At 40.3% G+C, this 59,373-nt stretch overlaps 2 protein-coding genes across 4 annotated transcripts; one reads left to right on the forward strand and one right to left on the reverse strand.

Moving 5' to 3' along the window:
* Positions 1-5,892: 5,892 nt before the first annotated feature.
* Positions 5,893-6,971, forward strand: LOC134496269 (uncharacterized). Its single transcript, XM_063302003.1, has one exon. The coding sequence runs from the start codon at positions 6,179-6,181 to the stop codon at positions 6,749-6,751; it is 573 nt and encodes a 190-aa protein (XP_063158073.1). The 5' UTR covers positions 5,893-6,178; the 3' UTR covers positions 6,752-6,971.
* A 4,447-nt stretch (positions 6,972-11,418) lies between these two features.
* CALCOCO2 (calcium binding and coiled-coil domain 2) lies at positions 11,419-55,946 on the reverse strand. Of its 3 annotated transcripts, XM_063300838.1 has the most exons (12): positions 55,851-55,946; positions 37,638-37,851; positions 36,369-36,471; positions 34,900-35,033; positions 33,012-33,137; positions 30,523-30,627; positions 29,983-30,075; positions 28,541-28,663; positions 18,652-18,738; positions 15,305-15,434; positions 14,563-14,591; positions 11,419-14,140 (listed from the first exon to the last, which is right to left on the reverse strand). In XM_063300838.1, exons 2-12 carry the CDS (start codon positions 37,833-37,835, stop codon positions 13,958-13,960), a joined length of 1,311 nt encoding a protein of 436 aa, XP_063156908.1. In that variant the 5' UTR covers positions 37,836-37,851; positions 55,851-55,946; the 3' UTR covers positions 11,419-13,957. The 3 variants fall into 3 exon arrangements, 1 of the variants encoding a protein (XP_063156908.1); XR_010067811.1 differs by lacking the exon at positions 55,851-55,946 and adding an exon at positions 55,019-55,146 and having other exon boundaries at positions 14,563-15,434; XR_010067812.1 differs by lacking the exon at positions 55,851-55,946 and adding an exon at positions 47,105-47,126 and having other exon boundaries at positions 14,563-15,434.
* Between the last annotated feature and the right edge of the window lie 3,427 nt (positions 55,947-59,373).

Below are 59,373 nucleotides of genomic sequence, written 5' to 3' on the forward strand. Positions count from 1 at the left end.
AATTTCCATTAAGCTGACTACACTATTGCCAAATGAACATGATGTAGAACAGTGACTGTAATCAAATGTGCACTGTCACCTTAGAGGCATAATGTGGCACACTGAGGGTTGCAGTAGCATAGCTCAGGAGGGATGGGTGTACATAAGGAGATCTCACCTGCAAGAGAGGTTTTGGTTTTTGAGAAGGCTGTAGGATTGCAGTTAGAGAGCCCTAGACGAAATGGACTATCTGGTCCAATGCCAGTTAGATTGTACTTGTGGATGACTTCTGGCAAGATCAGGACAGAGTGTGACTCTCCTGGTATTGCTTGCCCTCTTAGAAGCCTTTGATACCATTAAACATGGTATCCTGTTGGATTGCCAACAAGGGTTGGGAATTGGGGACATTTTTTTACAGTGGTTCTCCTCCTTCCTAAAGGGGTGGTTCCAGTGGGAGGAGATCAAGACCTAGGTTCCTCATTTTCATGTGCTGCAAGGCTCCACGCTCTCTCAGCTCCAATTTAACATCTAAATTAAGCCTTTAGGCAAGGTCATCCATCAACATGGATGGATGTCCTGTGTATTAATACTGATAGTATGCAGATGATATTCAACTTTACATTTCAACCTAGGCTGAACAGTAATGTTGTTGAGGTGCTATTCTGGTGCCTGTCAGGATGGGAAGAACAGGCTCAGGCTCAATCCCAGCAAGATGAAGAGGGTTTGGATTCAGAGGCTGTCTGATTCCAAGGTGACTCCATATTTAATTCTGGTATGGAATTGGCCTGTAATATGAGAGTCCTCCTTAACTCATAGCTCCCTCTAGGCTAACAGCTAGCTAGACTAGGAGCTGGCTAGGAGGACACAGCTCCATCCTCTACCAATTTTGACGCCTCCTGGAACAGGAGGCTCTTCTTATAGTCATTCATACCTTACTTACTTTTTGCTTAGACTATTGCAATGTGTTTTACATTGGGCACCCTTGAAAAGCATTTGGAAGCTACAGCTGGTCCAGAATGCAGTGACTTGAGTAGTCATGGGCATATCTTGATTTGCCCATATATGATTTTGAGAGCTGCACTGATTGACTTTTGCTTTCCAGGAGTAATTCAAGGTGCTGGTTGTCAACTTTAAAGCTTTACACAGTAAGGATCTGGGTATCTTTGGGACTGCCAACTCCCTATTGTATCTTCCCATCTAATAATATCTGGTAGTGGATTCCTTTGGTGTCTCTTCTCTCAGAATGTCATCAACAGCCTTCTCAGCTTCCTGCCCCTTTCTGTATAACAGCATTCTCCCAGAAATTTGAATGTCTCCTCCCTATTGTTTTTTAGCTGTTCCAGCACACCCTGAAGGTTAGAAAGTTTTAATGTTGTTTCCTTGGTCTTTTGAATATTTGTATAATGTAATTGATATTTCTGGTGTGTGTGTGTGTACTTTGATTTTTGTGTAATTTTTGTTTTTTGTTTTAACATAATTATGTAAGTCAAATAGGCATGCCACTCTGAGACATTAATATAAGCCTAGTAAATACATAAACAAATACATTCTATTCCTTTAACAGAATATGCCAAGGTTGTCCATGGAAAATTTTTAAAGTGAAGTAAAGCTGTTGTACAAAACCAGATACTTAATTTCACTATTTTAACGAAAAAATAAGTAAGAAATCTGTGACACTGATTTGGGGACTGATAAGAGGATCTTTTATGAGGTATATTGTCCATACACAAAAGGCTAGAATAGTTTCTCCAGCTGCTTATTTACAGACTTCCCTGCACATTCCCAGAACACAAATTAATTATTTAAAACATAGTTAACTATAGTTATCTATACAACTAAATAAATGAATTCATGACAGCAAGCAACAATGGTAATAACGTTGCTCCTGGATAAAGCAGTAACCATGTCAGCCACCGTTTTTTGTTGCTATTTTGTCTAATGAGTTTTTCTTATGCCCTGCTTTTCAACAAAGGGAAGAGTGGTTGTAATTAACTGTGCTCAAGAAAATTGATGCTGAATGTTGGTAGACTTAGGAAGTTAAAAATAATAAGGGTTGTTATGAAACTCTCATTTGGAAAGAATGAACATGAACCAGCAGCATGAATAAAGGAAACAATACCAGGAGGGTTTTTTGAAATTCAAGTTGCTAAGGAGCAGCGAACAGCAGTGTTTATACAGCACACTAACCCTTGATTAACTGAAATATGGTTTATTAAAATAATCTAATTACTGAAGCTTGCATAACGTATCAAACCATAAACCAGCTGTATGAGAGGGCCCTGTGCAGGCTAGGCTAAAATGTGGTTAGCTAAGTTATAACTCAGTTTGAGCCCACTGAAGAGACTGTTGGGAAATGATACAATTTCATCCCCAGTAAAAGAGAAATATGTGAGTTGGGGGGACAGAAAAGGTGGTATGATTACTGTATGTGGGAAGCTGTTATAAAGGGAATGCCCCCTTTTTTAAGGGGCCTAAGAAATATGAGTGAAGACCGACTCTGTTGAAAGGCACTACATATTAACAGTGCAGAATGCTTTGCTTTGGGGACTGAAGAAAGATAATGACAATGGAGAACAAAAAGGGGCAAAGGCTTAGAGTTGCAGTTGGAAACAGCAGCTTCGTTTCCTCCTTCCCAGTGCATTCTGGATGGGAGAGACCACAACTCTCACCATTCCCAGCCAGCGTGGCCAAACATTACATTGTCTGAAAAGAGTAAGCGTTTCTGTTATCTGAGATCAGCCTGGGGTGGATTGATTACTACCAGCTGGAGACCGGTAGGAATGAATGAGCTCATGCATTGTACTTTGTACTCATTGTTGAGTACATATGCATAATACTGGATTTCTTATTCAGCACTCTGAATGCACACTTGATATTCATTGTAACATACTCCAGCGTCTGTGGGAGAAAACTAGGTAGCAGTCGAAAAGACAACGAAGAACCGAAAACCGGGGACTTTCTATACGCTGTTGCTGCTCCTCCAGCAGCAGCTGCCGCCAACGTTACGCCCCCTTCCGGCCACTGAGGCCGCAGAAGCGAGACCCTTCCGCCTCCTTTCCTGAGGGGCAGCGGAGGGGTGCAAAAGGTCTGGCTCAGTAAAAGGCGCGGCTTCCAGGCCCATTCTTGTATTCGCCTATTTCTAGGCGCGCCCCCCACCTCCTCTCTTTTCCCTTTCCCAACCCAATTTGTACCGATCCCAACCATAAGCAACCGAATTTATTACTTGTCGTCTGCTCCAACTCAATCGGGAGATTAACTGAATCCGAGCCCCGATAAACGCCGCCTCCTTAAATTCATTTGAGAAACAAAACATCCTGCTTTCTCATTGGTCCAAATTAAATCTCGGGGTGCTTTTCTTTCTTTGTTTTAATTAGGTGACATCAAAGCGGAAATGCGGATGTGGAGAGAAAAGTGGCTGGAGCAGGGAGGGTTGTCATGGAGATGGTTCGAGCTGCCGTAGCGAATACAAATCCCGAGAGCAAACGCGGCGGCGCGCGCATTCTATCTCTCTTGCTTTCCACTCCCATCCTTCCCCCAATCAAGCCCCCGTTCCCAATCCCGCACATGCGTACTTGTGGTTCCAACCGAATCTTCTCCCATTTTTTTTCCTACCCATCCTCCCCGTGCAGAAAATTAGCGCGAGATGAACGGTTGCCTCCTCTCTTCCCTTGTCAGCTAGTCACAGTTGGAGACGTAGCCAATCAGGGCTACCAGAGCTGGCTAATTTGAATATTTGTAAATTCTCAACCCCCACCCCCGGTCTGCTGGTGCTGTAGTTTTATCGTTTGCTCAACAGAGAGGAACAGAGGTGCTTAAGACAGCCCCAGCTTAGAATGATGTATTACTCATAGAAGTAAGCAACTTACTTTCACTCTTTTGAAATGGAGGGGAGTTAAAATAAGTTGATGAGTCTACAGATGAGTCTACTGTTGAAAAGAAAAAAAAAGTTGAAAATTTATTTTAACAGATCCCTCTTTCAATAGTCCAAACTCATGTAAACCCCTGAGGCCTTTTGTATTTTGGTCATTATTTATTTATTTTACTTATTTCTCACATTTCTTCACTGCCCATCTCGCCAAGCAACTCTGGGCGGGTTTTTTTTTAATCGTATGGCATAGCAGTTCATGTTCATGCTGCTTTTTCTTGCTGGGAAATCCTTGTGAGGTCCAGCAGCCAGATGTGTACACTACTTAGCCGTGACCAGTCACTTTGCTCGGGGTGCACCACAAGGAGGCTAGTCTATATTGCACCCCATTGGGCTGAGAGAGAGTGACTGGCCCAAGGCCACCCAGCCGGCTTTCATACCTAAGGCAGGACTAGAACTCACAGTCTCCTGGTTTCTAGCCCAGCACCTTAACCACTAGACCAAACGGGCTCTCTCTGGGCAGTTATATTCATAATCTCATTCAGCCATCAGAAAGACACCATGGAAAACACCAGTGTTTATATAACAGGGGGCAAAGGAGAAAAGCTTAAATAATTATGGTATAAAAAGCTAAGTGGTTGCAAGGATTGAAAAGCCTTCAGGAATGTGACAGTGCAGACTGGTAGTTCAGCCTCCCTTCTGCATCAATCCTTGTGATAATTCTATTTTCTTTAAAATTCCCCTTGGTAGTTGAAGTAAAGAAGGGTGTGACTGTTACCTGGAATATTCTAGGCAACATAACATCCAACAGTAGTTTTCCTACTGCTGTTTCAATTTTGAAGACCCCCTCAAAGTTTCACACCACCCATATTGCTCTGTGTCCTACTAATTGTATCATCTGCTACTTGCTGTAGTCATGTACTCCCCATGGAGTGAAGTGTGAAGGAAATGAGGGAAGGTGTATAAGGCTGAACTGCAGAAATTAATAGTGCACCCATGACTTAAAACCTTTGACAATTTGTAATGGATGAGAAAGCATTTCTGCTTCACTAGGGATCTAGGCTGCAAATATCTGGACAATGGCAGCAACATTGTTCAGAAAATGTCAACTCAGGTAGTAGTGAATTGGAGTTCTGCATCCCAGTTTGGTAGCTCTATAGGAGCTATCATGATACTATCTTTGGTAACAGAGAAGAAACAGATGGTGTTTCTACTCCTTCCATTCTAAAATGGCATTACTTTTGCTAAATACTCTAACAAACCAAATCCTGGTACCTTTAAAACCTTTGAGGGCTAGGAACTGGGATGCATGTGCTCAGTAATATTTTTCTTTTCTCTCCACCGTCCATGACACCACACAACAGGCAAGCTAAATATTCCTGTTATGCATGGAGATGAGCAACTGAATAGTTCTTAGCATCAGAACAATTATTGCTAAAAGACACATGGCATAGTTGGGAGATGTCAAGAATTAGCATTGTGATTTAAATGCCTTGAATAAATGTTCCCATGTTTACCTGTTTTCTGCTTAATTTACCTTTTTTTTAAAAAAAAAACCTCAAACTCGACACTAATGCTCACTACTAAATTAAAAATACAATTTTAAAAAAGAGATATGTACTATACAAGCTTATGTGGAAGTAAATCTCACTGAAATTCAGATTTAATTCTAAACAGGAACATTGCACTATTATCAATATTTTAAAGCATTATAAAAAAGTACAATTCAAATTTGTTCTAAAACATGTTTTATCTACATTGCTACATCATGATTTTTGCCTCTGTATTAGATAAGCTATTGTATCAGTTTCCTAGCGCTTTTCCTTATGTAGCCAAAATGGCTTTATTCACATGGAAAACAGAACTGTGACACTGGTCTTTAGAGGACAAAGTTTGCAAAAGTATAAAAGATCTTTAGGAAGAAAAACCCTTACCAAATAGAACTCCCACACCTCAGATAGCAATAATATGCCATAAAATGTCTCTCTGTGTGTATAGGTATATGTAATGGAAAATTGTGAAGAGTATCAAATTGCCAAGTATTTCCCCAATGCATGTTAACAACCATAATGAAGCAGTTTTGTTGATAAAGTCTAAGCAGCAATTCATAATGTCATTATAACATGGCTGGGCTTTAACTACCAGCAAACCGTTGTGTCAAATAGCTAGGCGGCAAAACTTCCAGCATGTCAGCTGCCAACAAGACAGTACTACTGTAATAGGAATTTCCACACCACTCCCCCTAGAGTTCAGCCAATGAAATAAAGGCTGGCTGAGTATAAGACTGAAAACATTTCCTCTCTGTTCTACACTGTCCCTGTGCTTAAATTAGCCATGGGGCTTTTATTCAGCCGGATTTACAATGCTTTGCAGAGTTTCTATGGGATAGAGGCTCGTATTCTCCTTTTGGGTCTGGATGCAGCTGGCAAAACAACACTGCTCTATAAGCTGAAGTTGAATGAAACAATTTCAACCATCCCCACTGTGGGCTTCAATGTGGAGACAGTGCAACCCTTCAACAATGTCACTTTCACCATGTGGGACGTTGGTGGACAACAGCGTATCAGGGCCCTATGGAAATACTACCATACCAACACAGATGGGTTGATCTTCATGGTGGACAGCGTGGACTGTTACCGTTTTGAAGAAGCCAGGTTGGAGTTGGAGGCATTACTGGATGCTGAAGATTTGCAAGGGGTCCCTTTGATGCTGCTAGCCAACAAACAAGATTTGCTTGGAGCATGGCCTCCCATGGATGTGGCAGAAAAGATGGGACTGAGGAAATTATTAGGGCACAAATGGCATATTCAGGGTTGTTCTGCTCAGAGCGGAGAGGGGATCCCTGAGGCTATGGAGAAGCTATCAGAGATGGTCAAGACGTATCGCAAAGCTAAGGGAAACATCTGAGTTCAACACAGGAAGTCTTTCATCTTTGATGGAGAACACAAGGTATTCTGCTTAACTCTTCTGTTTGCTGCAGATACTTGTAGAAGGCCTCTTGGATCTTATTCATTCCTGCTTCTCTTTATGGGCCTTATGAAAAAACAATTCTTTAACATTGGGACTGCCTTTTGAACACTGAGCAGGCTACAAAGCCTTATTGGACTAAATACAGACTTTTAAAAAATGAGTTTTCCATCTTCATACTGAACCAAGTTAAGAATTCTAAGAATAAATCAGACCACAAGAATCAACCTTAGATCTTTAGTTGTGTGTGAAAGGTGAAAGGTCCCCTGTGCAAGCACCGAGTCATGTCTGACCCTTTGGGGGGGGGGACGCTGCTTTCGCGACATTTTCTTGGCAGACTATAGCGGAATGATTTGCCATTGCCTTCCCCAGTTGTCACCTTCTCCAGCAAGCTGGGTACTCATTTTACTGACCTCAGAAGGATGGAAGGCTGAGTCGACCTGAGCCGGCTACCCGAGAATCCAGCTTCCACTGGGATTGAACTTGGGTCGTGGGGAGAGTTTTCGGTTGCAATTCTGCTGCCTACCACTCTGCGCCACATGAGGGCTAGATCTTTAGTCATCAGAGGCCAATTGTATTTTGAATCAGTAACTTATGTTAATTCTTCTATGTATTGCTGATAATTCTAGTTGTATTAAGAAATTCCATGCTTTGCTTCATGTCATAAAAAATAACTTATGTAATGATGAAGAGATTGCTTATTAAAATTGGTATTTCTTCTTCAGAGTTTGGGTCAAATGTACTATTCATTCTCCACTTTCCTTAAGCGCTGGAGCATTCCAAGAAGAGTACTACCAGGTTTAGTGTCTTTTGTGGGGAAAAAAATACCTATTTTGTGGTCCTTTGGTCTTAGGCATCTTACCTCTCTCCCTAGCTCATGAGTTCTTAAAAGATCCTAGTTATTTTGAATGAGAGGGATTATTTTATGTCAATTAAATTTCCACAATATTTTACCTTCAAAGACATCCCTGCTGTTCATTAAAACAGTCCTCCCCCCTTTTTAGACTTCTATGTGAGCTTGAAAAAAAGTACATTGCTTTAAGAGTTGCATTAACTTTAGCTAATGGGTTCCTTAAAGGATCAGTATCTTTTTTGCAAACTCTTATGGAAACCTGAAAAAATTGATTAATTAGTAGGAGTGAGGTGCTGCATTTGTGCAAGGTCCAAAGGCTTCCTCAAACATTTTTGAAGTGTGCATAGCCCTAATAAACAGTATGCATTTTTTAAAAAAAACGAGTGCTGGCTGATGAACATTGGCTGTCGTAGAACCATTTCAGTACAGAATTCCCACTATCTTTCACTAGGTTGCATATTTTTTCCAACCTTTTATATCCAAGAAGTTCAATGGCCTAATTCCTGACTCTTCCTCAAAACAATGGTGACAAAAGAAAGCACCAGGAGGCTGAAATAGTATATTATATTCAGTAATCATTACATTCTAGTAAATTGTGGAGAAAGGGTTCAGGTGTAAGACATTAGTGATAAATTTAGTTCTTTAGTCTTGTTTTTATACTTGCATTGTAGTCCATACCATTCCAGTTCTAAGTAACAGTATCAGACAGAAATCTATTAGATGTATAGGAAGTGACTGTCCATTGTTAGAATTGTTGAATTTATGTCTGATTGATTTCTTCTGTAGATGCAATTTGGGGGAAGCACTATCCCATGTAGAGATGCATCTGGGATAAATTCTTGTATCAAGTGACAGGGGAAACTACATTTGTTGAATGTCTGCCTGGGCACATCACTCTAAAGTTCCAAAATTATCCTGAAAGAGTAAGGCAAAGGGTGAGTAGGCAGATGGTGACTGGTAACACCATCATAGCATGGGAGACTGGATCAAGTTTTTGCAACTTTACATAGATGCTGAAATGCCTTACATTTGTAGGCATTTGCAGCAGATCAAGATTGCATCAAAATGATGATAGACATGCAGTGATGTTATGATGCAAACTCTAGCTTGACATCTGATACAAGCATTTAAGGGCATCATGCTGTGTTTCATCATTTCTCTCTCCTTGTCCCTCCTGCACACACCTATGCTTATATGCCAATTTCCTGGCTTTTTTGAAACATGAGTAGAAATTGGGAGCATTTAACGTCACCTATTATCCAAGTTTTTTTGATTAATGAATGTTAAGTGTTTATAAGATCAGTAACTTACCAATACAGTTCAAATGAATTCAAGTTCAGCATGAGCTAGTAACATAACAGTTTTTTTTGAAAGAGTACTTGCATTTGGGAATGTATTTTCCTTGCTTCTGCCAAAACAGGCAAATATTCATGTAGAATAGTTCCCACAAGACAAGCTGAAATGTAATTTCTTTTACACTTAATTGTCTGCTTGCCTGCTCTCTAGATGCAAAAGGGAAGTGATCAATTTAGTTAGTTGCCTAACCTAACCCCCTTTCCCAGATCAAACTTTAATTTCATGTTTGCTCAAACAACCTAATACATTTCTGTAAGAACTCATTTTATTTTCCTGTTTCAGTCAGATGAATAGACATTTAGGTGAAAGAGATCCATCAAAAAAATAAGCAAAGATAGCAGCTGCTCATTTTTGAGCAACCACTTTTTATTTAATGATTCTAGAATACTGGCTTATGTCAACACATAAATATATCCCTAGAATATACAATGATTTTGGTATAACAGATTTAACAGTACTTCTCTACGATGGTGCATTTTTCTTATTTTACATAAATGGCATCCACAAGGGGGAGCAAGAGTTTCTGGAAGTTATCAGGGAAAGCACGTCTCTGTTCTGCACACATAAAGCAAAGGGTTATTTCTGTTGTTTTTGCAGCCAGTGAGTGAACTGTGCTTGCAAAGGTTGATATACATACTGGTTGTCTTTACACAACACACTTAGCCTGGTCAGTTAAAGTTCTGATTATTGTATTCTTGCATATGAACCATGATTACTTGGTGTGACTTAGTGTGTTGTGTGAACCCAGCCTGTTTAGTTAATTTATGGTTCAGTGTACTATGGTTTTAGTAACCAAATTAAAGACGTTGTGTGAGCTTAGCCGTTCTCTGAAAAAAGACTATCTTTAAAAAAACAACAACCCTATTCCATAGTGAAAAATTGTTACCTCATTAAAATAATTCAGAAACCCAGGATTATGTATAAGTTTAATTAGATACCAGTACAGTATACTAGATGGGAACAAGGACAGGTTAATATTTCTAAGTCAGGTTTTATTTTAAATTTATTTTCTGAGTTTCTAAGTTTTGGAAGTTACCCTACCAATGCATGAGGATACAGCCCATCACTGTTATATACCTGTTACAAAAACTAGGATAGTGGCTCAGAGACTGTGTGTCATGCTCTCACATCAAATGTTCTCAGAACACTTGATTGGACTCGCATGCATGTTTCGGTCAACACGTGTCTTCTTGCAAGTTGAAGGAAAGGCACGGGGGAGCATCGTTGGGAGTGTGAAATCATTTTGTTTGAACTATCTTTGGCTATCTTAGACTGCCAAGGTCGTTTGCACAGAATGTTGGAGATAGCTGCACATGCTTTCACTAACTGGCACAAGAGGGAGGGGGTATACCTGAGTGGGGAGTGGGAGGGGAGTTTGAACTCACTGAAGATGTTTAATGGGGAAAAAGTGCGGGCTTTTCCATTTGCAACTTTTTCTTCGGTACTGAATGCTACACACCATTAAAAGAATTCTAAGCAATTACTTATGAGTCTGATTTAATGGGAAGTTGGGTATTCCAGTCATCACACTATGAGCTATGCTAATCCTGCAGGCAACCCAGTTTTGTTATTCCCTTTGGAGGGGACAGTGGTATATGACAACCCTGCAGAATAGTGTCATTCAGTTTCGTAACATGCTAGGATGCACAGCTATCACTGCTGCAGACTGAAGGCTGGCAATCTTCTGGTGCTGAGATTTTTGTGTGGTGGCAGGTTATAAACATAATAAATCATTTTTGAAATGCCCCGTATCTCAGCAATCTCAAACAAAATATCAAGTTATTAATGTTCTCTTACACTTCTAAGATTTCAGATGGGAATACTGAAACTGCAAAATTTGACAATTTATGAGTTTTCACACATTTTTTAAAACTGCATTTTAAATTGGGGGGGTGATGTCATAGACCTCCTGTGAGAATGTTGTGGGGATACACTGAGTTACTGCAAAGGTTGGCAAACAATGGCTTAGCAATTTACCCAGTGTACACTGAAAAAAAAAAAGTCATTATCTTCTAGCCTGCCAGAATACTCAACTGCCTTTCTCATCTACATCCTTCTCCATTCCTGCAACCATGGTATGGTTTTCTAACAGGATGCTGCAGTGTTGGCTCTATCATTAGACAAACCCTGGAACTAGAGAGCAGTGGCTAGCTGATAAAAATCGGAGCTGGATGTGTCATTTGTGCACCACTGTGCACAGTGCACCATTTTACATCTGTGCACCACTCAGGAAAGATTCAACTGAAAATCCATTCAGCTTCTGTATGTGAGACAAGGGAAATAAAGTCTTGGGCATTACGTCAGGCAGCAAAACATCTTAAGGCAGCCTTACACAGTACATCTGTTACAATCTTTATACAGCTCCTGTGGTAGAAATCTCACCAAGGAAGACCAACAATTGGAGAGCGTCCAGACAATCATTTTATTTTGGTAAAAACAGTGAGCCAAGTGTGAAGAGGGCCAAAATAAACTTGAAAGGTAGCTACAGAGCTTCATCAAAAGAAACATATGCCACATAATACATAAAGAAAATATAAATATAAAGGAAAACTACTTTTACAACCAATAAGACAGGGTCTTTTATTGATTCCTGAGTGCAGGCAGATTGTCCTCTGGAAACTAGCCTAAACTTGTTTTTCTGGTATGCTTAATTATCTGATCTGACATATTACGGTGAAAAAATGGCCTCAGTTTAGAATCATGAAGACTAACTTCACTGCTAGAAAGTAAATATTTAGAATTCACTATTCACCACACCCTCACAGGATTTATCAGATACTTATATGCACATATCACCCTCCATTCTGAAAAGAATTTGATATATTTTCAATAAGTAATCAATAAGTGCTTGAAAAAGGATAAACCAAAATTTATTTAGTTATCTGTAAGTAGTCCATCATTACAAATTTTAAGTTTTCTGCACTGGAAAACAGTTTCCCCAAGAGTTTTTAAAGCAACAAACATAACATGGAAGAGAAAAATGCTACTAAAATAGTTTCTGCTACATATAGTATTAACCATTTAGCTAACCAATATGTGGTATAAAATCTGTAGGTAAGCAGCTGATCTCTATTACAGCATTCAGTCTTATACAAGAGAAAGTGCATGGTCAATATCACAGAAACTAAAAGGTAAAATAGTGGTTTTTCAAGAAAAAGAATGTATTTCCAATGTGTTTCAGGAAAAATTTTTTCTAGAAAAACATCTTTTCTAGTACAGTAATCCTGATTATATAATGAATATGGCTTTTTGACAATGCAGCCATATATTTAGAGAAATTTCAACAAAGCAGCACATTTCTGCATTCTGATTATACAATTGTGACAACTCCTTATTTTTGGAGGTAGGGCACTACAGTGCAATCTAAAGCATCCAATAAATTGACTCTATGTTGAAAGTCTTGAAAAGTATTAATCTTTTGTTTCCAAAAAAGCCTTTTTTTGTTTAATCCTTTCTATACAGTGACACAACTGGTGAAAACTTATTAATGCCTTTCTCAGTCACAGTCTTAAGAAACTGGGTCAAGCCTTCAGATCATTTTCTGATATGCTAGTTAGCTAGCTCCCTGATGACATGAAACATTTTTTTAATTGGGAAGAGCAACTGTTGCTTTGCCTAAACAGGCTGCTTCTTGGTTACCCTCCACATTCTATAAAACTGAGGATAGCGCTCAAATGAAAGGCAGAAGGAAGGAAGGCTTGCTTAGCAACATCCTATTATTATTCCCAAATGATCTCTCCAACCATTCACAGTAATGAACTCTTATATCCTGAAATTTGGTATCATTGGTTTAATAGAATTTCTCATTAAACCCTTCCCACATACAAGACTGTATGTTACACAGTTGCCCCCTTGTGTTTCAGGATTTGCACAAGCTTATTTCTGAGTTTTGGGCTAGAAGATTCAAAGCACCTTCCTGTGTTTTCCTAAAGCTGGATTGAAGGAAGAATACTCTTGAGGACCAAGAATTCCCCAATTAAATGGCTGAGGGCGTGTCGGGACATTCAGTCTGATTGGCAGCAGCCTATTATAATTAACATTTACTGGGAAACACTTGGAAAAAAGGAGCCTGCCAGTGAGGTTTTAAATTATCCTCCCTCACAGTTCATAAAAAAGGCTTGTTGTTGTTGCTGCAAGATGGGATAATAGCAGGGCTATGAAGCACTTTGAATTCCAAAAAAAAAGTACTTCAGAGTGCAGAGGGAGAATAATATTATTTTATTAAATTTATACACTGCCTAACTCCCAGCAACTCTGGGCAGGCTCTGATGCTTACAAACCACATATTTGCAAATCCTAAATACCACTATTTCTTTTCCTGGGATCACATGGCCATTCTCTGCAGCTGAAGAATTGCAGACAGGTGCTACATGTGTCCTCAGATTTTTTAAAACACTGTTTTGCTTTTGAATCAGAAGCACTGAACAGCCCTAATGGATACCATAGATTTAAGTCTTACACCTAAACAATACAAAGGTAGATGCTGATAGGGCTGCTACCATACTTGCTGTTTGCTTTGCAATTATTCCTCTTTTAGCATAAAATAGATACAAAGCAAGCAAAAGGTAGCATTTCTATTCTTTACTATAGATATAGCTAGAAATTTCTAGCTTCCTGTTACAAACATGATTCATTATTAATGGAAGATTTAGGGTAGAGGAAAGCAGCATCTTATTTTTAAATAGCCTATAAGAAGATTTAAATATGGAAATTCCTGCTTCCAAAGCAGAAGTACAGTGCATATTTAATTAAACAGATGTGTTATCAGAAGAAATTAAAGTGATCAGTACTGCAGGCCCAACAGCAGGTTTCAGTCTGGTATATCAGGTTTAGCATATCAAGTGTCTATCCCTGCCAGATCATACAAAGAAAGAAATGGAAAAAAGGAAAGAAAGAAAAAGGCATTAGCTGTAGTAACTTAGGTGGTACAAGCAGGCTTATGCTTGGTCTAAGCGATGGCAAAACACATGATCATCATACACTTGCTTGTTGGAGCTGTCGAAAGTTTTATTGCAATATGGACAGTCAAGAATGTGATTTTGCACATGATCCAAATACTGTTGTTCTCCAATGTCATTAGGGAAGACTTCCTGGCACATGGGACATTTCTTCATGGAGACCTAAGAGAAGAGGATGCAAAAAAAAAATCTGAATTGTTTTGCAACTGCATGATATAGATTTCTGTTACAGGAAATGGGCAAGCTTTGGTTCTGTGGCATTCTGGCAAGCAATGAAATGGAAGTGCAGCTAGAAAAGGAGATGGATACTTCAGAGCAGCAAGTGCAAAATATTAAGTGACTGAGGGCCCCAGAGCACTAATCCGCCTTTCCCTCAATCCCAGACAATGCTGGTTTAAGGCACCAAAGGACCATTACAGAAGGATAGTGACTGTAACCAAGCCTAAACATTTGTAACTTCAACGATCATGTATCCTTTCCCTGTTGTCCCTGACTTTATTTCATTGTATTGCTATCTTTACTGTGTGGTTTCAATTTTTTTTGTATTATGCTCAATAAAAAAGACATTAAAAGAGAAAACTCACCAGGTCCACCTTGAGAATCTTTGGCGATGCTGTAAGACAAACCATAGCAAGAAAAATAAAATGTTTTTGACATTAGTTAATATATAGCATCAGTAACACTTTAAAATACTGTGTGGTGGTAGTGAACAGTGGTGTCAGAAACCAATCCTAGAGTTTGTGTATTTTAATAGTATCTGCCAACACATAATCTGTTGCATCTTATTTGGGTGCACAACTCATAGAATCTGCCAATGCCGGTCTTAAAATATTTATCAGTGGACAAATAGCATATCAAAATAGTTGTATCTGGGGAGACATGCACTCAAAAGTATGCTTGGGAACACTTGCATATTCTGGAGAGGGGCTCTATTATGCTGGCAACCCAATAATGCTATTACCTCCTGAGGGAAGTATAATGAGCTCCCATTTGTAGAGTTTTAGACAAATAAACTCACCTGTGATCGCTGTGTGATAAAATTACCGGCATAAACATGCCATTCAATCAATCAGCCTCTCCACTCTTTCCATCACTTTTCTGCTATTTAACCCCTCTCCCCAAAACCCAATGAGAATACTGTTGAAAACACTACAGCAATTTGTTCATTTCTGTAATGCTACAAGGAGAAGTAGCATTTTCTATAACCACAAGATCAGGAACTATGGGTACAGCGATGTGCTTTTAAACAACTGAGCATCAGAATATCAATTAACATACTTTTGCTGCTACTTTGAAGCTCCCAAATGGATGTCCAAGGGCACTCACCAGAATATGGATTTCCAAACAGGAGTTTGGAACCCACTGAATTAGGTGGTGACTGGGATAGGATTCCAGCAGATGCACTGCCTATTTCAGGGAGGCGTGCCCGCAACTCTTCATTCTCCTGCCATAATTTCTGTTAAAAAAAAAAGGGGGGGGGGCAAAATACAAAATCAGTAACTTTATAGGTAGCTGGGTCCTGAAACAGTTGTTTCCATCTGAAATATAGGAACAAAATTCCCTACTTGCTCATGGAGACTGGTTTCTCATCAGCCCCATAATACAGTTTCAGAGTGGGAACCTCCACACAAAGGTTTTGGAGCAGTTCAGAAGAAGCTGTAGATTTTTCTCACTTTGTACTATTAGTTGGCCTAGGGAGCTTGAAAAGTTTATTTCTGACTCTGTACTGATTTATTTGAAACTTGAGCAAAGTTGGGTGTCCCCCTTTGCAATACTGCAGAGCTTGTAGGAGGCTGTTTTTCCATCACTGGAATCTTTTGCTTATCCCATCTCCTGGCGTCAAAGCTCACATGACACTCTATTTCTTCTCCCATCATACAGCATCAGTGTCCTATTCCTAGAGTCTGTCTACAGATAAAATTTAGTATGCACTTGCCACTGAAGCAACATGCAACCATGGTTATAACTAGTGAGTAAAGTCTCTGCCTACAAAAATGTTGAATACCATTATTTGACCTTTTAGAATTTGCACACAACTTTTAAATACAATAGAATAGCACTTTGCAGTAAAGGAACTTTCCCTCAAAACAACCACTTAGTTTTGTTTGCAAATCATCAGACAAATGGACACAACATGTATTGAAAATGTGTATAGACACTAATTGGTTTTATTTCCCTTTTGTATGATGGGGATGACCCTCCTTGCCATGGGAGAATTTTCTTTTATTATCTTACTAGAAAATAACCTGGAAAAAGGTACTCTGCATTGATTGCTGCTTTGATTGGCAGTTCTACCATTCAATCATCACAGGGGTTCTTCTTAGTCCAGGAACTGTGTTAGCTCAAGGATAGGGCACCTTTTTTTTTAACCCTCTCTTCTGTTCAGCACTGATTGACTCATAGAATTTCCTGTGTTCTCAGCAGTTCAAGATCTACAGAATAGAGAACTATCGCAGGTCAACTTCAGCCTGTTTTGTGAGGGATTGGGAAATAAAAGCTGTGTGGTATAGAAGTGCCCAAGGTTGAAAAATCTATCAATCGATGAGAAAATAAGTATTTTTTAAATAGCAATTCAGAGTGTAAAGCTTTCATGAAAAAGGAAAAGTAGGCTGGAGGAAGCTGTTAAATCTGGTTCTCATGTTCAAATCAATGTTTGTTTGGTGTTCCATGGCCATGAAAAAAACAAAATAGTGCTTCCTAAAAAAAAAGTGTGTGGGAATTATGCAAGGACAAGCTAGATGCCAAGCCTGAAGAACACAGCTTCAGACTCTGGATTTGGGATAGGCCTAGCTAGTAGGTGCAGTTTGCAGGGAGGCTTCATTCTAAAAATTAAGGCACTGGGTGCAGACTAGGCCACTGGGCTGATTGTGCTACCTGATGGTTGACTGCAGGTGCCAGGTGTGTTTGTCTACTCATCCTACTGGCAGTCTTCAGTGGCCTCTACCTGGCCATCCTTTGCTTGACTCAGTGAAGTTGTAGGAGCTGTGCAAAACTTTGAAGAGGTGACTCAACAACTTTGCCTTGACCAATGATCCTATGCTTTGCAGCACCTTGGGTAAAGAATTCTGTGCAGCCACAAACAACACTTCCAAGAAGCCCCCACTCAAGGCACAAGTGCAGGTCAAGAAAATGAGTCAAATCACCTCAAAAAGATGTGCACAGCAATATATACACAATACTGTAAGGGCAGTTGATTTGGCTTGGTGCTCAAGGTTGAATTATTTTTTAAGAATGCATGCAGTTCACTTGTAGACTGTTAACAGAGCATAATGTTCTATCAACACACATTTTATGAAAAGCCGTTTGAAACTTAGGTTTTTAATACCAGGATAGGCTAATTAGTAGTGGCAGAGAGAAATACTGAAATGCTAGGAGGGAAATTGTATAGTTTGCGAATCACTACTGTGCTTTCTAGAATAACAATGGTGTGAATTTACTGTTGTAGTGGCAACGCAGAAGACCATTGTTATTTTGAAGAGTTAGTGACAATTTTCCTCCCTCACACAAAGAAGATTACAGTTTATTTTGAGTTATGCTACTGTTTAGCTGGCTTGTTTTTATTTCTGTTTGCATGAGGGGGAAGATGAAACCACAAGACTGAAAGTTTAAGTCCACTCCTCCAAACAGCCCTCCAAAAAATCTCTCTGTTTGGAGTAGGGGGAGAAATAAGGGAAAACCCCCCAGATTGTTTTGTCAGTTTATCTGTAACGCTTCCCAAGCTCTCGGAGAAAGGTGTTTTTGGGCCTTGAGAAGCCTCCTAGTCAAGGTCAGGTCTCATAGCCTGCAACCATGGAAACATGGTCATGAGGTTTAAGGGCCAGACTTTGATAAAACTCCAAGGCTTATCTTTTTCAACTTTGGGAGCTTCTGTACAGACTCAGGACGCTGGGTGCTGTAGAACAACAGCCATCCTTTTGGGGTTATTCTCACTACCTTGGTCAGGAGCTCCTGGTAGCAAAAGGGAACAAAAGTGTCACCTTGCTTTGGTATGTATTTCTTTTTTTCTTTATGCTATGCTATGCTTCTTATGCTTTTGTATAATCTGCCTGAACTGTGCTTCTGTTTAAATCTGTTTGCTTCAGTTTATAATAAAGTTTAAAGTTTCTTTATCCACTGGCGTGCTCATTGTCTCTGGATCAAAAAGAACCAATTGCCTGAGCACCTGATCACTGCTTGGATACTTGGCGGAACAATTGTTTAACGTTTTTTTCCGAAAAGTTGGAAGATAATGCCACACTCTTTCAGATTATAAGAGTTTCCTTGTTTTGAAACATTTCTTATCTCGCAGGATAAAGAGATGAACAGCTATTTACAAGCTTTCCTTTGAGGGCAGTAATATTTATAGTTAATAATATTCTCCCCAAATACAGCTCTCTTGGAAAACACAGGTGTCCTGCCCATTGAAGGCAGGCAGGAAGATACTCCTGGGAGATCCACAGATAGGATATAAAGACAGATCTCCTCTGCTTTTAACTAGGAATTTTGGCATTATCAGTACACTGGCTTACCCAATCTATTTTTGAGATGTTTGGGGATTAAAACTTCCAGAATTCTCAGCCACAAGGAGGCCAGTAAATTGAGAAAAGCTGCCCCAAACAACTTAATTGTCCCTAACTGCACAATACTGCCCAATCCACAACAATCCAACACACCTCACATGACAAAGTTTGTACCTGATTTTCTTGCTCTATTTCATCCTTTTCCTTCTTCAGGATTTGAAGTGCAAGTGTTTGTTCCTCCTTGATCTTGTCCAACATTTGCTAAGGAAAGAGAAAAGCTGAAGCATAATTGGAAGCCAAAGAGCCAATGTTATAAAGAAACATCTGTCTATTGTTTTTCAAATCTTTACTCCATACTTCTTCCTCTGGAATTCAGGGTTAACATCCATTTCATTCTTACAGCAGCCCTGTGGAGTAACGTTAGGCTAGAAGATGAGGAGGAGCACAAGATCTTCCAGTAAGCCTCAGGACTAGGAATTAGGCCTCCTCAATCTAAATCCAACACTCTAATCACTATACCATGCCAGCACTTCCAGAAGGATAACAGCACTCATACCAGGTGCCCTAACCAAATAATCTCTGTATAATTCTAAACCATTGATAGGAGACTTTGCTTTTTTACAGCACAAATAAAATGGGTGAAGTGGGCAGCAGAGACACTGGAACTGGCCCAGTCTAAAACATGCACTGACACTGTTATAGTAGGATTATTATAAATTAACTTATAACTGAACAGGTACTTGGATACGAAAGGAAAGATCTTTATATATGGACAGGTAGAGGGAAGGATGGACAGGTAACATTTTTTTTTAACTGAGTCAAGGGGAATGGAACATACAGAGATTAGGACAAGCTTCGATGTAGGGCAAATAACAGAATGATACAGCTATGGAGAAATATTTCTGCCCAAAATTGGAGTAATAAAGTTCATTAAAGGGTTCTTCTCCACAAGAATAGGGCATGGGGGGAGAGAATAAAAGAACAGCATATAAAGAGAAAATCAAAGTATGTGGATTATCCCCCAGATTTGGACCCCAACGGAACATAGTTCTCAACTTCTGCCTTAGAATATCCCCATTTCCTCTCCTTGATTAGGCCCTGAAGGAAAGAATGATAATGGATAGACTGAGAGCCTCAAACTCAAATTGTCATAGGTGCTGAATGAGGACTAATTGATATCTAGGATATAACCTAGGACATTCATTCTACTAAGGGCTGCCCAAGTCCTGCTTATATTTTTTTTCTTTTATTGTCAAGCAAATAGTTCCTTCTTTCTTTTTTCCTTGTTTACTTCCGTGGCCTTCCCTTAGAACTTACTTGCTTACTGTCCTTCCCACTCGTGACCCAGCAGAAAGACCCTTGTGGTAGAACTGTGAGTCCCAACCCTCCTCCCTGGTCACTGCCTTCTTTCCTCCCCCAAGCAGACCCAAATTCCAATCCCATCTCATCTGGCCAAATCTCATCTCCATGCTGTCCATGCCTGGCACCTCCTCACTAGCAGCACCCACTGCAGAGAGACAGAGCAGGCAAGGATTCTTGAGGCTAGCATTGCTCAGCATGAGAGAGTGTTTTTTACACTTTGCAGCGTTCCTTCAAACCAATCAATTCTCAGTGCGGCTTACAGATTGAGAAGCCGTGGTGGCTCTTTCACCATGCCCTACACAGCGAAACGACTACAGTGATACTACACAACGTTCTTCATAAACCAAATGAGCAAGTAAACCGACTTCCACCCTCGTTTCTGCTCTCCCCGTTCCATTCCTCCCCCGATCCGATAAAGTTTCTGGAAGATACAATCGATCTCCAATCCACCATAACCCTACTTCTCTTCCAGTCTGGATTTATTGGCCTGCAGCCATTCCCAACTGCTGAATCGGAAATACCGAATCCACCTCTTCTGACTGTTGTGCTGGGGTAAATGAGACAGTAAGTCGGCCAAAAAATTCTTTCCTCCATGTAAATATTTGAGTGTAAAATTGTATCTACTAAAAAAATTGGGCCCATCTAATCTGTTTAGGATTCAGTTTAGGATCCCCCTTTCCCCTGGTTTTTAACAAGTCAGCGAGGGGTAAGCCACCTGAGCAAAGTTGGGAATAAACTGTTAATAGAAATTGGCAAACCTCAGGAAACTCTGCAATTGTCTCATAGTCTTTGGGGTTTCCCAAGTCACTACATCTTGCACCTTTGCTGGATCCATTTCTATTCCCTTACTCGACACTCAGTATTCTAGATAATCCAACTGTTTATGGAATTCACATTTTGACAATTTGGCATACAGTTGATTCTGCAATAACCGCTTCAATACTTCCCTAACCAGGTTTACATGTTTTTCCATTGTTTCAGAATAAATCAGAATATCATCGAAGTAAACCAATACCCCCATGTACAAAAAGTCATGTAAAACTTCATTTATCAAATGCATGAAGACCCCAGGGGCCCCTTTAAACCCAAACAGCTTCACCAGATATTCAAAGGACCCCAACTGGCAATTAAACACTGTCTTCCATTCATCTCCAGTCCAGATTCACACTCAGAAGTACGCCTCCCTTAAATCCAATTTGGTAAAAATCTTCCCTTTCGACAGGTGGGCCAACATGTTCTTCATTAGCAGTAAGGGGTATTTGTTGGAGATACAAATGGCATTAAGACCCCGATAGTCTCTGCACAATCACAACGACCCATCTTAGTTCTGAACAGAACAGGCACAGCCAATGACAAAGTGGCAGAGCGGATGAATCCCCTCTCCAGGTTCTTATCAATAAACTCCTGCAAAGCCACCAGATCCTTAGGAGCAACAGGATACAACTTAGTCTTGGGTAACTCTGCTCCTGGCTCCAGCTCTATAGCACAGTGAGCTTCTGAGGCGGGAGTTGGTTCGATTCCACTTCTCCAAATACCTCCTTCAAGTCCCTGTACTGTATAGGAATGAATCATCTTCTGCTGTCTCACCTCCTAAGATCTCAGTTAATGCCCCTATCAGTTCAGCCCCTGGTTCCCATGGGGTTAGACCTCCATAATTCCCATCAGCAAAAGTTATTTGTCCCATGGTCCAATTCACTTGGGGATTTCACGCCCATAGCCAAGTTAACCCCAATACTATGGGTTGATTAAAAATAGGAGCCACCACAAATCTTAGTCTCTTCATGGGTCCCTATCCGCATTCATACCTTTTCTGTGTAATGTTCCACTGGACCCCCCTGCATCTCCAACCCATCAAGTTGGGTAAAAAGGATTGGGTCCTTCAGCTTCATCACTCCCAGGCTCAATCCATTTACAGGATGCATGAGGCACCTAGTGCAACCTGAGTCTATCATTCCGACCACGTTCATGCTACTATGGTTTCCCAGCATTTCTATCTGCAATCCCACAAACATCACTGAGCAGGTTCCACTCACCATCTGATCCATGCACCCATCCTCTACAGCCTGCCCTTTGGTGCCACTTAGAGCAGGCTCCTGTCGTTTCCTGACAGCTAAGCTTCTCCTTCAGCCGAATCCCCCCCAAAAGGAAAATGTAAATTCCTTCCTCCATTCTGGCGGCCACTGTTCCTTTGCCCTTTGGCACCGGGGTCTTACTTAGTGCTACTGTTTCCAGCCTTGCTTCTCCTGGCAGCCACTGGCTGTGGGCAAATGGTGATGCGGTGGCCCTCTCGCCCGCAGCTCAGACACAACCCTTGTTTTATCTGATGCTCCTTCTCATCCCATGATTTACACACTCCCATCCTCGCTGGGGGGATGGTTGGCGCTGCTTGTCCCCTTCCTCCTGCCTGGTGCCTCTGGTTTCTCTTGATGCATATCCTCATGTCTTCCACTTCACCTGTGAGGCAGATCCACCCCATCAGGATTCCTGGGTCCCCTCTAACTAGAGACCATTCTAGAATCTCTGGAGGGAACCCCACTTGGAAGTATTCAATCTTCAAGGACTCCGGCCAGTCTACCAACTTTCTGGCCAGCCTCCTGAACTCCATAGCATATTCAGACACCAACCGAGTTCCCTGCTTGATATGCTGCAAGCTTGTCTTGGCCCTCAATCTACAAAGGGGGCCTTCAAATCTCATCTGCAAAGCAGTCTGAGGTTCTTGGTCCTTGTAATCCTAACAACAGTAACTCTCAATACACGCCATATAGGATATATAACAAGTTCTTTATTAGGATGTGGTTCCAAGCTCTTTCAAAGCTTTTTGTGCCCAAAACTTCTCTTAAAAGCATTTCAGTTACTCTCCTACTTTCCCCTTCCCCTTTGCTATGATTTACTGTCTGGTAAAATTCTTTCGATTTCAGGGTTTCATCACTTTTCCACAGTGTCCCAGAACGTGCCAGGCACTCGACCTTCAAGTGTCTAAACATTCTCTAATGGCTGTGTTGGAATGCATGCCTTCACCCCACTTCTTTGTTCTTCAGTGCTCTGGGCTGCCAGTGTCTAATCTATATAACTACTGTAAGATCTGCTTCTCCCTTACTACTTAACCCATGTGCAGGTGAGGCATCCAGATGCCATTAACTATTGCTTCTGGATTGCTCCATCCTGACATACTGCCGTCCTGAAAAGAAACCTCCCACCAACCCAACAAAAGTATAAATGTGAACAGGAACATTAGAAGACATAACATGTCAGTGAAACCATCAATTTGCATTTGAAATAAGTTCTCTTCATCTTGGCTTTTTTGGATGTTTCTCTTGGAACTGCCTCACGAGCTGACACACACAATGTCTACTGTCCACCCACTCGCTGTGCATTTGTGGGAAATGTTTCCACTGTATCAGGTACTGCAACCCCCCCTCGATGTCATCGGGTATCTAATATGGCTTGAACTTCAAAATGCTGCTCCCCTTCGATCATCATAGGGGCTGGTGGAGGCACCTCCGGATGCCAGCACTCTGAATCTCGAACAGACTTAAAAAAGCTGCAATGGAAAACTGGGTGGATTTTCTTCAAGTTCTTTGGTAATTTCAGCTGTACAGTCATGTCATTGATTACTTTAGAAATTGGGAATGGACCAACATACTTAGGTCCTAATTTTTTCGAAGGTTGGGTAGACTTCAAATACTTTGGGATCAGCATATTTTTTGTAATCTGTTCTCACCTCCTCTAATGCCCTTTCAATCACTGACCAGCTGTCTGTCATTTGTTTTATCCACTCATCCAAAGACAAAATTTTTGTTTGCTCTTTTGGCAATTCAGGAATGGCCACAAAGTCTTGACCATTTGCCACCTGGAATGGGGTGAAACCTGTACTTTGATGCACTGTGTTGTTATAAGCCAATTTTGCAAACGGAAGCAAGTCCACCCAATTGTCTTGCTGATAACTTACATAGCACCTCATGTATTGTTCTAGTACCTGGTTCTGTTGTTCCAACACTCCGTCCATTTCTGGATGATGGGAGGAGCTTAAACTTTGCTCTACCCCAATCAGCTTTAGGAACTCTTTCCAGAATTCGGAGGTGAACTGAACCCTTTAGTCACTGATAACACTTTCAGGGGCCCCATGCAGGTGATAAACATGGTGTATAAACATCTTAGCCAGCTGCCCAGCTGTGGATAGACTAGCACATGGGATAAAATGGGTCTGTTTTGAAAACAAGTCAGTCACCAACCAAATATCAGTTTTTTTCTTGCTTTCTGGTAATTCAACTATAAAGTCCATAGCAATCTACTTCCATGGTCTAATAGGGTTTGCCCCATTTTGTAGCAGTCCTTTAGGCTTGCCCCCAATACGTTTCGCTATTGCACATGTTGGGCAACTACCTACATACCCCTCTACATCCTTTCGTAGGGCTAGCCGCCAAAACTGCCGCTGTACCAGATGTAGGGTTTTCAGGAAGCCAAACTGACCAGCTGACTTTGCATCATGGCACCTCTCTAGGATTTTTTCTCAAAGTTTCTAGAACATACAACCTCTCACCCTTCCACCAGTCCTTGCTTTTCTATTTAAAAAGTTTTATTTTTTGCAACCACTCATCTTTCTGCAATGCCAATTTAATTCATCTAGTAAGCTTTGCTCAACCTTTGTAGCTGCAACAGCTTTCTGGCTTTGGGTGACCACTGCCATCCCGAATTGTGAAGGGAAATAACGGAACCCACCACCTCCTCCTTCTGACCGTTGTGCTGAGGCAACCAAGATAAGGAGTCAGCCAAAAAATTCTTTCCCCTTGGCAAGTATCTCAAGGTGAAATCAAATCTTCTGAAAAACTGCGCCCATCTAACTTGGTTGGGGTTCAGTTTTCTTGGGATTTTCAAGGCTTCCAGATTTTTATGATCAGTCCAGACCTCAAACGGGTAAGAAGCCCCTTCCAACAGATGTTGCCAAGTCACCAATGTCCATAGCACTGCAATGGCCTCCTTTACCCAAACAAGCCAGCGCTGCTCCATTTCCATAAATTTACAGGAAAGGTAGGAGCATGGCCGTAACTTTCCTTCCTGGTCTCTCTGCAACAAAATTGTGCCCACAGCTACATCAGAAGCATCGGCTTAGACAATTAAAGGCTCTGCAGGATTGGGGTGTTTTAACACCGGCTCTGAAGTAAAGAGCGCTTTTAGCCAATCAAAAGCTTCTTGACGCTCCACTGTCCAATTCAGCACCATCCCAATCTCTTCACTACCTTGGGGTCTCCTTTCCCTTTTGTCTTAAGCAAATCAGTGAGGGACAAAGCTACTTGGGCAATTCAGCACCATCCCAGCCTCTTCACTACCCTGGGGTCTCCCTTCCCTTTTGTCTTAAGCAAATCAGTGAGGGACAAAGCTACTTGGGCAAAGTTAGGAATGAATCGTCAATAAAAGATTGCAAATCCTAGGAAACTCTGCAGTTGCCTCCTAGCCTTTGGAGGTTCCCAACCTACAACATCCTGGACTTTTGCCAGGTTCATTTCAATTCCCTTACTGGAGACTCAATACCCCAGGTAGTCTGTTTTTTATGAAACTCACATCTAGAGAGCTTTGCATACAACTGATTCTTCAACAGTCTTTTTAATACCTCCTTCATCAGCACATCTTCTTCCATTGTCTCTGTATAGATTAATATATCATCTAAATAGACTAAAACCCCTCAGTATAAGAAATCATGCAAGACTTCATTTATCAGGTGCATGAACACTCCTGGTGCCCCCTGCAGGCTGAAGGACATGACCAAGTACTCAAACAAGCCCAACTGGCAATTAAAGGCAGTTTTCCATTCATCCCCTTCCCGAATTCGAACTTGGAAGTACGCTTCCCTCAAGTCTAGCTTAGTAAAAATCTTTCCCTTTGAAAGATGCACCAACATGTCTTTCATTAAAGGAAGGGGATACTTTTTAGAGGTACATACAGCATTCAAGCCTTGATAATCAGTGCATAATCTCAATGACCCATCCGTCTTGGTTCTAAATAAGACAGGAGCAGCCATGGATGATAAAGTGCACCGGATAAACCCCTGCTCCAAATTATCTATGAACTCCCATAGCACCTCAAGTTCCTTCTGAGACATGGAATACAGCTTTGTTTTGGGTAATTCTGCCCCCAGGATCAACTGTATAGCAGAGTCCAACTTTTTATGGGGTGGCAGTTGTTTCGACTCCGCCTCCCCAAACACCTCTTTTAAATCCCGGTATTGCAAGAGAATACAGTTTTCCTCTTCGGTAGCCACTCCGCCCCACACCTCTGTTAAAGGCCCCGTTAGTTCCATTTCAGTGCATAGTCTCTTTGGTTTCAAACCCCATCAGAGAAAACCATCTGCCCCAATTTCCAGTCCACCTTTGTCTCTCGCAGCCAGGCTAGGCCCAGAATTATGGGTTGTCTAGCAACCATGGATATCATAAATCTCAGTATCTCATGAGTTCCCATCCACATTCTCACTGGTTCAGTATAGTATTCCATTGGGCCCCCTTTCATGTCCAATCAAGTTGGGTAAAAATGATGGGATCCTTCAACCTCCCCACCTTCAGTCTCCATCTAATTACTACTGCAGGGTGCATTAAATTTTGGGTACACCCAGAGTCTAGTAAGCCCACGAACTCTGCAAACCTGCTGTCCCTCAATGTCTCTAACTGTACACCTGCCAGCATTGCAGGGCAATTTCCACTCACCATTGGATCTTCATGCCCATTAATCCATGCCTGCCCTTCGGCGCCGCTTAGAACAGGCTCTCTCCATTTCCTGCTGGCTTTAATTTTTCTTCCTCCGAGTCTGCAGACTTGGTGAAAGGTTCATGAAGCTTCCCTTCCATGACTGAAGCAGCTGTTCCTTTGGCTTTGCGGGTTGGTGTCTTTGTGCTACTTGTGGTTGCCTTAGGCTTTGTTGAGGCCATGGGTTGCTGGCAGTCGATGGCCTGGAGCCCTTCCTTGCCGCGTTTAAAGTATAATCCCTTCTTTACCCAACACTCTCTTTCTTTGTCCCATGGTCTACTGGTTTTCTTCATCTCCTGAGGGGTGCTAGGGGCCGCTGGGCGCTTCTCCATTGCGTGTATCCGTTGTTGCCATTTAATCCGGGTTTGGTTATCTTCCACCTCTCCCGTGTGGCATATCCACTCTTGCAATGTCTTGGGGTTCCCTCGGGCTAATGACCACTTTAGGATTTCAGGGTGCAAGCCTCCCTTAAAATATTCCACTTTGAGGGATTCTGGCCAGTCAGTCAACTTCCCCGCCAGACCCTGAAACTCCATAGTGTATTCCGACACTGACTTGGCCCCTTGTTTAATGTGCTGGAGGCTCGTCTTTGCTCTCATCTGTAACAAGGGATCTTTGAATCTCTCTTTTAGGGCGAACGTAAACTCATCTAGGTTTTCCAGTTCTGCTGCCTCCTTGTCATGCAGCCCCACGAACCAATCCGCTTCCTCGCCCCTCAACTGGAGCCGACATACCTCACTTTCACCTGCTCAGAGGGGAACGTCTTCTTGAACTCATCCATGAATTCACTGATGTTTAGAAAGTATGCAAGTTGCTTAGGGTTGCCACTGAATTTGATGGTCAGGTCTCTGCCTCTGAATGTATCAGTCCTCCCCCGAGTTGCATTTTGCTAACCAGGGCTCGTACTCCGGGCCATCGGCATGGTGTCACCCCATGACACAGATGGCCTTGTGCTCATCCTGGCTCGGCTCCTTCCATCCCTCGGGTAGGTCTGGCTCTTCTCTCTCTGGGTAGCAGTCACCACTAATCTTGCCCGACTCTTCTCGTCCTCCTTAGGCACTCATCTCTGTTCAGCTGCTGCCTCGGGTGCTGGCTCATGCTCCTAATAAAGTTCTTTATTAGGATGTGGTTCCAAGCTCTTTCAAAGCTACGAATGTCTTTTTGTGCCCAAAACGTCTCTTAAAAGCATTTCAGTTACTCTCCTACTTCCCCCTCCCCTTTGCTATGATTTACTGTCTGGTAAAATTCCCTTTCAATTTCAGGCTCTCATCACTTTTCCACAATGTCCCAGAACGTGCCAGGCACTCGACCCTGAATTGCACTCTAATCTAAACATTCTTTAATGGCTGTGTTGGAATGCATGCCTTCACCCCCCCTTCTCTGTTCTTCAGTGCTCTGGGCTGCCACCTTCTAATCTACATACATGTCTAAGCTCTACTTTTCCCTTACTACTTAACCCATGTTCAGTTGAGGCATCCAGACGCCATTAACTACTGCTTCTGGACTGCTCCATCCTGACACAGTCATAAAACTCTCAAAATCCTCCAACTCTGGTGACCGGGTGTTGTACAACTCTACAAGCCATTCTGCCATCTCCCCCTTGAGTTGAGCGGAGACATGTTGCACTTTTGCATCTTCCGTGGGGAAAACTTCCTCAGACTCATCCATAAACCCGCTTACATGGATCAGAAAATAAGCTAGGTTCTTGGGTTCCCAGTGAATGTTACCTTCAGGTCTCTTCCTCCGAAGGGCTCGTTCCCTCCTACGGCCCCACATGGTGACCTCACTAGCTCCCTTCTATTTATACCCCCCTGTACAAAAGGATTAGTAATGAAGATTAATAAACTATGTTTAGTAAACTATCTTCATGCTTAATAAACTGGTTTTTTGCTAATGAAGACTGAAAACTTAAAAGTACTTAGTTTAAAAACTATACAGGAAGAAAAGAAAAAATGTTCAAAAATTACCTGTCTAAGCAAGGTGGCACTTAACTGACAATTCTCTTCCTTCAACTGCTCCAGGTGCCTTGCTTTGTCTTTAATTGTCTTCTGCAGGTTGTCAACTTCCTTCTGTTGACTCTGCACTTGTAACTAACAAAAGGAGGAGATATGTCTGATTCCCCAAGTGCAGATCAAGAAAAAGAACCAGTAGGCAATTGGGTTCAAAGGTAGTCTTAGAACAGTTTTGTAAGATTTCCAGATTTGATAATTGTGAAATTATTATAATCCCTGAGAGATATGGAAGCTAAGAAAAATTAACCGTTTTAGACATATACTTTGATTAATGGCACAAAACAATCAAGTTCTTTCTATAGCTGGCAAGTAACTAGAAAATAAATCTGAAAAATCTTGTATGTATAGACTTTTCAGAAATCCTCTACTCCCTATCCAAGAGGTAGCAAGCTATGAAAAGTTTCTTTGGAACTACACAATCATTTTCATGATAGTGTATAATTCCTAAGAAATTATTAATATATTTTACAAAATAACAAGGTTTCTTACATTTTTACTGTCTCCCTTGCTGCTACAGCATGTCCAACTGCAAGTGCAGGGAGGATGCTACTCAGAGATTGAGTACAGCTTTTGGCCCCAGAGAAGTTGTGTACTCTCAGCTTAATGTATAGAACTCAGATCAGGTTTTAAATTCTATGACGTTATATGTTAAGCATGTAGATGCAGTGTGACATATAAATAGGCAGTATCTAGTAACAGTGTTGGTATATTGTTTTCTGCTACAGAAATTGATGTTACCATGGTAATTGAGTACTTTCTTAAGTATTGGCAGGGTGAAGAGGTCGAACTTAATTGTCCTCAATTTGGGTGCCTGGAGGAGGAACCTGCCTGGACTTGTTTTAGTTTGTTTCCTTTTCTACACACAGCCTCTCTTCCCAGTGTTCTCTGAGCGTGTGTGAATGCACAGCTTGTAAAATATGTTTTTGTGCTTTCTGTAAATACATTTATTTTGATAGAAATGCCTGGTGTGTGATTTTTCTGATCTCTCGGGCCAAAAGCTTTCCAGCACACTCTGACAAATAGAACAGAAGGTTGTTCCTAAATTCAGACAAGAATGAAATTATCTCTCAGCAATTCATTTGCGGTTGGTGCCAATTTGCAAGAACGTTATGTGAAGTAATTGGATATATTTGGTCCTGTCAATTCAAGCACAAATTCTGTTTCTGAGTCTCCAAAACAGGGATTTGAAAATTTCTCTATTGCTGTTCACTCCTGCAAACCTTCCCCAGTGTGATGGCCTTTGGATGTGTTGAGACTATAAGAACCCCCAGAATCTACACTGCTGGTCATGCTGGCTGAGATTTCTCAGAGTTGCAATGCCAACATCCCTGGAGGGGACATGGTCAGGAATGATGATTATAAACCCCTAAGAAAAGATCCCAGAGCTGCTCACTCACTTGAAGCTCTTCTATTTGACTCAAAATGGTTCTCAGCCGATTTCCCAGCTGTTCCTTCTCAGATAATATGGATTCTTTCTCTTCTTTGATCCTGTTTGGAAACAGGCATAACAGATTATTATTACTTTCTTATGGCATTTATACGCTACCAATAACAGATTCTCTGGATAATTTACAGAACAAAGGTTAGAACTATAAAATATGCAAATATGGTATTTATCGCTTAAGGTGAACCTAGAGAAAAATGTTTTTAAGCACAATATGAATATTATCATTATTGTTGTTGTTATTCAAATGCTAACCATAGCTAACTACATCTACTAAAAACAAGCTAGTTTCATAAAAACTATGGCCTTGCATTTGTTTCCACACAGGTAATAAAAACAGAATTAAGGGACTCCAAACATCTTTTTTATGGCTGCATTGGAAAGGCAACAGGGATTTTCATGAACACAAGGCTCTCCTGGACTTCAGCACTAAAATTTATTTAGTGTTATGATTCAACCAGCTCTCTCCAGGAAGAAAAAGAAATACTTGCAGTGTCAGTTCTGCCTTTATGGCGCACGTCTCCTTTTCCAGATCTTTCTTCTGGGATTCCAGTTTCTCACATCTGCTCTCTAAAGTATTCACACTACTTTGAAGAGCCTGAAGTCAGAGCAGAAAAACAAAATGGGATCATAAAGCTTACCATTTGTTATAATTTCATAGGTAACTAAGGAGCAATTAGCATTTCAGTTTACTTACTTGAACATATAGTTATGGGGTTTTTTCTAAGAGTTTTATTAAGTTTCAAGCAAAGATAAAACTTACAGAAAAAGAAAAAACTACAAAGAAAAAAAGAAAAAACTAAAGAAGTGTAGAAACACAAAAGAAAAATTGTCGAAATTACAAAAAGAGGTGACTTCTGACTTTTAACAGCAAGGATATACAACAATTTTTCATAATCAATCCCTTACTCTATATTAAACCAGAATCACATTATTTCTATAAATCATTCCATTGGCACATTATAAAAATCACTAAATACAATTGCTTCCTCCCCTTATATTAAAAGAAAAAAATATAAACCTCCCAATCATCTCCCCCACAAAGATAAGTTATTTAATTAATTCCTTCCTACTATTCTATACGTTCCTGTCTACTATAATAAAGTTCAAACTAAAAAAACATATAAATTCTCTGCCATTGTACTTGATAATACAACAATTTTAATAATCTTAATCATATTAAACCCAAAGCCAGACATTTATTATTTTTATTATACTTTAATAATCTTAATCCAAATTGTTAAAGATAAATGAAATCAGCCAAACCCTAAAAGCAATCCAGATAAATATTCTTTAACCCTTATCCTACTTCAAAATCAAACAGCCCAACTGCCCCCCTTCAAAAACTCTGACTTCTCTTCAGAAGACTTCCCATACATAATAACCCCTTCTTTTCCATGGTGTTCCATCAAAAGATGTTTCATCCACGACATCCCCAACCACATTACACATTTTAGACCTCTTGTTTTCCACAATGTCCTAAATGCCTTGCATAAAAACTTGGTAGGAATCAGAAAGGATCTGTTTAAAATCTTGGTGGAAGTCAGAGAAAGTCTGTTTAAACTCCTCCATGTCTCAAGCAGTAGATTATGGTGCCCCCTAGGAGTTTAACCTGCGAAAGTCGAAGATATGAAAGAATTCTGAAATGTGTTTACATAAGCGAAAGTGAGATATGCAGACAGTTCCCCAGGGAAAGTAGAATCAGAAAACTGAAAGTTCAAAACAGCCAATACTACATGTAGGAAAATGCTAATATCTTTAAATTTAGTACAAAAATAATAACAGGGAAACAATTATTTACTCTCAATCCTCCTCAATATTTGGAAGGAAAAAAAGACCTAAGTTGGAAGAATTTTTTCAAAAAAATTGATCCCAAAAATAACGATAAGGACCAAGAGAACCCGCTTCTCCTTGCTGTAAAAAGCCTCTCTTAATGTACATGTACTTAAAAGAAATATATACTGGATGATTTAGAAATGGGGTAGCCGGTCTTAGCATCCCTTTAAGGCTACAGCACGGCTTGGAAATGGTGACATCCCCGCCTCCCCACTAGCTCTTATCAGTCGAATGCAAATGCTATTTGTGATGTTCTGGCTGCAGGTAGCTGTCTGGAGGATAGATGGGGTAATTCCAGGCTTTTTCCTCTTTCTGGAAAAACACTTCTGGGCTTCAGAAAAAACCTGACTGAGCCCGAAAAAACTGCCACATTATCAGTTCTGCCTGCTGAGCCTGCAGGCACAGCTGTTCAGTCTGCCATGTTCCCACCGGAAGTCCAAACATATAGTTATGTTTTAACCTCATCTCCCTATTACAATTTTGACCAATCTGTTAGCCATTCTACAGCAGATGTTCAGTGGACTCTTTTTCTCTTTGCTTTGGGGTATTTTCATTTTGCTTTTTTTTTTTTTTTTACAGCTTCCATTACTACAGCCAAATCTGACTAAGGAAACTTACTTCTAAATTCAGAGAACTCTGAAGCTGCACGGTCTCCGTCTTCAGAAGATCCTCTTTTCTGAAGTTCCTGTTCTTTTCTTTGGACACACATAACCACCTCCCCATCCAGGGTGTCCTAATGTCAATATCTTGGTGACTGATGTTCAAGCCACTTTTTGTAATCTGTGCACAATTTGGTTCTCCTTCCCACTTTTTATACTGGCATTTTTAAAAGGAACTGCAGTGTTCCATGCTTCCCTTTTTAGTAACACAGATACCTGCTTTATACCTATCCAGACTCAACACCATCTATACTGACGGACAGTGGACTTTCCTCATTCTCCCTGTGTGGAATGTTTTCTTAGCAGTCCACTAAAAGTGGCAAACTGGATGAATCTACACATTTATTAAGCTATTCCTGCATTAGTCCGAGAACAAAGCCTGAGGAGACTGTAAATTCTACATCATTCTAGAAAGAAAAGGCTAGTTAAGTGTAGTCAGATTTCTTTTTGTGATTGTGCTTCGTTATGTTTTGGAGATGACTCTTACCTTAGCTGCCACTAGTTCTTCCTGTAGATGCGTGTACTGTTCCTGGAGACTTACCAGGTCCTTCTTCAGTTTCTGGTTTTCTTGAAGCAAAGTTACATTTTGCTGCTCTACTTCCTCCACTTCCTCCTGCAAAACAAAAGAACCGAAGTTCTATACAATTAACATGTTCTGGAAAGGCACGCTAGATCCTTCAGGATGCAACTGGTTCTTCAGATCAAATGCTTGTTATATATTTTTGGTAATGAGTTCTGAGTCCATTATCCTTTAATCAGATGTAATGCTAACTGCATCAGTAGAAACAGTGCATTAAGGACGGTTTCTATGTCACTAGTTTGGTCTCACCAATTCTGATTCATTTTTTGAATTATGAAGAGAATTGAAAAATAGAATGCCATTTTTGTGTAGGCACCCCTGCATGGTCATTGGTTAGCCACCTTGCTTGCCTATGCTGCAGTACTTCAGTAAGCATTATTTGCACATTTTATTATCCATTGGAGGTGAAGCACCAGCTGTTTGAATTCCTGGGACACAGACATTTCTCAGATAGAATAATTCAAGATCAGCTCCTAAGATTTTATTTTTAGAATGGGGTGATTACTCAACTTAAAGCAAGTCACCCTATATATGCAAACAGTGGAAACTACTAAGACATCTCAGCAAAGTGTTTAACATCTCTTTGTTGGCATTCTATACGATAAGTAACCACTACTGGGATCAGTCTGGTAATGCAAAATTTTGCTCTAAAAGGTAGTTTTTAAAAAAAGTATTTAAAATATTCCATCAGCATCTGAACTCTTACAGCCGTAACCATAAGAGGTGCCTGATGGCTTATTCTATTTATTTTAAACACTGCTTTTCCATCTCCTTTGCACTCAGAAATGAGTTGAGGGGATATCTGAAAAACAAGTATTCATTAATAAGTGTTCAATAAACTTTCCCAGGTATCTAAATAAAGGATTACATGGAAATACATACTAGCAAGAGTTTAACCAAAGATGTCATGGGGCTAGTATGGAATAACCCTTTCCCCATTTGAAAAGTATGTTAGCATGCTGCTCTCTTGACAAACATGTGGGAATTCACTGTACATTAATGTATTCTGCTCTGACCATATGTTCAGTTGCTTTCCCCTAAAATTATTTCATCAAGTTGCTGGATATATTTAGTATTAATTTTGACTAATTTTTTTTAAAAAAAATTTCACCAGGTTGGATGTTTCTTGTCAGTATTTGACTTGGATGGTTTTATGGCAATGTCTCATTCTCAGCACCGAGAGCCAAAAGGACGCTTGCCAGTTCTTTGCTAGTCAAGCTGCTCAGATTGCAGATAAGGTGGAAAAAGTGCAACCTTTCTCTGCTGCAGCCAAAGAGAAAGCCTTTGTGAGTGTGTATGGGTACACGTACAGATATGTGTAAGTATGGGTGCACGCAGTCCCCTACCTACCAATCAACCTTCAGATCGAAAAAGCTACAATGGAAGCAATATTGGGGAGGATTTTCTTTTCCCTAAAAGGATGTTATGAAAGTATTTTTAAAAAAGATAAAATAAAGTGAGAAAGGCATAAGCTTGCTGGTGCAGGTTCAACGTATCTCAAGATAAGCCATTACGTGAGTATGAAATGTGTTGATTTTGAATCACTCTGAACTTGAAACACCCTGTTTTGAGTTTGAAATGCCTCACTTAAAGCGTGAAACAGCTGCTTCTAATGTGAAATGGACTGTTTTGAGCAGACTGGAAGTGTTTCAAGGCCAAAACATTTCAAGTCTGAAACACTTCCAAAATGCTCAAACAGCTGTTTCATGCTTAGATCCACACATCTGGAAGACAGAACATTCTGCACGTTCCTACAAGCCTTTATCCGGTTCAGGACTTAAGAAAGGAAACCAACCTTCGTAGTAACCACCAGCATGTCATCCTCAACCTCAGTACGGAACTGAAAGGGGACACTGGCCCCACGGATTTTCCCATCTTGATCAACATAGCAAAACTGGTAATACTCATAATCCTTTGGCAGGTAGTAGGCTGAAAGAACAAAAAGCCACATTTCATGTTTAGAGTCTCAATCATTCAGAGTAAATACAGAACTTGACTGTCTTACACCTAGTCATGGCTTATCCTTCAGAGGTCATCTGCTGGATGCCAAATGGCAGGAGGGCTGACAGCTTTTAAAATTTCTCTCTTTGCCAAGTGGCAGAGCTGACAGTTCTAACTAGGTATCTGAATGGGTCCCTTGCATAAGGATTTTGAAATCAGACCCAGATTAAGCCTAGCACTTAAATGAAATGAAATTAAGCCTAGTACCCCAGCCCTCCCTCCCTTCATTTCTTCAGTCTCATGATCTTAGCAACAGCTCTCTCAGATTTCAGGCTGATGTCTCATCATAGCCATAGCTGAGGTGGGGAACCAGTGGTATCACCAGAGTTCCCAGCATACCTGAGGTTACCTGAGGGACCATCTCATCCCCATTACATGGATCCGTCCCACCTGGTCAGGCAGAGAAGGCATGTTATGGACCCCGTCCATGAAAGAATGTCGATTTGTGAGGCCCAGGAAGAAAGCCTTCTCTGCTGTTGCCCCCGCCCTATGGAACATTCTTCCCCCAAAGGTGAGGCAGGCCCCCTTTCTCCTGGCCTTATGGAAAGGGGTGAAGACTTGGCTCTGCCAACTGGCATGGGTCGTGAGGAGGGGTAACCAACCCTGGGGGTGGTTAGCACCCTGAAGATGCTCCCATAGATCAAGAACTTATTTGCCATCTACTGTATGCCTCAGAATATATTACTTATTTGAGAACATTGTTTTATTGTATTTTAATTAGTATTCTTGTTTTATTGTTAAGCTGCCCAGAGTCACTCTTTGAATGAGATGGGTGGTGACTAAATTTGAAATATAAATAAATACACTTTACCGCTGAACTATAATCACTTCTCAAGAAACAGCTTTCTTTTTTCCTTCCAGTGGTATGAGTTACTGAAGCAGGAAATACCACCTATATAACCATGTATAACAAACTAATTCTGTTAGCAGCACTGTGTGAAATCACACTTTTTATCTCCTCCAGGAAGGGAAGAAAGGATGACAGACACTACCAGGGTTGTCAAGGATGGTTCACAATACTATCAGCCACCAACTCTTAATTTGGCAAATAATAAAAATAATTAATAAAATTAATAAACCCAGTAATTGGTTTAAAAGGTTCCTTTTAAGGGACCGCTAGTGAATGAAGCCTAGATTTCAGACAACCCATTTTGGAGGCCACAGTGACACTATACGCAAGGTTGGATATCAGCAGGTAAGACTGTTATTGACACAACAATTTTCCTGTTGCAAAGCTGCACCAATTCCTCTCCCATCACTGACCTTTAAAAAGCACTTTCTGTTGCTCAGCACTGCTGCTCTCAGAGCTGCTGGGCAAAGGGGCCCACATGAATGTGTAGTATTCACGAGTTGTCTTCCATCCCACCTGTAAGCAACAGGAAAATCCATGTGAAGGCTTCTGGTTCCTGCTTCAACTAGTCATTACCCAACCTGGGGCCCTCCACAACTGCTGGAACTGCTTGTAAGCTGCCCAGAGTCACTCTTTGCATGAGATGGGTGGTGACTAGGCTATACTAACTGCAGATTCTGGGAACTGCAATCCAAGCACATCTTCAAGGTTGTGCCAGCTGGAGAAGACTGTTTAAACGTTTTAGATATGCCATAGTTATTTGTTTTGCATCCTTATAGTGCCATCAAATAAATGGTTACTTGGTGAAGTCATTTTAGACTGTATTCAGGCAGAGCAATTGTACGTGAAGTTTATGTTGGAAGAGGGAAGGAGAAATGATCCATATGGCCCTGTTGGTTTGCTGCATCCAAGGAAGGAAGGAGGGGGAAAGCCTTCATCTTTCAAATTACAGTGAATAGGAAGGAATTACCTACACTAGCAGCAGGACTTGAATCAAGTCCCAGCCGTTTTGAAGATGTATCAGGAAAATTATAGAGCTTTCAGAGAACAAACTTAGGCCTAACACATCTTTTCCATCTCCTCTGCTTTTGCAGCACCATTGGGAAACATTTGTCCTGGCAAAATGTTTAGTCTGCATATCAGGGAACTGTAGTGGCATAACCTATCATTTTGCTGACAGACCATCTTCCAGGCAGCACTTAGAACTTTAGGTTTCTTATTTTGGTCTCTGGGTTAGTTTAGGAATTCTCCCTCAAGATGGTTTAATAATAATATCGTTCACAATCTTTGGGAAAGGACTATTCAGCACTTCACCAGCTTATAAATCCTTGAATTTGGGGGGGTGGGGGGGAGGCATAACATAAATATTGGCTTGGTACCAGTTGGGAGAGTAAACAGCTGAAAATGGCACAAGCGCTACATGCTGCAAAAGGTATATAGTTTACAGCAACTGAAAGTTAAATGGAAAAAAAAAAACAGTTTCCCTCCTGTATAATTTCTTGTTGACCTCAAGATATGGATCTCAGAGAAACCTAAAAACCACCAATGTTTTCCCATTTCTCCTAAAAATCTGAATTCTTTTCTCCTGATGCCTTTATCACAAGAGATCAATCATCCTACATCAGTTCCAATGGCCATGTTTTACAACCCAAACATCAGTAGTTTATGCAATCCAAACTTACTCTGAATATGCCCACCCAGTCCTTCTTGCGAGGTGTGAAGTGCTGGGAAAGGTTGTAATAGCAAGTTATATCTGTTCCGGGAACATAGAATTTCTCTATGTTTGCAAAGACGACCTGAGAGAAATGGCAGCTTTCCAAGAAGACAGCAGAAGTAGGTGGTTCCTCCAAATTATTACATACACATAACATATCCTCCATACTGAAGTCCTTAGTCCTGAGAAGGAAAAACCAAAATTGAGAGAGAGAGAACAAAGGCAAGAACAATTAAAAACTGTTCTCATCAATCTTGATCTCATGATGGAAAGTTGTGCAACCCCACCTTTCTTGGAGTCTATGAACATCTTAAATTTCTGTTATTGGCTATAATTATTGAAAAGAGCAAGATACTGTACTTCATATTAAGATGAATCCACAGGGGACTTTGAAGCGTTAGCCACCCCTGCTGTCCATTTAATGATGTATTACTAACATTTTTAAAATGCTGATTAAGAAATTAAATGGCATTAAAGTGAGCTCGAACAATTTCTGACCATCAAAACTGTCCCATGATAAAGTGCATAGAAGTGACCTTCCTATGGAATATGATGGGGTGGTAGCAAATTCTAGCACTCTTAGCGGCAACATCAAAGTAGAGGCAGCAGATTTGATTTAATAAGACATAATCCAATAAAAGAGACTTGCATAGGAGAAGATCCCAGTGAATTATGCCTCATCAATCCTTCTAAAACTAATAGGAAACTCAATTTTATAAGAGCCACTCCTTATGCAGTCAGAATGATACCAGCCACACGCGCAAGGAGGAAGTAACAGCAGGCTCAGAAATCAGTGTCACCAGAAACAGAATGTGTTATTTTGGGATGGAATGGAAAACGCAAGGGGAGGGAGTAATGAAATGAATTTGAATGCCTCCAATGTTTCGGATCAACTCCCAACAGCCCTGGCCAGCATGGCCAATGGCAAGGGATAGATGTAGTAATCCAGTACTCCTAACAGCTCCATGTTGCTTGCCCTAAAAAAGATTATCAGGGAAGAAGACATGGCTGAATGGAGCAAATGCACTGCAACATTCTATTTCATGACTCATAAAGTGAAAGGTTGAATTTTTCAAACCTCCTTTCCCAGAAACCCCTTGGGTTTATACCGGCCACCCACCTTCCTGTCTTGATGTAGCTGTTTGGTAGTTACTGCTGCCTATACCTATCTTTCTTGGAGATACCTTTACCTGGCATCCCTTATCTCCAGCATGTGCAACAGGACTCTCTACAGTCTTACTTGTAAGTAATTACGATATCATAATAATAGAATAATAGTGATGAAAAAGAAAACTAAACTCTGTAGTGCCAGCTCCTGGCCTTGTCGTGCGACAGGACTCTCTATGGTCTTACTTGCAAGTAATTAGGATATCATAAGTGATGAAAAAGGAAACTAAACTCTGTAGTGCCAGCTCCTGACCTTGTAGCTTTTAGAGAGTGTGATTAGAGAAATCAGCCCCTCTTCTTTAGGAGTAAGATAAAAAAAAACACATAAATCTACCATTTAAAAACAATGTTAGTAAAACAAGAAAAAAACCTAAAACTTTCCTTTTAACTTTACACAATCTCGTGCAAAAAACAATTAATGGGAAATTAAATAAAATTTCATTTGCCTAAAATTCAACTCTGGTTCTTTTATTACCCCCATTCATTAGAGCCTAACATGCAACCTAGGATTAGACTGATATTCATATGCATCAGTAACATGGATGACAGTGATTCCTACTTTGCCATAATGTTAGCCCTTTAATTTATAATTAAACTTACACTTTTACTTCCTTGCATATAGTTATCAACGCCACAAGATCAGACCACCTTCATTCAGATCTGTTATCTTTCCTCTTAGTTTTACAGACTCCTATTTTTTTTTCATTCCATTTTTGCCCTTTACCATTTACTTCTCTTACATTCCAAGTTGCATTTTTCCTGGCCGTATTAGATGGGCCTCTAAATATTAATCTCTGATGTCCATAATGGGTTGAGTAAATTAAAACTTTCATGAGATACTTTTCACTAAAATAAAGTGTAGCCTAAGTTACCTGTTCTTGCACCTGTGCCACATCTGGCATTCCCTGCTAACAGTAAGAGTGCCACTCAGTTTGAGCACCTTTTGGCCAATATGCCACAAGCACCACAGTCCAGTTTATTCCCAACATGGTTATACTATTCTGTGATAACTAGACTGCCTAGAGATTACCTAGCAAGCCAATATATTATTACTTACATTCCTCCAGTAATGAGGTATACACAGCGGACTGAGACATTCAGGATGCAGCATTAATAAATCTAAAATGTTTATAACCTACATGAATAGATTTCAGGGTGCAGTCAAAATAAAAGCAATCAAAACAAAGCAGAAAAAATAAAAATGTAGCTACATGAATGCAGCATCCTGTACGATCCAAAATAAAGGATGGGTTAAAACAAAGTCAGGTCCACTAAGGAATAACTTGGAATAACGCCTAGTTTTCACATGGCATAGAAAGAAAAACAATATTGGTGTCAACATAGCTTCCTTGGAAAGAACACTGAATAATGGGGAGGCTATAGCCAAGAAGGGCATTTCACATTTCCTATATGATGTACTATTTTGTGATGAAGACACAGGCACCCCCCCCCCCACAAAAGTTTAGGAAGAAATGCTCCTGTCAAATATTTGCCCCTGTTTCCTTCGAGCTGTGCTGATACTTAACTACCAAAACAACACTATCCCAGCAAATCAGGAAGTTTATTCAGCATGCAAACCCAAGATTTGCAAATGTGCATATAATTTTAAAAGAACTCAGGGAATAAAGGCAGTATTTCAGTATTTCCCACCACCCCAAAATAGCTTGAGAGAGGAGAGCTTTCAGGGCAGGAATCCAGTTAGCAGCTAATCAAAGCTACAACTTCCTATCCAATTCTATCACATTTAAGCAACATTTCCTTAGGGTGGGATTCCAGCTGTGAAGTGAAAGAAGTGTCTCTAGTCTCTTTCGGCCAATTAAGTCATTAGTTATGGTAGATAAACATTTTGGACTAGGAGCACTTTTGGAATTTTGAGCGTGTACCCACAAAATGAATAAACCTCAGGAGACATCCTCTTCATGAAAGGCTACCTGAGCTACCACTGACAGCCACAAAATCCCCATTAACCTGTTGGAATTTTTAAAATTTCCTTACCAGGTTCACTTCAGAGCTGGGATCAAAGAAACAGGCAGTGGCATGAAATTAAGTTCTTTATTCTTCACCCAAAAGCAAAAGCAATGACAGCAAGCTGTTAGGTGGGCAATCGTGCAGGACCCCCTCCTTACAGCACATTATATACATTCCATTCAACTCCTCCTTTAGAATACCACCCCTTACTCAGTTACCCGTACTCCACCTTAACATCATTCCATATAAGGAACTTCCATCCTTGCTAGGGCCCCTTGACCATTATTAAACAATACCTTTCCTCTGGAGAAGCTATCTTTGGAATGTACACCTTATCTTGTTTCTACGGGCACAGCTATCTATCAAGGCCTGTAGGCCTGTGAGAAAGGAAGAATAAGAAAGTCAGCAAAACTCTTCAAGGAAATAAAACATGGTTTCAGAGCCATATTAAAAGTGCAAGTGTTCTAATATATTAATACTAAATATAAAATATATGAATATGAAATATATTTGTATTTAAGTTCTATATATGTAAAATCTTCTATCAAACCCCTCCTTTCCAAATGGCCTAGCACAAATGGCTGAACAGCATTAGTAAGAGAACATTCTGTTTCTGGATTTATATCTATTTGGCAACCACTTTTAGAGTACTTGCTTGTGGCAGAAAAAAATGAAGTTTTGTTCTTGGGTTTTAGTGATTAAATGGTTTGTTTTAATAGAAATAATGTTACTATGGTTTAATTAATGGTAAGAGATTGTATTTGTAAATGGATTTATATCTGTATTGGAGAAAGTGTTGGTCTGAGTTCCAAAGCACCTCTTCACAATCTAATTCAAAGCATAGCACAGCCCTATTTATTAGTCTTTAAAGAATTGCAAAACCCTCTGATGATTTTCTGTAAACTAATAATAATGGATGAAGGCATGCAAGGTTGGATGGAACTGAGATGCAGCAATTGGGAATGAGGATTACCAAGATCTCATTTATCATTTTCCCAGAACACAATAGCTCCAAGCAACATACATATCAAATTAAGCAAGTCTATGAAGCTTGCCAGAAATAAATTCCAATTCCCCAAGTAAAAAGTAGCCGATTGAAGTTATTTATAGGAGAAATCTAAAATATGGTAAACATACAAGAGACATGTTTAGGGGAACCTGTGCCACTAATCTGGAAAGGAGGAAAAGTTCCCAATCAATTCAACTAGGTTTCAAGTTTCCGAATTACAGTAGTCCTTTTCCTTGTTGCACCTGGAATTTGGAGTAAAGAGCAATGTCCTTCTAATAATGATTAGCAGAGGAGGACAGAAGTGGCCTACAAAGAGAAGAAATTCTTAAACAGCCTAAAAAAAAGTTGGTAATTGTTAATAGTAGCAAAAGAAGAGTCAGATCAAAGTTGTTTACTGCCAAAGTTTGCTAATGCTTGTTCATGCTTGTTCATTTAATTAAATAACAAGCTAATGCTTGTTTATTTTTCCTTTTTATTAAAATAAATAAGAATTTGTACAAGTTCCCATGGATTTGCATCCTGATGCTCATTAGTGCACAGGACTGCACTGTGGTTTTTCACTCAGCTCCCATCACCGGAGTCATTCTTCTGACTCTGGTGACAGAAGAAAAAAAGCACTAATTTAACACCCATATTCTGGTGGGTGGAGGTTTGCCTTTTGGCCAGCAAGAAAGATGATTTGCGGGACTGTGCTCAACAGGCAATAGAAACAACTGGTTTGGGAAGGGCTGCATAAGAGTTGGGGAACAGCCCCTCCTTATGATTTCCCCCTCTCAACACACACAACCCTCACTGAAGCAAGCGCGCTCTATTTTAATGTTGCTGCTGTTACTAATTTTAGCAAATAGTAAACAACATAAATGTTCTCCTTTTTTTCTACTACTTAGATGACTAGTTCCTGTTTTACTTTAAGAGAAGGAGTCTTTTATACCTAAAGCACATTCACAGCAGCTACACAGAACTTTGCTACATTATGGGTGATGTACATTTTTCTTGTCTGATAAGGACACATATAGGATGAGGGAGACCTGACTCAGCAGTAGTAATATGTGAAAAGGATTTGGGTATTCTTGCTAACCACAAATTAAAAATGAATCAGTAGCATGATGCAGCTGCTAAAAATGCTGTTTAAGGGTGTTTAAATATTAGGATTCTAATATTTAACAGAAATATTAGAATCCACATCATAGGAAGTAATTGTTCCATTTTACCCTTCCCTGGTTAAACCAGATTGAAGTACTATGTCCAGTTGTGGGCACCACAATTTGAAAAATACAGTAGCAAATTGGCACAAGTTCAGAGAAGAGGTACCAAGATGGTGAAGGGTCTGGAAACCAAGCCCTACGAGGAACAATTAAAGGATCTGCATACAAGTAACCTATAGAAAAGACAACTAAGAGGAGATACAATAGGAATCTTTGGGGGAGTGAACTTAATTCTTTAATGCATTAGCAAATGCATTAAAACTACAAGGAAGGGGGTTAAGGCTAGTTATAAAGAAGAATTTCCTGACTCTGCGGGCTGTCATCTAGTGGAACAGGTTGCCATATGATATAGTGAGTTCCACTTCAATAGAAATTTTCAAACAGAGCAGTTAGAGATGGTATAGATGTGTGTTTCTCAATCTCAGCAGCTTTAAGATGTGTGGACTGGCTGGGGAATTCTGGGAGTTGAAGTCCACACATCTTAAAGTTGCTAAGTTTGAGAAACACTGGGCTAGTGGATCCAGCACCAAGTGCAGGATGGAACTAGATAATCTCTATGGTCCGTTCAAACATTATTATTCTATGAGTCTTTTAGATAAGCACATTTTAAAGAGAAGAGCAGGCTTGCTTTGCATTGCTCAATTTTTGAGGTTCAGTTTGAGATTGCCAATCATGCTCCATATTTATTTCTAACTGTATATGCTTTTTAAAGCAGCAAGTGCAGAACTCAGGAAGCAATATTATTGGGATTTCTGATTTTCAAGGAGGTGTCAGAAAAGAGATCAAGAATTAACAAAAATGCCTCATTTCAGTTTAGTATTGAAAAACTCCTTAATTCAATCATACATTTGCATTTCTGTTTTTTGTTTTAATTTGAAAAGAAAATACAATGACAACGATTAATGTTAATTTTTTCACAGGATGGAGTGAGGAAATCTGACTGACGTTGTTACTGCTTCCCTGCATCTCCAATTCTTTATTTTGTTTGGTGTTTGTAAACCCCTTACCTTATTCTTGCAGTTGCTTCCTCCCTACAGTGTCAAAGCCCCGTCTCCCTTCCCCTCCTTCTAATTCCCTCTGCAGAGTGAGAGCCAAGTCAACGATAAGAGCTTTGCACAGGAGCTACCTGCCTTCCAAGCATGTTCATGCCACTTTTAAAACTAAACATGTAGCATTCTTGCACTCAGGCATGTACCCTATTGGGAAGGAGGGCAGGACAATCTTCCTTCAGGCTACTCAGATATGGTTGCAAAATATTTTGCAGACAAGATCGCTTGTATTCATGCTGTCTTACACTCCATGTTGGCAGGAGCAAGTAAGATATCAGGGCAAAGCCTTGCAAGGTAATGTAAGATTCTTTTTGACCTTGTGGAATCCAAGAAAGCGGGAAGGGATCTTGCCAGCATGAGCTGTGCCTCCTGTGGGTTGGATCCATGTTGGCTGGACTCCTTCAGGCAGCCCTACCACCACCACCACCACCACCCCGTGGCTGAAATGGCCCCCAAACTACTGGAGCTTAGTAAGATAATAACTGTCTATAGATAAGAGCTAGCTGCACAGTGAGAAAGCATTTCAGAAAATCATTGTTGTTGGTTTTCCCCTGTGAGTTTCTCATCTCTTCCTCTTCAGCTTGGCAATCTATCACTGATAGCGGGCTGCTTCACCTACTTATAGAGCCAATGTCATGCAGGGGCTAAGGTGCTAGACAAGGAGTTAATCTGTGCACTGATTAGACATGTTCGAAACAAAGGACTCACCAATATTAACTCCCATTTATGTAATCAAGATACTGGTCAAAACAAACCTCTAGTGACAGTGTGCTTGAGCATGGCAGCTAAGCTACAGCTAAAAAGAACAGTATCAGTGGTCATGTGGTGAACAGAGACTCTGTTGTTAATTCAGAATCTCACAGCCACTTGCCAACAGGTGAGGTAGATGAGTTCTTTACTAATACAGGTATTCAGTCCAAGTCCAAGTCAAATATCAAGTCTTAAGAACAGAGCGCACAAATGCTATGATAAAAATCCCTCTTTCTCCAACCCCTCCCTAAACGCTACTTCTCCCTACAGCTTCTAACAGCTAAATTCCCCCTTGCCACAGCCCCTCCTAATATGCTGGATATTTCCTAACAGTCAAATTCCATTCTAACTTCAAACTGTCCTCTACTCCCTTTCTAACATCTAACAGTTCTCCACCTCAGCTGCAATTCCTTGCTAACCAGCACTGATAAGCCAGTCACCTCAGGCCGTCTCAACAACCTTTTTTCTCCCAGACCAAATGCCACTACAAGCCTGCTAATCTTAATACTACAAAACCCCTCACCACACTTCTGCTATTATACTGGAAGGATGCTACATCCTGACAGGTCATACAATATGTATTTATCTTGATCCTGGGTGAGGTTATTTTATTTTATTTTCTATCCCTTTATTATTTTTATAAATAACTCAAGGCAGTGAACATACCTAATACTTCTCCCTCCTCCTATTTTCCCCACAACAGCAACCCTGTGAGGTGAGTTGGGCTGAGAGAGAGTGACTGGCCCAAGGTCACCCACCTGGCTTTCATACCTAAGGCGGGACTAGAACTCTCAGGCTCCTGGTTTCTAGCCCGTTACCTTAACCACTAGACCAAACTGGAGAACTTTTATGCTTTCCTCATCTAGTTGTTAGTTATATACTTTTCCCCCCCTCAAAATGGGAACCCTGGAAGGGAAAAAAAAAGATCAGAAAGAAGTCCCTGAATTTTCCAATTTGTCCCTTCCTAAAGTTCCCTTATTTCCTCTTTGGACCTTCACATGTGTACTTTTATCTGAAAAGGATATCATGGAAATCAGTACAGCCATAATATTATTACAGATGAACATCAGAAAGTTTGGGAATGGCAGCTGAGGCAGATAGCAAGTGCAGTATGAATAATCTGATGCTTTGTCTGTTTCATTATGGGGCTGAAAAGCCTAGAACTTTCGCTGCAATCTCCTACTTCAAATGGTATTTTTCCCAATCAACCTAAAACACTTAGTTATAGCTTTCAATCACAGCTACATAAATCTGTGCCCCTTCCATCCATAATTATGAGACTATGAGACTAACTTGGACTTTTTTTTTTTTGCCTTCAAATCAGATTTGATTTCTGGAACTACATGGACAAGTGCATGCAGTTTTCTAGGCAGCATTTTCAGAAGTGATCTTCCATTGCCTTCTTCCCAGGGCTGAGCAGGAATAACTGGCCCAAGGCCACCCAGTTGGCTTTGTACCTAAGACAGGACTGGAACTCAGGTTTTCCCATTCCTATCTAGCACCTGAACCACTTAACGAACCATAGACTGTTGTGCCAGGTGGGGGTTGGGGAAGGGGAGGATAGGCAATTAAGATCATGGTGGTGATGCTCAGAAACAGATATGGTGGGAGATGGGGGGGGGAGACTGTTCATGGGAAGATGGTTGCACCATTTAGAGCCAATGTGCCCAATGCCTGGTCATCAGAGCCCCAGTGGCCCATTTTCAGCTGTTGCTGTTGAATGCCCAGCCAGCCTATAATAAAGGTCCTCTCATTTGTGATTTAATTGTGGATGAGAAGGCCAACTTTGCATATATTATTGAAACTTGGTTGGGCATGGAGAGGAGGGTTGCTCCTCTCAGAAATGTGCCCACTGAAGTTTTATGTGTAGGATCAGCCACAGCCCCAGGGTAGGGGCAGTGGTGTGCTGATTATCATTCAAGAGACTCCAGGGGCACTGCTCTACAGATAACCAGATATGAGATCCTGTTGGTGAAGTTGTGTTCTAAGGATCAGATGGGACTGCTATAGCATACCACCCTCTGTGCTGCACAGCAGCTTCCCTACTTTTACTGCTTGATACTGTGGTCAGGTTGGTGGTGGAGTTCTCCAAACTTATGGTATTGGGGGACTTCAACTTGCCTTCTGTAATTGCAGTCAGAGGTATCTTGGGAGTTCATAGCCACCATGGCAACAACTATGGATCTGACAGAGATTGTTCAGGGCCTGACTCACAGCGGGGGTCACATGTTAGATCTGTTCCTATTTTGAGGTGGTGGTGACATGATCTGAATTTGGGGGATCTTACCATCAGTCCCTTGTCATGGCCAGATCATTCCCTGCTGTCCTTGGAATTCTCCCCAGCTACTCTGGGCAGACAATGTCCTATTTGATCAGTTTACCCCAAGTGCTTAATGAATCCTGCTCGGTTTCAGAAATTGCTGTTGTTGTTGTTATTACCTGACCTTTACTTTGTTCAACGCAAGGGGAGTACATAACTAATGCTCCCACAACAACAATCCTGTGAGGTGTGTTGGGCTGAAAGCGACTGGTACAAAGTCAGCTTTTCATGCTTAAAGGAGGACTAGAACTCACAGTCTCATTTCTAACCCATCACACTTGGCCACTACACCAAGCTGGGGTTGTTCCTGAGGCTCTGGTGCACAGTTTGACTGAGGCTTTAGATGCTGTCTAAATGAGGGGGCAACAGCAGCCTTGAACTGAATTGCACCCATGTGGATCTTCTGTGTGTGTGTATCCCAGAGAATCTCCTGGTTTTCAGAGGAACTCCAGGTAGTGAAGCAGCATGCAACGCCTAGAGTGCTGCTGGAGGAATATGCATCTGCAGAGAACTGGGTGGTAGCTCTCTTTAAGGTGACCTGGTCCTTCCCAGGTAAAGAGAAACCAGTGAAATATTTACAGGTCCTCATAGCTGTAGGGACTAGTCTAGGCATCTCTTAGATAAAGTTGTCTGGACTGAGTTGAAGTTAAACTCTGGCTATGGAGATCCTGTGGAGCTGACTGAGTTGGTTAGTGGGAAAGCGTCTGAAACTATTAATCCTGATGAACGGGATCCTGTCTGTCTTAGATCCATATCTCGTTAGTCAGTGCTTCCCAGAAGTGATATAGTTGGATCCATGTAGTAGTAACACTTCCCCAAAGTTGGTGCACAATTTGGGATCCTCTTGGATCTCAGCAGTTGCAGCTAGGATAGCTTTGCACAAAACCACCTTGTGCACCAATTGAGCCCATTCTTGAGCTGGAGGGCTCTGATCATGATCACTCACACTCAGGCCATCTAGTTGAACTACTGCAATGTCCTCTACATAAGGCTGCCCTTGAAGAACTTTTGGATGTTACAGACTTCTGGTGGGGACATGGCAGACTGAACAGCTGTGCCCGCGGGCTCAGCAGGCAGAACTGATGTGGCAGTTTTTTCCGGCTCAGGCAGGTTTTTCCTGAAGCCCAGGAGTGTTTTCCAGAAAAATGAAAACACCTGGAATCACCCCATCTGTCCTCTGGAGGGCTGCTTGCAGCCAGAAGATTGCAAACAGCATTCACGCTCAACTGGTAAGAGCTAGCCAGGTTGCTGGGATGTCACCATTTCCAAGCCGTGCTGTAGCCTTAAAGGGACACTAAGACCGGCCACCCTATTTCTAAATCATCCAATTTATATTTCTTTTAAGTATATATACCTTAAGAGAGGTTTTCTACAGCAAGAAGAAGTGGGTTCTCTTGGTGCTTATCGTTATTTTTGGGATTAATTTTTTTTAAAAAATTCTTTTTATGTTTTGGGCTTTGTTTTCCCTCCAAATATTAAGAAGGATTGAGAGTAAATAATTGTCTCCCTGTTACTATTTTTGTACTAAATTTGAAGATATTAACATGAGAGCCGGTTTGGTCTAGTGGTTAAGGTGCTGGGCTAGAAACCAGGAGACTGTGAGTTCTAATCCTGCCTTAGGCATGAAAGCTGGCTGGGTGACCTTGGGCCAGTCACTCTCTCTCAGCCCAACCCACTTCACAGGGTTGCTGTTGTGGGGAAAATAGGAGGAGGAAGGAGTATTTGGTATGTTTGCCACCTTGAGTTATTTATAAAAATAACAAAGGCAGGATATAAAATAAATTAAATAAAGTTAAATAAATAAATTTTCCTACACATTGAATAGGCTGTTTTGAACTTTCAGTTTTCTGCTTTTACTTTCCCTGGGAAACTGTCTACATATCTCACTTTCACTTGTGTAAACATATTCCAGAGTTCTTTCATATCTTCAACTTTCACTGGTTAAGCTCCTAGGGGGTGCCATAATCTACTACATGAGACATGGAGGATTTTAAGAAGACTTTCTCTGACTTCCACCAAGATTTTAAACAGATTTTTTCTGATTCCTACCAATTTTTTATGCAAGGCATTCAGGGCATTGTGGAAAATATGAGGTCTAAAATGTGTCATCTGGTTGGGGATGCTATGGATGAAACTGAGGAATTTAACAGTGACAGAAATGTCTCTTCTAAGAGTGAGATCAGGATTTCTGTTGAAATGCTGGATGAAGATTGGATAGCCAAGTTGGAGAAATTTAAGAGAGCGAGTTGCAAGCCACAAGTGAAATTGATCTTCTGGTGGAATGCCAGGGAAAAGATTATTATGTATGGAGGTCTCCTGAAGAGAAATCAGAGTTTTTGAGGGGGACAGTTGGGCTGTTTGATTTTTTTTTAAGAAAAAAGCTCTGTGTACATTGCAGGAATATGTAAATGCTCTGGTTTATTTTGAAGTGGGATAAGGGTTAAAGAATATTTATCTGGATTGCTTTTAGGGTTTGGCTGATTTCATTTATCTTTAACAAAATAACCAGATTATTAAGGTATAATAAAAATAATGTTTATTTGGATGGTTTGGGGTTTAATATGATTAAGATTATTAAAATTCTTGTATTATCAAGTACAATGGCAGACAATTTATATGTTTTTTAGTTTGATCTTTATTACAGTAGGCAGAAATGTATAGAATAGTAGTAGTAAGGAAATAATTAACTTATCTTTGTGGGGGAGATGATTAGGAGGTTTATATACATTTTTCTTTTTTTTTCTCTTCTAATATAAGGGGAGGGAGTAACTGTATGTAGTGATTTTTACAATGTGCCAATGGAATGATTTATAGAAATAATATGATTTTGGTTTAATATAGAGTAAGGGATTGATTATGGAAATTTTTGTATATCCTTGCTGTTACTTTCTCTCAGCCCAACTCACCTCACAGGGTTGTTGTTGTGGGGAAAATAGGAGGATGAAGGAGTATTAGGTATGTTCGCCACCGTAAGTTATTTATAAAAAATAATAAAGGTGGGATAAAAATTAAATAAATTAAATAAATAAAAGGAGGTCACCTCTTTTCGTAACTTTCAAATTTTTTTCTCTTGTGTTTCTACACTTTTTTTTAGTTTTTTCTTTTTCTTTGTAGTTTTGTTTTTCTTTAGTTTTTATCTTTGCTTGAAACTTAATAAAATTCTTACGAAGCAACAACATTTGGATGTTACAACTAGTCTAGAATGCAGTGGTGCAAGTGGTTTGAGACACACCAGGGCACACTTACGTAACAGCTCTGATGTATGAGGTGCACTGGTTCCCAGTGTCTTCCAGGCGGAATTCAAGATACTGGTCATGACCTATAAAGTCCTACATGGCATAGGGCCAGATTATTCACGGAATCACTTGTCTCCAACCTTTTCTGCTTTGTACCACCAGATCTGACAGTGTGGGTGTCAGCCCCTTTAGGTAGGCCAGAAAATCAACTCCACAGGAAGACTGGAACTATACTTCGAGATAGGCTGTAATAACAGAATCCTGCAAATTTGACTGCGCCATCCCTCTCCTCCTCCTTATGCCCCAGTGAATCAGCGAGGTTCCTGCCTGAGCTGCTTTGGAATATTTTTTTACTTACCAAGACTTAAAGAATGTTTCAGGACTCTTTGCCTAGGTAACAGTTATTGCATATTTCTGTCAAGGTAATCTTTACTCTCTACAGTGGCACATTCCATGTCCCTTCCTTGAAGCAATGTCATCTAGTGGGACCCAGGAGGCATGCTGTCTTTGTTGCAGTCATACCCCATGGGACACCAGACTTCTCTTGTATGAACACAGACTATACATGGAACAAGTCTCTGAGTTCTAATTAAGATGATTTATTAGAAGGAAGGTTAAAGCAACAACGCAAGAATTCTACTGAGTTTCAAATGAGAAACCTATAGGTAGGCAAATTAAGGAGACATATGTCTGATTCTTCTTCTCAGCTCTTTCAATGTAAAGGGAAGGAAGCTGGCGTCTTTTGTGAAGGTGGGGCAGTCTGCACCTACTGCTTGTTTTAGAATGGTTACCACACTCCTTATCAACCTGAGTATCAGCTCTCACCCAAAGGCCCATCTTAGTCTAGTGATTTGCTTCTCACAGTGGCTAACCAGATAGCTCTAGGGTATTCACAAGCCAGAAATAATTCCCCTACAACTGGCATTTATATGATGGTAGCCTGCCCTCAGCCTTATGGGACCTGGGGGTGGCGACGCCCAACAGGAAGCTCTGGCGTGGGCTGGTCCATGAAGTCATGGAGAGTCTGAAGCAACTGAATGAATAAACAACAAAAAGACTGTCCTATCCCTGAAGCAACATTTGAGTCTTTAGACTAGTAGCACTTGATAACCTGTCCTCCATGAATCTATCCAATCCAGTCCCCCTATAAAGTAATCCAAATTAGTAGACATCAGCACATCTTGTCATAATGAATTCCACAGGTTAATTATGCATCGTGTGAATTGTTCTCTTTCTCCCTGCCATGCATGATTTTATACACCTTGTCCATGTCCTCATTCAGTTACATATTTTTTTCCAAAGCTAAAGGGTCTTTTCTAATGAGGAAGGCATTCAAGTCCCCTGATAATTTTAGTTGTCTTCCTTTGCTTTTTCCCCCTGTATCTATATATCCCTTTTCAAATGAGTTGACTAGAACCTATGTATATTTCAGATATGACTGAACCAGAAATTTGTATAAGAGCATTATAGTGTTGGCAGTTTTATTTTCAATCCCCTTTCTAATGCTCCCTAGCATGGAATTTACCTTTTTCACAACTACTGCAAATTTACTGTAATTAAAATTTTCATTTTGCTATCCATTATGACCCCAAGATCTTTTTCCTGGTTAGATACTGTCGTGGTAATAAGTCTTCGCAAGGAAAAATACAGACAGTCCTTTTCTTCTTGTTCTACACACAGTCTATTTACAAATATATGTATACAGCAGGTTAACTTACAAAATGATGTGCAGCAAGTAAGGGACACAGGAGAGAGAGAACAAGCTTCTAGACTCTCCCATTTATATTAACCCTATCCAATCCCAACTAGGATTGCATCATGCTTGACTCAGCTACTTCTTCATACACCTGTGTGTTAAGCATTCATCCTTAACACCTGTATGTTAATTGTTCTTTCTGCTTCAGTACTAAATTTAAATTTAATTCCCTGACAGATAGACAGTTCAGACCTCATAAATTTTAAGTGAAGTATATGTGTCTATGAGAAATCAAGATTTTGCTCCAGCATGCATCATTTTACACTTATTTAAACTGGACCACATTTGCAATTTAGTTGACCTTTTCCATAGTTTAAAGAGTTCCTTCTGGAGCTTCCTGCCACCCTGATTAGTTTGGTATCATCTACAACCTCAGCCGGTTCCCTTGCTAGCTCTGAGTCAGTTTGACTAATTAACAAATTTAAATTCACTTGTTCCAACAGAGATCCTTGAGGAAGTCTACTTCTTATTCCCTAACACCGAGGTAATGGGAGCACTTCCACACCACGACAATTTCCACTCTTTAATCCCTGAAAAGCTGTCTTCATTTCTAATCTCGAAGGTAGAAACCTAGGGGAGACCTGATCTGAAAGGGGGAGGAGCAATCAAGTCTATGGTTGCAGCAATGTGAGGTATTACAGGATTCAGCTCTCTCCCCCAGATTATTTAACATCTAAATGAAACTGTCACCTCATAAAAACCCAAGACCTTTACATACCTCTCCCCAGGAACATAAAAAGTCCACACAATAGAGTTGAAGCAAAGAACACTTAAAGAAATACAGACATCAGTTGTACTCACACAGAGACACCACCGCCTAAAATCCAAACCCTTCAATAAACAGAAAAGAACTGCCACAATACTACAGGAGAAACAATTATTTATCCATATTAGACTGCTTGGATTAGCATCCGATTGCTGGTGGTAGAGATGGAGGGATAGCATCTTGTATAAATAAGCCAAAATTATTTCGCTCCTCTATAAGAATGACTTCAGTTTCTTCCAGAACCCATGATGTACAAACCTGGCCTATTACTGTATGTGCAAATGCAGCCCATGATTCACCAATAATGTTGAACTGGAATGACAACTTTGTCTTACCTAACAACTACAATAACATGACTGTGATATTATAGTTGCTACCATTTAAAGTTCTCAAATAAATTATTTATCCTCAAACTGCAGAAGCTGATGGCAGGTGAAGGAATGAAGCTGCAAGAGGCTAGCATACAATGCACAGCTACCTAGTAGATTCGTGACAAAAATGAGAGTTTAGCCTGAGAGCTGACTACACAACTTTAATTCAACTGATGAACTAAAATGCATGGTCATTGACCAAAAAAGTACACTTACATAAAGAACACAGAAAGCTGCTACAGCTTAATAGATATTGTTGGAACTGTGAATTGAAAAAAACAAGAGAACATTCAAAATGCTTCAGTTAATTTTGATTTGTTCTGTGGCTGTGTTGTTAAAAATAAGCCACATTTTAACCAAGTTTTAGTAAATGAACCTTCCCTGTTTTAGAACAGATCACTCTACCCCCAACTCTCTTTAAAAAAAAAAAATTAGCAGATATCTCAATTCTCCTTTCTTAAAAAAAAGCTGTCTATTTATGGAAATCAAATCTGGTGTTGATATGAATATCTACTTTGATTTTCTGCCACTCCAGCCATGAGTTGGGGAGGGCAAACGTCACAACTTAATTTCTTATGTAAGATATAACATTTTGCAACTTCTGCAAATTATATAAACACATTCTGTGCAATGATATAATAATGCATAACAAGCTTAAGTTTCCAGTCTAATCACAGCCCTGGGATTTCCTGGTCAGTCTAATCACAGCCCTGGGATTTCCTGGTAGTCTCCCTTCCAAATTCAAACCAGATCAGCCAAAGTGCTGCCACATGTATCATTTATTTGATAGAACACTCAAATAAAGATCTGCATGCACATATTTACTCAGGTGAATGGCAAATCTCACTTTGAAGCACTGTTACTCAAATAACAGTTCATATGTACTATACAGCTGGTTGTTTACTGCAGAGAAGCCAGGATTTAAATTTGTTTTCAAAGCTTTACATTAAGGGTCATTCTCTTCCAGGCTTCTCTTTAAGCAGGGATGGGCAACCTATGACCGCCAAGAACTACTTATGTGTCCTTGGAGTCCCCTCTGACTATGATGGCTGAAAACTGAAGGTACAGGAGTTGAGTGGGGAACATGGGAAATGAAGCATAAGCTTTAAAACAGTCATAACAGTTAAAATACAAAGAAAACCTAAACTCCCTGGAAACCCAGCTCACCTGCTTGTGTTATGGACCCTATCCACCACGCAGCCCTCAACAACACCCTTTCTTTTCTTGGACTATTAAACAGTACACTAGCCTAATATGTAAATAGAGAATATGGAATGTTTTTCTCAACATGGAGGGAAGAGTGCTGGGAAAACAAGTTCTCCATGAGTAAATGCTATGAATAAAGAATAGGGCAAGGGAAATGTTGGCATCTTTGGTCATACACAAATACCTACGGTGGGAGACTTGGCAACAAGACCTGTTCACTCATTATGAAGCTGAAAAGCTGACAAGGAGCCAAAGTTAGACCTAAGCAGCCTTCAAGATTATTGCAGGGAAACACTGAACCATCTAGCAAGAACTCCTTGGAAGATGAGCAAAGTATTCATTACTCCAATGATCTACAAATATAGAAGCCAACAAGTCCAATCTGAGGCTCTCCCCAGAACATTCTCTAATGCTTAGGCACGATTAAAGAGAAGCAAAATAAACCTATGCAATTATGAAACTTGGTGCAGGATTGACCAAGGTACCATTTCAAACCCCATTCCTATGAGGACGCCATCTTCTATCGATTCAAGCAATTAGACTCACCTAGTTTGTTATCCCGACAGATAGCAGTTTCCTACTGATTGAGGCGAGTCTTTCCCAGCCAGCAGGTTAAACAGGGCTCTAATACGTGCACAGAGCAAACGCTGTATTATGTAACCTTTGTCTCAAAGGTTCGTCTCAGCCCTTTGGTTACTTTTACGGGGGAACCTAGCCCAGTTAAAATAGAAGCAATAAAGTGCAAAGGTTGCAGCATAATCCTGATATACATCACAAGACTTCTAACATGCATCTTCTCCACGGCTTATCTGTATTTTGCAAATATACTTCATTTTCCGGAGCTGCCTTCGACGATTTCGCTTGCACGCGCGCGTAGAATGCCCGGGGAGGAATCAAAGCGGCTGCAGAACACGCGCTTGGGTGCGTTGTTCGCCGGTGCACTCCTGACCATTTCGCGTTACAGCAAGTGACGGCTAACGCCTTTTGCTTTCTGAGAGCCAGTACTCGTCGAATCACATTTCCCAATCAATAATAATAATTCGCGGTACAAATCAGAACAACACAGTAATTACCACTATATCCTCTAGATGTGTTGGCCTGAACAGTCAAAATGGAATCCATCTGAAGGGCCTCAAGTCGGAGACTGTCTTAGGGAACTAGGGGAACAGTCAACCCAGAACATGGCAGCGGACCAGAGAAGCACAGTACAAAGCTAGAGTACAACACTGTGACCAGCCCCTTTCTTTATAATAACCCTCCTGAACTTTTCCCCCATTTTTTACAGTCACTTTTTTTCGTCATGCCCGGTTAGAATATTGCTAACGAAAGGGTTAATTTGTTGCTAGAACCAAACTTTCCTTATTAACTTCCTACTCACCGCTCCGGCGGAGGCTAGCAGGAACTGAAGACCTTCATCAGCGAACTGCAAACGCCTCAAAAAGAATGACGCACTTCCATTTCTCCTTCCCCATGCCTTCCCAGATTACGAAGAAAAAACGCCCATTGTGGGACGCTACAGCCGAAGACGTTGCAAAGAATACTGGGAGACGTAGTTCTGTCGCAAAATGGAAAAAAAAAGGCTTTCTTCCGGGCATTCTTCCAGAGGCTGGGACTGACCTTCCTTCCAGAGGCGTGGGACTGCAGCACACCTATAATCCCCTGAGATAATGGCGGTTGGGGTCCAGGATAGGGAAGGCTCGAGGGCCAGCTTTTAGCAGATCCTTAATTTTTTGTTTCTGATCAACTGACTGACAGCTGAATCCTGTCAAATCACTAGGTCATTTCAAATACAAATGATAAAGGAGACCATTTCCTCAGTTTTTTCCTTATGAAAAACGCTCAGGCTTGAAGAATGTCATGTAAAAGTGTGCTCAGATGCAGAGCAGAAGTTTTAGACCCAATTGCTTTCCTTAAAGCATCTCACAAACATTTTCGTTAATTGCTCTGGGCAGATTTCAATTCTACCCTGGGAATTAACCAAAACAAAAAGCAAGAAAGAATGAAGTGAAAACTGGTCCTGGGCATTGTCATTATAAGTCTGCAATGAGTACCATCCTAGTTGCATGTATTGGGTTGCTACCCCAGCATCTGTTGGGAAAACAAATCTGCTGCTGTTCTCGCGCACAGTGACTTCGTGAACCTTCCAAAATATAACATAATACTGGTAAATATCTCCTCCTGCCGGTATCTGAGTGAACTGCAGATGAGCTTGATACAAAGAAATCTCTGGATAGGACATGTACTGTACAAATAGATGGTACATTTTGCTTCTGGAGTGATGATCAGTTTTGACCCCGTTATGGCCAGGCTTCAGCTGGCAGACCGCATTAGAACAATTAGGCAAGCTCACAAGAATCCAAAAAATTCTAGTATGCAGTTTTGAAGGAAAGATATAAAACCATAATGAAAGAATTCCAGCAACTGTGGCATTTCAAGATATATATACACACGCACAAACACACACATATAAAACCCTAACTCATATTTATAGCATTTTTAAATTTTACTTTGCTAGCAGTAACACATATTTGGGCCCTGTTAGGTGATAGGTTTAATTCTGATACAGAATCTCATGAAGACATCTCTAACTCTACAAATTAGTGGTAAAACTTGTTACTACAAAAAATGGGCACAAAAGGGTATAATAACACTAGCTCAATTATTGTTAAATGATTACTTTAAATCTTTTCAGCAATGGCAAACAGAATTTTCATTACCATCTTTACAATATAATGAAGATATATTCAGGTAAAACATATTTTGACACGAAAGGAGATGAGAGCTCAATATGGACCTGATACGTTAGCAGTTTCTAAAATACCTGATATGTTAATTAATACTGAAGAATTCAATTTCAGAATCCGACTTTTTTTTTCTTTCAAATGTTAAATGAACAGTTTAAAATATCTGTAACAAATATACAAGAAGTTTGGAATCAAGAATTGGAAACTCTGGTCCTTTCAAACCAAGGGACTCAAGTTTTGAAGAATACTAAGCTTATGTCCTGTGATTTAAAGTTGAAAGTAATCCATGAAAGGATTGTGTTTTGTTTCTACTTGTAAGAACTGACACCATTAGTCCCAAATACAACTTGACTCATGCACATTTGAAATATGCAGAATTCAGACTGAGATCAGATATGCAGAGCAGAAGAAAGCTGAGATTAAACAAAAGCGCGCCAAAAGCAGTTAATTAAAACATTCCAGTAGCTAGCACTCCCCACTCCTAGATCTTCTCCTTCATGTTCTAATGGTCAGCCATGCAAGCTGCAGACATCTCCAGTGCTGTGACCTTGGCTCTTTCCCTTGTAGTCCAAACAGCTTAGATTCTCACTCCTGGCAAGTCCCCCCTCCCACCTGCCAGCTTGTCCTGTGTTGACTCAATCATGGTGGACGAACACGATCAGATGATTCAGCAATCATTTGATTGTGGAGTCTGACACTACTGGACACTATCTAGAATGTTTTTTAAATGATGGACTAATGAATATTTGTTTTGGCGTTGCAAGAAATTTGAGGGCACCTTAACTCATCTGTTACAGTCATGTTCTTCCTTATACCCCTTTTGGAGTAATGTTATACAGTATAATATGCTGACAGAATTATTGAGAAAACTCTAGTTTTTAAAGATACACGTATTGTACTGAATTATATACCAACTACTTAGAATTTAACATGTTCAGAACAAAGATGGGTTTTCCATGCTCTAATAACAGCAAAAAGAATAATCCATAGGAGATGGAAAAATACTATAATTCCAGATGTAAAAGACTGGATTTCAGGGATGTGTGATTTAGCAATTTTTAAGAAAATTATTATTCTGTTAATCAGAAAATGTCACATTACCTCTCCCTTTGGAAAAAAAAAATTGGAAAGCTCCGTGAACATTGAAAGCTTAGTTTCCCCTTTTAAAGCCTCATAAAAATCAGGTGAACTTGAGATATACTTGTAATTACTGGTGGTGGTGGTGTTTTTATGTGTTTCCTTATTGTGTAATTTTTCCCTTTTGTTTTTGCGTGTGCTGAATTGTTCATTTTTATTTTATGTATAAAAAGATTAATAAAAGCTATTTAAAATATTAAAAAATTGTGTAAATACACACACTATCAAAGAAGGGGCCTTCATCTGCAGTGCATTGATTTCGGCTTACAAATGCATGCCCACACAAACACACAAATAAGTAGATAAATTTTTGGAATAAATATTGTATTCATAATAAGCTACTCTGCCCCTTCTTTTGAGCAAGAACCCAGTTTCTCTCTGTCCTTTGTTTGGTAATAGTTAGCTGTGATACCATGGTTTTTATCTCTGACTGTGTGAGAGCCAACTCTCATAATTATGTTTTCTTCAAGGCACAATTTCCTGGTACTGTCAAAAGGAAAGAGGAGTGTGTTCAAACTCAGTTGGCATGACTGGGCTTGCAGCTCCATGGTGAACTGGAGGGATGCAGGAATAGACAGAAAATATGCTCAAACACGAAACCCTACTTTCAAACTAACAAACATTTCTAAGAATATACTGAACTACACTTTGTAAACTCTAGCTGTAAAACCCCAGGTAGCATTTTTTTTTAATTTCAGCCATCTATTCAACCATATCCTCTGAAGTATTGTTGACTCATCTTTCAGAAGAGAAATACAGAAGTTAGTATATCCATAAAACAGCTGTTTTTTTAAAATAATCAATTCATATATATGAAGAGCCATTCCAGAACAAAAAAACCTGCCTGAGAACTTTTCCTTCTAATCCAGAGAGACAAGTGATGCCTCCCAAAACCTTAGATTCTACCTGCAAAAGTTGTTATTGGATTGTAATCTTAATGTAGTAGACAAAAAAATTATTACATATATGCATTTGGTCTAGTGGTTAAGGCAACAGGCCAGAAACCAGGAGACCGTGAGT

The sequence above is a fragment of the Candoia aspera genome, chromosome 4 (assembly GCF_035149785.1).
Source record: "Candoia aspera isolate rCanAsp1 chromosome 4, rCanAsp1.hap2, whole genome shotgun sequence".
NCBI classification, from domain to species: Eukaryota; Metazoa; Chordata; class Lepidosauria; order Squamata; family Boidae; genus Candoia; species Candoia aspera.

What these genes read in the sequence shown, in the direction of transcription:
- LOC134496269 (XM_063302003.1), top strand. Translation starts at nt 6,179, where the DNA reads ATGGGGCTTTTATTCAGCCGGATTTACAATGCTTTGCAGAGTTTCTAT.
- CALCOCO2 (XM_063300838.1), bottom strand. Translation starts at nt 37,835, where the DNA reads ATGGAGGATATGTTATGTGTATGTAATAATTTGGAGGAACCACCTACT. An exon ending in TGCTGGTGGTTACTACGAAG is followed by an intron (nt 33,138 to 34,899) that starts GTTGGTTTCCTT and finishes TTTGTTTTGCAG; the next exon opens with GAGGAAGTGGAGGAAGTAGA. An exon ending in CCATAAAGGCAGAACTGACA is followed by an intron (nt 30,076 to 30,522) that starts CTGCAAGTATTT and finishes CTGTTTCCAAAC; the next exon opens with AGGATCAAAGAAGAGAAAGA.